Source organism: Labeo rohita, chromosome 13, assembly GCF_022985175.1.
Source record: "Labeo rohita strain BAU-BD-2019 chromosome 13, IGBB_LRoh.1.0, whole genome shotgun sequence".
Taxonomy (NCBI): Eukaryota; Metazoa; Chordata; class Actinopteri; order Cypriniformes; family Cyprinidae; genus Labeo; species Labeo rohita.
Window position 1 is genome coordinate 9,541,420 of NC_066881.1, and position 64,711 is coordinate 9,606,130.

General features: G+C 37.8%; 1 protein-coding gene across 1 annotated transcript; it reads right to left on the bottom strand.

Annotated features, from left to right (window-relative positions):
- Positions 1-15,390: 15,390 nt before the first annotated feature.
- On the bottom strand, positions 15,391-58,069 carry vwc2 (von Willebrand factor C domain containing 2). The gene is made up of 4 exons (XM_051126714.1): positions 57,836-58,069; positions 52,669-53,419; positions 48,618-48,747; positions 15,391-16,522 (listed from the first exon to the last, which is right to left on the bottom strand). Exons 2-4 carry the CDS (start codon positions 53,335-53,337, stop codon positions 16,371-16,373), a joined length of 951 nt encoding a protein of 316 aa, XP_050982671.1. The 5' UTR covers positions 53,338-53,419; positions 57,836-58,069; the 3' UTR covers positions 15,391-16,370.
- Positions 58,070-64,711: the final 6,642 nt, after the last annotated feature.

Here is a 64,711-nt window from a genome sequence, read left to right on the forward strand (position 1 = left end):
CATGTCAATGAAGAAAGAAAGTTACATTTTTATACAAACAATATTAACATGTTTTCATCATTTTCGTCAACAGAATTCAGTCACTTAGTCAATCAGTATGTTATTGAAACTCTTCTAGAGAGTCTCTCTTATTTTGTCTTTTTATTTATAAAAGTTATCATTTATTGAACCATGCTTGAGAGTCACACCATTGGACAATTTTGGGATTTGGCTCAAAAACGTACAAAATCAAATAGCATGGCAGCTTTTATAACAACAGGTCCATGTAGGACACGAAAAGGTTAAACAATTTACTGCATTTTGCATTTTATTCACCTTTGTGACAGTGTCACATCAACAACCTAAATATGAATGGGAATATAATCTAGGGGTGCCAATAATTGTGGCCAGCATGAACTAGAGAAAAACATTTATTTCATAATGTAAGTTCCCCTCCACTTTTAATTGTTTTACAACAATGAAAGGTTAGAATTTTGTGAATTTTCTGAATTAAAGATCAAAAAGATAAACAATGCAGATTTGTTTTCAAAGCCATCTTTGCTCATATTTACCAAGGGTGCCAATATTAATGGAGGGCACTGTATAAACAAGTAAAAGAAACAAAGTTTAAACACTATACATAACTCTCTCTCTCTCTCTCTCTCTCTCTCTCTATATATATATATATATATATACAGTAAGTTAGTTATTTCTATCTTTTGCTGTAGTGTGTCAGTAAAAAATATCGGTTTACATTTCCAAACATTCTGTTTGCCATTAACTGTAATAATCTGGTGAGATTTTTGTTTGCACAAGGAGTCTGACAACAGCCAGTGCTCCACACTGAGATCTGATCTCACCATCATCCAGTCTGTCTCTGGAATGACATGAAGAAACAGAACAAACAGAAACAGAGTAAATCCAGAAGAACTGTGGCAACGTCTCCAAGATGCTTCAAGAGACCTACCTGCAAAGCTACCTGAAAAATTTTGCACAAGTCCACCTAGGGCAAAAGCTGCTGTAAACGCAAAGAATGGTCGCACCAAATGTTGATTTCATTTAGTTAATAGAAGGTAATTGATAAAGAAAATCTATTTATGACAGCATCCTCATTTTACAGCATTTTTACACAAGTGCCTAAAACTTTTAACAGTGCTGCAGCTTTGCAGGTAGGTTCTTGAAGCATCCTGGAGACTTTGTCACAGTTCTTCTGGATTCAGTCTGTCTGAGTTTGTTCTGTTTCTTCATGTCATTCCAGACAGACTGGATGATGATGAGATCAGATCTCTGTCCGGAGCACTGTTGTCAGACTCCTTGTACAAACAAAAATCTCACTGGATTATTACTATTAATGGCAAAATGAATGTTTGGAAATGTAATCTGATATTTCCTACTGACACACTACAGCAAAAGAGAGACTTTAACTGACTTTAAACCACTTTTTAGCTGATGAAAATACTATTGGCCTAAGACTTTTGCTCAGTACTGTATACATATATATATATATATATATATACACACACACATATAAAAGTTTAATAATAACTTTAATTAAAGTTTAATAACTTTAATAGTAATATCTAAAAAGTACTTATCTTAACCACAGTCAAGCTAACATTCAGTATGAAAACCCACTTGCTTATAATATTATTTGACTTTCTCTGATAAGACAGTATTTCTTGAGCTGAAACATTATTCTGCTCATGAGCTGGTGATTTGTATTTAAATTTCTGCATGTTTCACTTTCATAATGAACAATCACATAGCTTAATAAATTGGGTGCTGTGTTTAATTTTGAGACGCTGCTATCATTTAATTGTCATTTGTAGTGGTGTGTGTAGAGGCCGTAAGAAGGCCAGAAATCAGAGTGTGAAATTTCCTCTTTATCTGTTTCGAAGCGATGTGGACATGTTGCTAATGGAACACAGCCAAACGCTTATTGTTCATTTTATACCTTACACAAACACAATTACCGACAAAATCGCTCAATTAATCATTTCGCACAGCGGTTTGTGTTTTCCGTGTCAGAAACTCCTTCAGATTTCAGCCAGTGGGAATGCAGTTTGGTCCGGAGGAAATCAGCGCAGATTGACAGACATGTTTAATGGGGTATTAGCCATGTATGAAGTAATCTGGCTACAAGCCAGAAATGAATGTCACTGCTTGTTAAGGGAGAAGCATTTACTATCATTTGAATGACCAGGGGACGTTCGTGTATTAGGGAAAATTTTAGATGCAGCGCCGGGTAATCGGTTTTAGTTTGTGTAACAGATTCCCTCATTAAAAGTTCCCTTTGAAGACAGACGGAGTTGCTGGTATTAGGACACTTGGGGAATTCCATTTCAAAGGGGCAAACTAATTCAGGCTACCCTCGACTGTGTAGTCATTAGAGTTAGTTTTAATAATTGAGCTCAACTAGTAAGACCAAACAGAGGTGAAACTATCCTAAAAAGGTTGTTTTCTTTTACAAATAAAATGAAAATGTGCGTGGGATATATAAAACAGCCAAGCTTCCAGATCTTTTGTCCCATGATGAGAGCTCGTTTTAAGGTCAAAGCTGAAAAACGGAACTGGGAAGTACAAAAGAAAGTATTCTCATCTGAAAGATGGGTACAAAAGCCAAAGAGGAGTTAGTGATACTGTGGGGAAAGAGACACTTTAATGGCAATTGTGTACAACCAGCAGGGTGTCAGACTTTACAAAAGGATGCATGAAGAAATCCATGATTCCAAATCCATTGAGCCCCACAGCCGAGATGTCGAGAGGGAAAAAGGCACATTGGATCAGAGATAAAGAAAGAAGATAGATTGAAGCACAGGGAGATGCCGGGGGGTGATCAGCTCTTCTGTCATGTATGTGCATGCATCTGGCTTCATTTTCCCACAATCCACCAGTCTTGCCCGAAGGCACGTTTTGCTACAGGAGGGATGCACTGGTTGTCTTGCAACCCTGGTTTAGAGAGAGGGGTGCACAGTAAACAAACATGAAACAACTTTTTGAATGAGCACTTGTTTTTGTATAATCTAGTAACATTTTCTTTTAAGACCCATAATTCTGCTCCGTTATTCATAATCTGCCTGTAATTATGTTGTGTAATTTTATGGTCTTTTAATTGATTGGACACATTATTAACTGCTGATAAAACATCATGAGGGAAATATAAACCTCTCAATATAAACCCTCATCTTTAATCCCAAAAACTAATTGCCGTTTCTCTGCGTAAATGAGGCTGCTGAAGAAAATCCTGAGGATAGACTTGCTGTTTGTTTGCTGAGAGTTTGCTCAATGCACTGAAGTGGCAACGGAATAAAATTTAATACTGTATAATCTACCCAGCTAACCCGTGTTATGCTCTTTGTAGCTTTCAGTTAGCGGCAGAGCACTTGACATCAAACCGAACTGCATTTAAGAGCTGCCATATGGCAGGAGGGATCTGATTGAATTACTTTGATGCAAGATTCAGCATGTGCGTCTTTGATATCACACCTAATGTTGGCGCATATTATCCTGTCATATGAAATTGTCAACTTCACTTTGCGTCTCTCGTGATAAATTAATGATCGGCATTTTCAACACTGATTTGTTTTGTTTAGAGCAAATAAATCACAGCAGTCGTTGTGCATTAACACTTGAACTGTCCCTACAGAAATTACTGGAGATAAACGTCTTTTAAAAAAAGTCATTTGTGCACTTGTTTTTCATTCTGACCTTTAATGAAAAATATTGACCTTAATCAAACAGTTGACATGCCCATTAAAGGTCAGTTTTAAAAACATTGTGCATACTAATGAAGAAAAGGCATTTAGTGTCTAAAATAGTATTATTGTTTGCTAAAACTGAACTAAAACTGTTTCAGTAATTTAAATAAAGATAAAATAGTCTAATTCGCTAATTGAAATAACTATTTTGGAAAATAAAAATCTTAATATCAAACATAAATATATAAAAAACCTACATGAAGTAACGAAAATTAGAAATGTTTATTTGACAACAGACATAATATAAAATTACTAAAATTGAAATAAAAATTAAAGATAAATAGTATATAGGCCATTCTACAGAACTGGTGCAAACTGCTGTCCCACAAAAAAAGCATTAATTAAAAAAGCATAATCTTAGTAAAAGTAGTCAAATCATAGATGTTTACTAATATCCTTCTATTATCTATTGAAACCCACAATAATATTTAAAATATTAGTAAACTTAATATATATAAAATCATCATTTATTGGGTATTTTCAGTTGGGAGGTGGCTGTTCCAAACCCTAACCCCTAAATTTCAACTTCAAATGATATTGAAATAATTTTTGTATTTTTTTCCACTGTTGTTTTTTAAAAAATCTTTTTGTTTGAAAACTAAGAAACTTTATATTTAAAAAAATGTGTCACTACCGAAACAGTGTATGTGTCAGAGTTCTGTGTGCCATTTGGACTGTTTATGTTTGTTTTTCCCATTGTGCCCATATTTGGTTCTTCCTGTCCTCATTTTGTCCTGATTAGTTTATTTACTACACCTGTCTGTGTCTTAATCACCACCCTTTATAAGTCTGCTTGTGATTTGAGTTTGCTGTCGGTCCTTGATGTTATTTGGATGTGTGTGGATTATCGTTCTGTTCCTGCCTGTTCCTGCCTGTTCCTACTAAGAGTTATATTAAATTGTTATTTGTATCGTATCTCGTCTCTCGACTCATCTATCCAGCACGTACCGTGACAGAAGGACCGACCCTACAGTTTATCCCCGGCGTTTCCCTGCTTTATTTTTTCCGTTTTTTTTTTTTCTCAGTGTTTGTTTTTTTGTTTTTCGTTATGGATAACCCTGCTGTCCTCCTCCTTCTCCTGGAGCAGGGGAATCGCTCTCTCGTGGACCACACTAGAGACTTTGTCCACCTCGTACCACTCACACACTTCCCGGACAGCAGCCTTTGCACATTTTACCGTGCAGGACTGAACATCGCCACGAAAGCGCAGCTGTCCGGGAGGGTCCACGAGAGAGCTTCGCCGACTACATGGAGTGGGTGCTGGTGTCCTGTAGATCTTCGTTGACCGCGGAGGATGACACCAGCCCCACTCAAGACCCAGAGCCCAGCCAACCAGCACCCCGACACGCGGAGTTTGAGCCCGAGCCCACCGCGGATGACGAGCCAGAGCCACGAGCGACAGAGCTAAAGATCGCCACAGAGCCAGAGCCCTACACATCCGATCAGGTGCGAGAGCCGGCTACATCTACCATGACGGGGAGTGCAAGATGGAGCAAGTGAGGGCTATGGAGAGCCCTGCCCACTGCACCACTGCTGGGGGTGAGCTGGATGATAACTCTGGGGACTTGATTGACTTTTCTACGGAAGATCTAGAGGATAACTCTGGGGACTTGATTGACTTTTCTACGGAAGATCTAGAGAATAACTCTGGGGATTTAATAGACTTCTTTACAGAAGTATCTACCTGTCTCGTTATGCCTGCCTGTATGGAATCCCCACCCACCCTCCCTCTTCTGCCTATGTCAACATCTGTCTGCTCACCGCTGTCCCCTGACAGCCCCTCTGCTCACCCTCAGCCCACCACCTGTGCAGTGGGTGCGCCGCGGGTCTGCCAGCTTCCATCGGCGTCAGGGCTGGAGGATCCCTCATCTCCGCCTCCAGCCTCAGAGTCCAGAACTCCGCCTCAGCCCTCCGACCCTGCGGCTTCACCACGGCTCTCAGCGCCCTCGTCTCCATCGTCGCCCATCGGTCCACCAGCTCCACCGGGCTCCCTCGTCTTTCCGGCTCCGCCCTGGTCGGTCGTCGGCCCTTCATCACCTCAGGACTCTGTTCCTACGGCTGCGCCTCGTCACTCCGTCCCACCGGCTCTGTGGACCTCCTTCCTCCCTCTGGCACAGCCTCCATCCTCTGTCGCTCCGGCTCCGCCGCGGACCTTCGGATCTCCGCCTACGCCTCGGTCGCCAGAGCCTAGGGCTCCGCCTTGGCCCTCCGGATCCTCGGTGTCGCCCTGGATCTTCGGCTCTCCGTCTCCGCCTCGGGCTCCTCCGCCAGCTCCTCCGCCAGCGGCTCCGCCTCCGTCGGTCGCCCCCTGGAGTCGTCAGCCTTTTCTCCACCATGGCTCCTCCCTCCGTCGGCTCCACCGTGGGTCGTCATGATGGCTGTGGTCTGGGTCTCGCATGGCTCCTCCTGCTCCGGGTCCCTCCTGAGTTCTCCCTGGCTCCTCCCTCCGTCGTCACCACCCTGGACTTTGTTTATTGTCCTCCTCCCGGAAGACCGTCCGCCACCAGAGCCTCCTCCCACAATGACTTTATTATTTTCACTCCTTTCCACGCCGCGAGGTCGCGCCTTCCGGGAGGGGGAGTAATGTCAGAGTTCTGTGTGCCATTTGGACTGTTTATGTTTGTTTTTCCCATTGTGCCCATATTTGGTTCTTCCTGTCCTCATTTTGTCCTGATTAGTTTATTTACTACACCTGTCTGTGTCTTAATCACCACCCTTTATAAGTCTGCTTGTGATTTGAGTTTGCTGTCGGTCCTTGATGTTATTTGGATGTGTGTGGATTATCGTTCTGTTCCTGCCTGTTCCTGCCTGTTCCTACTAAGAGTTATATTAAATTGTTATTTGTATCGTATCTCGTCTCTCGACTCATCTATCCAGCACGTACCGTGACAGAAGGACCGACCCTACAGTTTATCCCCGGCGTTTCCCTGCTTTATTTTTTCCGTTTTTTTTTTTTTTCTCAGTGTTTGTTTTTGTTTTTCGTTATGGATAACCCTGCTGTCCTCCTCCTTCTCCTGGAGCAGGGGAATCGCTCTCTCGTGGACCACACTAGAGACTTTGTCCACCTCGTACCACTCACACACTTCCCGGACAGCAGCCTTTGCACATTTTACCGTGCAGGACTGAACATCGCCACGAAAGCGCAGCTGTCCGGGAGGGTCCACGAGAGAGCTTCGCCGACTACATGGAGTGGGTGCTGGTGTCCTGTAGATCTTCGTTGACCGCGGAGGATGACACCAGCCCCACTCAAGACCCAGAGCCCAGCCAACCAGCACCCCGACACGCGGAGTTTGAGCCCGAGCCCACCGCGGATGACGAGCCAGAGCCACGAGCGACAGAGCTAAAGATCGCCACAGAGCCAGAGCCCTACACATCCGATCAGGTGCGAGAGCCGGCTACATCTACCATGACGGGGAGTGCAAGATGGAGCAAGTGAGGGCTATGGAGAGCCCTGCCCACTGCACCACTGCTGGGGGTGAGCTGGATGATAACTCTGGGGACTTGATTGACTTTTCTACGGAAGATCTAGAGGATAACTCTGGGGACTTGATTGACTTTTCTACGGAAGATCTAGAGAATAACTCTGGGGATTTAATAGACTTCTTTACAGAAGTATCTACCTGTCTCGTTATGCCTGCCTGTATGGAATCCCCACCCACCCTCCCTCTTCTGCCTATGTCAACATCTGTCTGCTCACCGCTGTCCCCTGACAGCCCCTCTGCTCACCCTCAGCCCACCACCTGTGCAGTGGGTGCGCCGCGGGTCTGCCAGCTTCCATCGGCGTCAGGGCTGGAGGATCCCTCATCTCCGCCTCCAGCCTCAGAGTCCAGAACTCCGCCTCAGCCCTCCGACCCTGCGGCTTCACCACGGCTCTCAGCGCCCTCGTCTCCATCGTCGCCCATCGGTCCACCAGCTCCACCGGGCTCCCTCGTCTTTCCGGCTCCGCCCTGGTCGGTCGTCGGCCCTTCATCACCTCAGGACTCTGTTCCTACGGCTGCGCCTCGTCACTCCGTCCCACCGGCTCTGTGGACCTCCTTCCTCCCTCTGGCACAGCCTCCATCCTCTGTCGCTCCGGCTCCGCCGCGGACCTTCGGATCTCCGCCTACGCCTCGGTCGCCAGAGCCTAGGGCTCCGCCTTGGCCCTCCGGATCCTCGGTGTCGCCCTGGATCTTCGGCTCTCCGTCTCCGCCTCGGGCTCCTCCGCCAGCTCCTCCGCCAGCGGCTCCGCCTCCGTCGGTCGCCCCCTGGAGTCGTCAGCCTTTTCTCCACCATGGCTCCTCCCTCCGTCGGCTCCACCGTGGGTCGTCATGATGGCTGTGGTCTGGGTCTCGCATGGCTCCTCCTGCTCCGGGTCCCTCCTGAGTTCTCCCTGGCTCCTCCCTCCGTCGTCACCACCCTGGACTTTGTTTATTGTCCTCCTCCCGGAAGACCGTCCGCCACCAGAGCCTCCTCCCACAATGACTTTATTATTTTCACTCCCTTTCCACGCCGCGAGGTCGCGCCTTCCGGGAGGGGGGGAGTAATGTCAGAGTTCTGTGTGCCATTTGGACTGTTTATGTTTGTTTTTCCCATTGTGCCCATATTTGGTTCTTCCTGTCCTCATTTTGTCCTGATTAGTTTATTTACTACACCTGTCTGTGTCTTAATCACCACCCTTTATAAGTCTGCTTGTGATTTGAGTTTGCTGTCGGTCCTTGACGTTATTTGGATGTGTGTGGATTATCGTTCTGTTCCTGCCTGTTCCTGCCTGTTCCTACTAAGAGTTATATTAAATTGTTATTTGTATCGTATCTCGTCTCTCGACTCATCTATCCAGCACGTACCGTGACAGTATGTTTTAGTCCATTGGCTGAGACTGATTTTAAGTACAACCCTAAATTTATGATCAGGAAATATTCCTGTTTCTCCCTTTCTCATAGCCACAAGGTGCAAGTAGATAGGTCTCATCATTTTGAGGTAAATGTGTTAAAGTCTGTGTCACTTTAAGGAACGTCACTACATTTTTTTTAGCAATCAAGCACACTGTTATAATATTTTTTGGTTCAGTGTGTATTCAAACTAATAAACCCTTAACTTTTAAATCAGTATGATCAACTATTTGCCTTTTACAAAGTAAGTTTGGATTTAAAATACAACAAATCTCATAAATTACACTTGAAATATTGTTAAAAATGTAATTGTTACATTGTTAATAGGTCAATCTAACTCTTCTAATTAAATTATTGTAACTGTGTTTCGGTAGTGACAAATTTGGGGAGAGGATAAATAATCTAAAACTTTCTGAAAATACAATATGAGAATTAACAGAAATGCGTTACTTGGATATTATAAATGCAATTTGCATACATACAGATTTTTTGGATAAAACTAATTTTTTTTTCAAGATGTTTCTAACTTTGGACCAATACTGTAGAATGGCCCATATAGTTTATTAAAGCTAATATAAAAATCCTACCTTACTGATTGTTCCCAGTTTGTTGTCTTAGGAAACAACAAACTGGACATTGAACAGGTCTGGCATGGTGTTCGTCGGGGGTCTGTTTTGGGTCCTTTATTATTTAGCTTTTATATGCCTCCTTTGGCCCAAATTATTAGGAACTTTGTCTTAGGGTAGCACTTTTATTCTGATGATACTCAGATTTATCAGCTCTAAATCCAATATCAGTGTCTTTTTCAGTGTAAGCAGGAAATAAAAACATAAATAAAAACAATTGTTTTAAAACTGAACTTTTTGAAGACAGAGATTCTTCTCATTGGCACATCCAACCTGATCTGACGATTCGTATATATATTGTACGAGGTGGCTAATTCATACAAATTCATACAACCTTACTTTTTGCTAAATCGTACATATTTTATGAGTCCCAAACTTTGAATTCATTACAAATGATCTACCCCTAACCAGGTCCATAAACCTACCTGCCAAAGAGGTTTAGACAAATCTATGAATGAGGTCGTACGAATTAGCCACCTTGGAAAATACGTACAAATTGGTCGTGAGATAGCATTGGCACACCAGCAGCTATTCTTAAAGGCAGGTTTTAATTTGATTTTGTACAAATTTACCCTAATTTTATCTACTAATGCTCGTAACCTTGAGTGATTTCGATGCCCATCTGACAGTAGATTCCCATATTAAGAGTATCACAAAATCTGCATTTCATTACCTTGGAAACATTGCTAGAATTAGGCCTTTCATCACACTGCCTGATGCTGAAAGACTTGTTCCCGCATATGTTACTTCCTCGATTGATTATTGTAATGCCTTATTTGTTGGGTTCCTGTTAAATCTATCACACTGCTACAGTATATCCAGAATTCAGCAGCATATGTTCTCACTTATACTCCATCTCGTCAGTATATAACAGGTGTCCTTTATAGTCTGCACTGGCTGCTGGTTTAGTCGTGTATTGATTTCTTGTGAGCAGTGGCAGTATTCAACAAGACACTGTTGCTTATTGTTCAAGCACAGACGCATCTTACATGTATCTCACATCTCTATCAGTAGGAGGTGTTTGAGCTGACTGAATCATCTAAATCGGACATTTGACAGGTCTGTCATGGTGTCCCTCAGGGATCTTTGGGTCCTGTATTATTTAGCGTTTATATGTGTGCTTTGGGCCAAATTTTTAGGAACTTTGGCTTAGGGTACCACTTTTATGCTGATGATACTCACATTTATATCAGCTTCAAAGGAAAATGCCACTTACAGAATGACAATTTGCAAATAATTTACTCACCCCCTTGTCATCCAAAATGTTCATGTCTTTCTGTCTTCAGTCGTGAAGAAATTATTTTTTTTTTTGAGGAAAGCATTTCAGGATTTTTCTCCATATAATGGACTTCATTGGTGCCCTGATTTTGAACTTCCAAAATGTAGTTTAAATGCAGCTTCAAAGGGCTCTAAACAATCCCAGCTGAGGAAGAAGGGTCTTATCTAGCGAAACAATTTGTTTTGAAAAATAAAAATTTGTATGCTTTTTAAGCGCAAAAGTTTGTGTAGCACAGGCTCTGGGATGCGCGTCCATGACACCACAAATCACGTCTAAGTTTATCGTCTGTGTACTCCATCTCAAAAAGGTAGAGTATGGCGAAAAACTCCATCTCATTTTCTCCTACAACTTCACAATCATCCGACATCGTTGTACCTTTTTGTTTGTAAACAGAGTTTGACTTACTTGCACTTCCTTAGTCTTCGCACGTTCGCTTTGTAAACGCTGGGTCTGTAGGTCCGCCTCCGCGTGTCCTTTCGACGTGATTCAATAATACGTAGTGACATGGACACGCATCCCAGAGCCTGTGCTACATGAGGTTTTGTGCTTAAAAAGTAAACAATTTTTTATTTTAGAGCCCTTTGAAGCTGCATTTAAACTACATTTTGGAAGTTCAAAATCGGGGCACCAATTAAGTCCATTATATGGAGAAAAATCCTGAAATGCTTTCCTCAAAAACCATAATTTATTTACGACTGAAGACAGAAAGACATAAACATAATGGATGATAAGGGAGTGAGTAAATTTTTTGTAAATTGTTGTTCTGAAAGTGGAGTTCTCATTTAAGTCCGATATTAATGTCATTTCAAATTTTTTAAAGCTAAACTGTTCAGAGACAGAGGTTCTTCTCACTGGCACACCAGCAGCTATTCATAAAGGTAGCAGTAGCAGTTTTAATTTAATTATGGACAATAGTACTGTGACTCATGCTCATAAGCTCTGTGTAATTTTCAACGCCCATCTGAAAGTAGATTCACATATTAAAAGTATCACAAAATCCATCACTTTAGAAACATTGCTAGAATTAGGCCTTATCATGCATTTTTTACTTCCTGGATTGATTATTGTAATGCAGTATTGGGTTACCTGCTAAATCTATCAAACGGCTACAGTATATCAAGATTTCAACAGCACGTGTTCTCACTTATACTCCCTCTTGTCAGCATATCACAGGCTGCCGCCTCAGTCGTGTATTGATTTCATGTGAGCAGTGTGGCAGTATGCAACAAGACACTCTTCAAGCAAGATTATTGTTCAAGCACAGACGCATCTTACATGTATCTCACATCTCCATCAGTGGGAGGTGTTTGAGCTGACTGAATCATCTAGATCAGTGTTTCTTAGTCCAGTGGTCTTGGAGTAGCTCAGCCCTGCACATTTTGAGTTTCCACTTATTGTCTCATTATTAGACGCTCTGAACTGAGAAGACAAGTGATTATTTAATGCTTAGTATACATGAACTAACTCCATTAGCTGTGGTCTTTATCCTACATGAGCATCAAATTTGAGCATTTTTTAAATCTGCTGTTGTTTTTATCTCCTAGGGTCTCAAAAATGAGAAATACTGCAGTGCACTATGATATTCCTTACCGTTTCCGGACATGAACACCAGCATTGTGAAGATCTTTTTACCTTCTGTTCTTTCTTCAGTCTGATGAAGTTCAACAAGACAGTTTCCCCAGGGTGGGAGTTTGATTAAAATAAGCAAACCAGGGCTGGGTATGATTTACAGCATTTTTACACTTCTGCTCTCACTGTAAAACACATTTTGTCAGGTAACCTAAAAACGTGCTTCATGTGGTAACATCTAAATGAACTGGCTTTAATCAAGTCAAGAATATTTCATATTGCAGAATCAATCTAGGTCATACCAACAAAAGTTATTTCAAAGGGTTAGATCATAAAGAAATTGCTCCAGCTATATGTAACTGTAGTTTCCCATTTTCCAGTCCTACAGTCCCAATTTTTATATTACTAGTTTATATTACCCAGTAATTATTTTATGTGCCATTCTGCAGGAGCTTTTCACTAGAGATATTATAGTTAAAGGGTTAGTTTGCCCAAAAATGAAAATTCTGTCATTAATTACTTACCTTCATGTCGTTCCAAACCCTTCAGACCTCTGTTCAACTTCAAAACACAAATTAAGATATTTTTGATGAAATCCAAGATCTTTCTGACCCTGCATAGACAGCAATGTAATTACAACATTCAAGGCCCAGAAAGGTAAGGACGTGCGTCAGCAGCATCATACGCATGTGTTGGAGACTGACACAGAAGAGGAGAAATAGTCGAATAAAGTACTTATTTTTATTTTCTTTGCACACAAAAAGTCTTCTCGTAGCTTCATAAAACTAAGGTTGAACCACTGATGTGACATGGACTGTTTTTACAATGTCCTTACTACCTTTCTGGGCCTTGAACGTGTCAGTTGAATTGGTGTCTATGCAGGGCCAGAAGGCTCTGGGATTTCATCAAAAATACCTTAATTTGTGTTCTGAAAATGAGCAAAGGTCTTACAGGGAACAACATGAGGGTGAGTAATTAATGACAGAATTTTCATTTCTGAGTGAACTATTACTTTACCTAATACTAAAACCATATAGAAAAGTAACACTATTTTCAAAACTAATTCTCACTATTAGCTAGTTGCTTATTAGCATGCCTATTACTAGCATATTGGCTGTTTATAAGTACTGATAAAGCACATATTAATGTGTTGTTCTGCATGAACATATTTTAGATCCCTTAATCCTACCCCATACCTAAAGTTAACAACTACCTAACTATTAATAAGCAGCAAATTAGTAATTTATTAAGACAAAAGTCATAGTTAGTAGTTAGTTAATAGTGAGAATTTGTCCCCAAACTAAAGTGTGACCAAAGAACATTTTTTGTTACTTGAAATAAAACTTTACCCAAAAATTTACAATTCTCATTTTCATTTAGTTTAACTTGATATTAAATTAAACTAAAAAATAAAATCTGCATAGACTGTAACACTTAGGGAACACATATTCAACTAAGAGTTTTCCCTCAAAAAAAAAAAAAAAAAAAAAAAAAAAAAAAACTGCTAATTTGCTGCTTATTGATAGTAAGTAGGTAGATGTTCTTAGTTATGTTTAGCTATAGAGTTAAGGGATCTGAAATATGGTCATGTATTATTGTGCTTTATAAGTACTAATAAACACTTAATATACTAGTAATATGCATGCTACTTAATAACAATTAGTTAATAGTGAATAATGTTTCCTAGTCTAAAGTGTTACTGTATGAATATTATTATAAAAAAAAAGTCATATTTTAGTTTGGGGAACAAATCTCACTGTTAATGACAACTTTTAACTCAGTAAACCCCTAATTTGTTGCTTATTAATAGTCAATAAGGTATTTGTCAAGTTAAATTTAGGTATAGGACAGAGGTTGTGTTAGACTTTTTTGCGTTAGACTTCATTTTAACGGACAGGGTTGTAAAAAAATTCAGTCATAATTTATTATTACCCGTCATTTTATTTTTCATATTTTTATCATAACACATTAAATTGCTTTATTTTTGTTCACATTTTCATTTTTAATTATGAACCTAGAGGACGATATAGACTTTTGAAGCATTTATTTTGAAGAGAACAGATGAACAGATGAGACTGTGTCACTTTTCATGTTCAACACCACACCTTGCAGTGACAGTGATTTTAATATATTCTCATTTTTATGAACCAATATCGATTCGTAAATCCCAATCAGTCTTTTGGTCTAAGTTAGGCTGTTTTCAGTTGTTTTCATAAATGGACAGTACATAGTGCGCCTCCCATCCAATAAATCGCAATAGGCTAAGCTTTGTGTTACTTTTGATATGAAACAAAGTCTCAGATTTCAATTTCTGTCCATTTCATTAAGAAATTTAAGCAATAAATACCGTTTTTGGCGCTCTTTAATGTGGCGTGATAGATCGTTCTTCTGTGTACTCGCCTGTGCGTAATCAAACGCATAGCAAAAGATTCATGACAGTTTTGTTTTTGTTCTGGATCCAGTGCTCTGCTGCTACACTGGAGCGCACTCGCTACCAGCTGGAGAGGAGTGGAAATTACAGTTACAAGTTACAACAGATCACCCTCAGTGTAATCTGTCAAAGTAACGGACGGCCTTCAGATTTTTACGTCACTAATGAAAAAATACCGTCAATGACGGACTATTTTCGGTTAACGTGACCTCTGGTATGCGGTAGGGTTAAGGGATCTAATATGTGACCTTGGACCATAAAACCAGTCTTAACTAGCACAGGTATATATGTAGCAAATGCCAACAATACATTGTATGGGTCAAAAATATTGCTTTTTCTTTAATGCCAAAAATCATTAGGATATTAAGTAAAGATCATGTTCAATGAAGATATTTTGTAAATTTCCTACCAAAAATATATCAAAACTTAATTTTTTATTAGTAATATGTATTGCTAAGAACTTCATTTGGACAACTTTAAAGGCCATTTTCTCAGTATTTTTATTTTTATTTTTTTGCACCCTCAGATTTTCAAATAGTTGTACCTCGGCCAAATATTGTCCTATCCTAACAAACCATACCTCAATAGAAAGCTTATTTATTTTTAGCTTTCAGGTGGTGTATTCAAAAGTCAGTTTCGAAAAATTGACCCTTATGATTGGTTTTGTGGTCCAGGGATGTGGAATAAGAGATATAATAAAAACTAGAATAGTATCTCAGTGATACTAAAATAACACTGCTTTTCACCCAGTGCTATTTACACTACAATTTAGTACACTGACTGCAAGAACAGAAGACCTGGGGTTAAGTGTCTTGAAAGTAAAATGCTAATACAGAGGTCTTTATTGACAGAGCTAAATTTAAACCATCGAGTTATTGGACCAGCCACTCGATTGGACACTCCTTCTGGTCAATATTCCCCATGAAATCTGTGCTATTTTTCATGTTTTTACTTGACATTTAAAGCATGGCCCTGCATTTTAAAATAGTAACTAACCTTAGTCGACCTCACATCAGCATCTAACTCACAAACAAGCATGCACAGTGTAACGATTTATTTGGAACATGAAAACACGTACACATAGAAACACGTCTTAGCAAAACGGACCTCAGATAAGAGCACAATAGAGACTTAACATAAATGCAAACATCTGCAAGCAGCTTTTTTTTCCGTTTTTGATTTCCTTGAATGGAGAGCGAATCCATTCTGCTCTGTTGACTATCCTGACGTTGTGTTAGATGTTATGTGTCACTGCTGACAGTCTTTGACGAAACGTTTCCTCCAGACACATTGACAGCTGTAGGTGCGTTATACATTCTAATAAGACGGACTGAAGTCGATCCGGTATTAAACCGTTACAGCATATCAAAATACAGTGGCTATAAAAAATATCATTTCACTGTAAATCAGATATCTGAATCCAATCATAATCGTTGAACCAGCACATACATAAATAAATATCCTTTATATGGGTTATAAATCTCAATACAAACTTGAAGTATTAATATAGCTGAATTCGACTCCATGCCTCCTAAGACTATACATGTAACTCTAACGTATGAATCTCATCACTCGTCATGACTCGATGCCAACTCAGAGACTCCGTGGTAGCGAGACGAAAGTAGCGTTTTGCACTCTGGCCCTTGGCCTTGTTCCCAGGTTAATTGGCCCGTCCGCTGCATGCTACAGGACACTCTGAGTTCATAGTCAAATGACCGACTGATGTAACGGCACGCGGCGGCCGGTGTCTTGGCTGCGTGTGAGGCTCAGGGCTGCCGTGCTGAGCCCATACAGACCACAGCTGGGACAGGTGATCCACATCTCCACAGCTGTCCGGGTGAAGGCTGAGGGTCTCGAGCCTTAGCTCGGCTGGCACTCGTTCTTGCTGCAGGTGGCCTGCCTCTCGATACGCCAGGTGCCCTCCTCGTACGTGCAGTAGCAGATGGTGCATTCGTCAATCTTAACCTCTCGACCGGCCGGGATCACCGCTGTGTCAGCGTAGCAGTTTGGCCCTGTGCACAGACGGGAGAGGCTGCATCAAACTCAGAGAAAGCCTGTTGAGATCTGCCAAACAGAACTGCAAGAAACTGGTTCTGAGTGGCAGCAACTGTCACCGATCAAGCTGAAATGATGTCAACTGACCTTATGTAAGTTTTATGATGTTTTCAAGTTAGCAGTCAATCAAAGAACAATACTATGACCCCAGTCAGTTCTTTTCCTACATGTACGAGGCTCCAGACTATGGAAGCCCATTTCTGCCACTTCAAATAAAAAAGGTATTTGCGACTTATGTCAAAATTTTGACTTTCTGAAGTCAGAAGTTGTGAGATAGAAACTCACAGTTCTGTCATTTTTTCCTCAGAATCGCATGATATAAGCTTGCAGTTGCGAGTTGTGTAAAGTCAATATTGTGCGATATAAAATATATATTTAAACTCACAATTCTGACTTTATTTCTCAGAATTGCTGGTTTAAATCTTGAAATTCTGAGGAAAAAAGTCAGAATTGCAAGAAAAATAGTAAGAATTGTTTGGAAAAAGGTAAGATATAAACTTACAATTCTGGGAATATATTAGTTTTTTCCCCATTCAGAACTGGACTTTATAACTCGCAGTTGCAAGTTTATATCTCACAATTCTGAGAAAAAAAGAATTGTGAGAAAAAAGTCAGAATTGCAAGAAAAAGGTAATGCGAGAAATAAAGTCAGAATTATGAGATAAAAATCTCTCAATTCTGACTTTATTTCTCACAATTGCAAGTTTTTATCTCACAATTCTGAGAAAAAAAAGTCAGAATTGCAAAGAAAAAAGGATTACGAGAGAAAATCATAATTGTGAGAAAAAAAATCGCAATTATGAGAAATAATGTCAGAATTGTGAGATAAAAATCTTGCAATTTTGACTTTATTACTCGCAATTGTGAGTTCATATCCCGCAATTGTTATTTATAACACAATTCTGAGAAAAAAGTAAGAACTGTGAGTTTGTTTCTTGCAATTCTGACTCGCAATTGCAAGTTTAGCCTATATCTCACAATTCTGAGAAAAAGATAAGAATTGTAGAATAAAGTTAAACTTGCCAGGAAGGTAAAATATAAACTCACAATTCTGAAGTTATAACACGTAATTGTTAGAGTTGAGTTATTAGGTCAGAATTGTGAGATATAAAACTAGCAATTCTGAGAACATTCAGTCTTTTTCCCCTTCAGAATTGGACTTTATTACTCGCAATTGCGAATTTATATCTCAAACGTCAGAACTGTGAGAAAAAAAGAAAGAATTGTGAGAGTAAGCAAAGAAATGGAAGGAAAAAAGAAAAGAATTGTGAGAAAACAGTCAGAATTGCAAGAAAAAAGGAAAGAATGGTTACACTTTATTTTAACGTGTCCTTATTACAGTGTAATTATACATTTAAGTACTTAGTAATATTAATTAATTACATGTACTTACTATATGGTTAGGGTTAGGATTTGCCTTAGGGTTACTTGCATGTATGCATATTGTTATAATAGTAAGTATATGAAATGTCTAACAAGGACACCTTAAAATAAAGTGTTACTAAAAGAATTGCAAGGAAACAAGTCAGAATTGTGATTTTTATCTCACAATTATGATTTTATCTGCTGCAGTGTTGAATTTATATCACGTAATTCTGAGAGAAAAAAAAAATTGTGAGATGAAAACTCGCAGTTGCAAGAAAAAAAAAGTCTGAATTATGAGATAAAAAGCAATTACCTTTTGTGCCAGAAGCGGGCTTCTCTGTCAGAGCAGCAAAGATATGATTAATTAAATGTTTAAGAGGAAAATGATTTTTCAGTTGGTAAATTACAAAATCGCTTGACAGAGATAGTTGTTCAGAAACACTTTAGTTCATTCTGCTATAGCTGTGACGAAGGGACACTTTTATATATAAATTATAATGATTTAAATTCTATAAACTAGGGTGTTAGTTGTATTTAGTATAAATTTGTTACAATTTGATGCTGTGACAAGTGATCATGATAATATTTGTGCCATATAAATATCAAAAGTCAAACCCCGTGTTGATTATGATGACGTTGCCCCTTCCCAAAAAAAAAAAAAAAAAAAAAAAACCTTGACTCACAGTTGTTCCAACTGGACATCATTTTAAATAATAAAACAATCATTTTATTATTTAATTAATTCATTAAAATAGTTACATTTTAAAAATGTAAACAAAAACAAAAAACTAACAAATAGTAATTAGTAGAAAAAATATATATTTTTCAAAACAACATTATTAATTTATTCAACAAAATTCTGTTGTGAATATGTATCTTTAATTACACATTGTCATATAAACAATCAGTAAACTTGCCTGAAGAACTTATATAATATATATATAATATATAACAGTAACAATTCTTGGTTCATTTTGAATTGGACATGAAAAATTACTCTGTGTTCAGTGAGGGAGTCACTTGTGAACTCGGTGTCAGCTATAAATAATTCAACCTGATTCAAACTGCTAGCTTATGATCATGTTTTTGATTGTTTCATGAATCTTTTTTAATTACTCATTTTAAACAACCAGTTCATGAGAGTAATTTGTCATTGGTATTCATCACTGGTTTGCACAAGATGGTATCTGATTAATTAAAAAAAACAACAACAATAGAGAGATATGCTATCTAGATGCAGCTTCCAATGAAAGATTCTTGGTTTATTTTGAATTGGACATGAAAAATGAGTGGCAGTTCAGTGAGTGAGCCACTTGTAAACTCAGTAACAGCTCTAAATGATTCACTGAATCTGATTCAAACTGTTTGAATCTGTTATTTCAAATGATTCATTACAAACCAGTTCATGAGAGTCATTTTTCATTGGTATTCAAAAATGGTATGCACAAGATGGTATCTGCTGAAAGTGAATATAGATGCACACAAAGCTTTCCTACTTGTCACCAATTGTGACTAGATTTTAAATTATCCTTGTACATTTTTTGCTGCTTTTGTGACAATTTTAGTTGCAGTGTGAATCCCTGATGCAGCTTGCTTCATCAAGGCAGGGACATTTCGTCTTGGCATCTTGACAGCATTCCTTACTGAACCCACAGATGGCAATCAGTCTTTATCCCAATGTTGTGAAATGTTTCAAATGACAATAGTAGATCTAAAGATGTTCACACTGTAGAGCACAGTTCAATATCAGGCCTTTCATAAAACATGACTGTATCATAACTTCATAGGGAAGTAATTGCCGAGCTCTCGGTGCACCATAAACATTTATCAAGCCCCAAGTGCAGACTCAAACCTTTAGTGCGATAATCTATAAAACTCTTCCATTCCATACATTTTTAACTACTCTTACGCAAGTGCTCTTTCAAAATGTAAAAAATTTATACAAAAATGTATGTGTTTAAACCTGAATCAAGCTATAATGCTTTAGAGGACTTGCTAGAGAAAATACTAAAGCTGGGCTGGAAATACACTCTTAAAAATAAAGGTGCTTCACGATGCCGTAGAAGAACCTTTTTTGTTAAATGGTTCCATGAAGAACCTTTAATATCTGAGGAACCTTTCAGAAGAAAGGTTCTTTGTGGCAAATAAAGGTTCTCCAGATTATAAAAAGGTAAGAAAGAGATGGTTCTTTAAAGAACCGTTGACTGAATGGTTCTTTGTGGAACCAAAAATGGTTCTTCTATGGCATCACTGTGAAGAACCTTTTAAAGCACCTTTATTTTTAAGAGTGTAGCTGTTGAAACTGATGAAACTAACACGCTGAAATAGAAATAAATACTGACATATAAAATGTAAGTGCTTGTGACACAAAAAAAGGAGTTGTGTTCAATTGCATCCAATGTCAGTAAACAGCCATCCACATTACTGTCTGGTATTAACTGTCCTATCATTACTGTAAAGCCAAAAAGACCATGAACGAAAGCAGAAAAGAAAACATCCAACTACAGCCAGCTTTCCAGCTTTTCATAGATTGGCAGTGCTATGCCACATCATGCACTGGACCATGCAGGTCTAAAATGACTCATCAGGACAAACACTAAATGGCTTGTCACATTCTGAGGCATACGTTAACTGAAAAAACTAAATTTGTCACGACAAACTCGGACACTGGCTAGACAAAGCCTTTCCTGAAATGTTTAAATAGTTTCAAGCTTGACTGAATGGATGGATGTAAGGCTTTTCACTACAGGACAATCAAGTCTGATCAATTCGAGAAATAAAGCCTACTAAGTCAGAACAGCCTGAAGTACTGTGCTGAGTTTGGTGAACACAGCTTGAAAGCTCTAGCAGGAATTAATGGCTTTTTACACAGTACACGATGGGCAGAGAGCTTTGCATTCATTTGCCATATAAATAAGAGGCTGTGAAACAGGGTATGATACTGCTTCAGCCCTATGCTACAGTATGTAAATACTGCATTCTGTGCTGCATGCAAATGTAGCTAATCAAGTTAAAGGTGAAGTTTGTGTCAAAATGCATTCTCTTAACCCAGTTTATTGTTCATTGGCTTCCATAAGCATACCAGTCATGGGTTTATCTCCCACAAAAGTGTAAATATTGAGCCCACCAGAAACAATCAGGATATTTAGAGCGATCCACTCATATCTGTCAATCTCTTTCCAGCTCAACCAATTGCAAGAGGGGTGCGGCTACTGTGGCAGGCTGAGCAGAAGAAACTCAGATTCGGTACAGAATTGCAAGCCAAAATACAATGCAGTAAAACAAGGGTAAGTGTTGGTGGTGTTTTTACAAGATTTGCGCTTTAATCGAAATGCCCAACCCAGGCTCATGAAAATACATGCCTGGATATACATTTCTGCAACACCTTAATCACGTACCTTGCGGCACGTTTCGCGTGTGTCCATGTGTGTGACCGTGGCACGTTTTCATCAAGTTGGTACAGGCACATATTGCTGTGTTTTTATTACGCTTCTTGAGATACGTACTGCTGTTCAGCATTTAAATATTCAGGTAGTGTCGCTAAAGGTTAATCTTATTGGCTAAAGGCTAAAGGCTCTATCATGTTGGAAATAGCCCCTACACCAAAGCCAACCCTAAACCTTCCGATAGTGTTATGTAAAAATGTAAAAGTGATATAAAAATGCCTTTGTTGATGCAGCCGTACTACTTTTTTTAGCTGTTTTGTCGAACTGTAGTTTCACGGGATTCGTACTGGAGCTCTTCAACACTTAAGTGCATCGCCGTAACGCTTTAGCTAATGAGTTAACCTACTGAATTAGAAAACTCATGCATATGAAGATGTATATGTGACAACAACAATCAAAAGTATCAGTTTTTAAATCGCACACTGAAAAAAACAATAAGTAAGATTTCGTCTCGGGAAGTGATTCGTTCAGTCGCAACATCCTATTAGGTTCTGTACTGGAATTAGTTCACCTGTTTCGAGTCTTCGGGTTTTTCGAGTCGTTTGTTCACCTTATGGGGCTGTCATGTGATGAATGAACGACTTAAACCCGAAAACTTGTCAGATAAGAGTTCAGGTGAGCTAATCATAGACTAAAGTCCCAGGTAAACAATGAATTAATCTTTTCTGTTTCTTATAGCATTATACTTTTGTCTTGTTTGTAGGGTGATCAACGTTTGTGTAAGCAGTAGATGTGCTGGGGAAGTAACACGTAACATTTTAATTATATTTTGCTAAAACGAACAAAATGAATGAAATGACTCAAAAAGATTCGTTCATTTTGCTTAACGAGACTCAAAGGTCTGAGTGGGTAAAATGATTCAAACTTCCCATCACTAACTCAAGTACATTTCACTCAGTCACTGTTTATAAAATTTACTTTAACAATGTAGCACAACAACAAAAAAGCATGCTTTTAAAGCATGTGATTCACTTACAAACATGCAAGTAAGCAGACAGCTTGTTATCCTTTTAAGATAATAAGTCCATTCAATATAATTACTACCCAAATGAACGCAGAGACCTCAATACTTGGTTCACCATACACAATGACGGTAACAATCAGTGGATAGTGTTTAAATGTGGATTGAGTAGAAAATGAACTCCAGATGTCACAAAACAATAAGTCACTAAACATAACAACAAAAGCAACCATAAAATAGTGCAAATACAACTTGAAAACAGTGAAAAATTTAACCTTTTTAATTATTCATGCCCCAGTGCATGATGGGAAAAATGGGATCATAACTTTAATATTTACTTAAAGAATGTTGGTTAAACATAACCAACAATTCCAAGTGAAATATACCTATAAGTTCAAAGAATTTACTTAACATTTTTTATTTGTTTTTAATGTAGTATTTACTTCACCACAAAATCATTTTTATCAGTGATAATTGTTTTGAAGTCATAACATTCTGTAAGTAACTGTGTAAAAATTAGGCTTTATTAATCAAAATTCTGTACCTGTGAATCATACTTTGAGTGAAAAGGAATACAAGTTGGAGTTTTACTGCTTCTAGTGTTCAACTGGAAACTGCAGTGATTTGTACATATAGGTACATTTTTTTAGTTTTGCAGCAATCTGTAGAGGCACATATTTCCAATGAACATTTCCAATGTTGAAAATGCCAAACTTGCAGAGTGTTATTTTGACAGTAAGCTAAACTTAAGTTTTTGCTACATGTTAACTCTACACTGACAAGCCCCAGATAAAATAGTAAGATATTGTAGCAAGATCTTTTTTTTTTTTAATCAAATGTAAATTCATATCACATATTCTTGGTTAAACATTACTTGCAGAAAAAGGGGGAAAAAATCTATTTTATATTTTTATATTAACAATGTAATCAATTTTCTATTTATTAAAGCCAAGTTTGAATCTTATCAAGTTGTTTTTAAGCACTTTACATTTAATCCAAATTAATAACTAGGCAGTAACAATATAAACAATATATCTTATTTGTGAACTCATGTTAAGCTATTCCTTCTAATAGTTAACTTTTATCGATTTTTGAATCTTTCAAATCATCGGTCATCAAAGCTCGGTAAATATTGGTCACGGACACAGAGATTTACTTTCAATTTCACCAAGCTGATTACTCCCTAAAAAAACTCCTGTTTACGCCATTTCAAGTCTTATTTTGACATAACGAAGTAGTTATATCCATGTGCTGGGGAAAGTTACTTTTAAAAGTAATGCATTACAATATTGCGTTACTCCCTAAAAAAGTAACTAATTACATTAGTTACTTTTTATGGAAAGTAATGCATTACATTACTTTTGCACTACTTTTGCATTACTTTTTGAATCTGGACAGGGCTTGCTTGTAATGTAAAAAGTACTATTTTTGGAAAAAGTAAAAGCCATTTCACACCAAAAGTAAAGGCTAAAGAAAATGTAAATTCATGTCTGTACAGCAGAACAAAGGTAAACACTCATCTTCAGTAAAAAAAAAAAAGAAACACAAATGTTATGTTTATCTAAAGTCATTTTTGCTTGTTAGTATGGCTGAATTTGATCATTGAAGGACAGCAGCAAAAACAGTTTAATAAAATGATATAAAATACAAGGATATTTCTGTTTCTGTATTTCTGAAATAGTAACTCAAATATTTCCTTGCAAATTTAAAAGTAATGTGTTACTTTACTAGTTACTTGAAAAAAGTAATCTGATTACATAACTTGCATTACTTGTAATGCATTACCCCCAACACTGGATATATCTAAATGTGTAAGTTGTTTACTTACTTTTTTAAATTCGTCTTCCCATTGATGCTGTTATATTTTCGTCCAAACTGATTTGCGATTGCGCATGAACACTAGAGGCGGGATTTATCACATGCACCAATCACAGCTGAACATAACCAGTCATATCCAATCATATCGCATGGAGGTATTGCCTCCTCTCACGTGACTTTTCCCCATTCATTCTCAATTGAGCGCGGCCATTTGTAAATGTTATGGGTGTGGCTTCCGGTCTCATTCGTGTCCAGCTATTTTTAGCTGTATGAAACAATTTGTTTTTCTGCTTGATATTTCAAATTGGTTTGTCTTACCACATTATTTTAATGTATTATTTTAATTATGAGCACACTGGTTTGTGGTGCAAACAGTTTTACCGTTTACCGCACGTTGTTATTCTTCTCATTATTTCCCTATAGCGGATAATGAACCGGAAGTCTCACCCATTGACTTACTTTCGCATTGAGGAAACAGGTGGATAGTGATTGCCACTATATTGAAAATCAAGAAATCGATTTAGTACATATATAGCTATTCTACAGGGAGCTACATACAAGAGCTAAATGCTTTTTTAGTACGCAGCACGATCATGTAAGGTGTGCACATCAGCAGGATACTTGTGAACGAGCATGAAAACCTCCAGCTTCCTCCATCCCATCGATAATAAACCGAGAACATGCTGTGCAAAGTGGCTTTTATAGTCAGAATTTTACTCTCCAGCTATGGGAAGCTGCCAGAAAAGGCTATGGGACTATGCTGAATTTAGTGGATGTAGCTTGTAGACTTGGAGGAGGAGTTCCGTTTAGATATAAATATAATAATAATAGCTTTGTCAAGCTAGCAAAATTAATACAAATGCAATTACGCCAATAAAGAGAAATGCTACCTAGGCACAGCTTCCATTTCCCTCTTTTTTACATTGGCCAAATAAGGATGAATTGGTATTCAGCCTCTAAAAGACATTATCATAGAAGATGGACGACAACATAAAAAGAATGCGGGCGCATCAATCATCTTGCATATTTGGCCAATGCTGTCAAGACGTCATCCAATCCATATTTATAATCATTTCAGAGCAAACACTTCAGATTCCTGCCCCCAAATATCAAGACTGTAGAAGTAAAAGCAGCTGGCACAGTTGATTCATAGTGACGGGTTGTATCTTGAATCACCCTATGGCTCTATACTGTATGTGCTTTAATACTGCTGCCATGTATGTTTAACAGAACATGATTATGTATTGTCACATTATATGTGATCACTTGTAACACAGAGAGGGGGTAAAGAAAGTAGAAATGGGGGAAGAAGAGGATCAGGAGGAAGATAAATGAGTTCAGTACACAGCAACAAACAAAACAGCAGTTGAGCAGTACGCATGCTGCATTTTTGGCAGCGGAGAGGAGTGTTTAATCACGCTGAGCAGACCCTTATCCTCGCCGCCTATCAAAGCACTGCTGTAGAGGCTAAATTCAAGAGAGAGCACCATTAAAGACTTTGGTCCATTCAGAGATGAATTGCGTTCCCCATGGTACAGTGGTAATTGAGATAAAAAGCAAAGGAGGAGGAAAGGAAAGCTTGGATCCTGAAAATGACATGATCTTTTAAAGCTCATTAGAGCTGATGCTCTCTGAAAGAGCCAGGATCATAGCTCACACTGCTCTGAGAATAAGCAAAAGGAAAGGCCTCTAATGCAGTTCTTTAGTATGTATGCATTATAAATGCCACTAAATTTACTTACTTTTGTGGAAATGATGACCGGGCTGGGACGGATGGTGAAAATGTGCACAGATTTGCAGGGGTATATTTTATTCTGGACGTGCCGGTGGATGGACTCCACTGAAACATTAATGAACGATTTCAACATTCTCATAATAAGTCACACGCTTTGCCGTATTGACCAGGGAAGGGCTGCACCAGCCGTTTGTTAGTTCTTACCTAATATGGAACATAAAGTGCACACTAGGGACTACTTGCTAGTTTTTAACTACTTTATTCCATTGCAACATTTGTTCCAAAGAAAAAATATAGCTAGCAAGTAGTATGATCTCTATAAAAAATAATGCATAGTTGAATAATCCAATAGCATTTAAATATGTGAGCAGAGGTTGTGTTGAAATGCTGTGAATTTCATTTTATCCTTGATTATCAGTAACTCCATGATCTTTGAACTTTTGCATGGCGTAACTGACAGGAAAAATGTATTTCCATTGAAATATGATACTATTTAAATGAATAGTTTATATTGGTGATATAGCTAATATAGAATGTAGCACTAAAAATGCCCTTCGTACAGAACTTGAAAATTTGCTGAAAATGTTCTCACCCTCAGGCCATTCAAGATGTAAATGAGTTGAGGAAGCATTGTTAATGTTGAGGAAGCTTTATTATGGATTACAGACTGGTATTTTGGCCAGAAGCATCAGGTTCAAGTCGAAATGCCCTAAAGGGTTAGTTCACCCAAAAATGAAAATTCTGTCATTAGTTACTCGCCCTCATGTCATTGCTAGCCCATAAGACCTTAGTTTATCTTTGGAACATAAATTAAAATATTTTTGATGAATCTGATCCTGCATAGACAGCAACACAACTACCACGTTCAAGGCCCAGAAAGGTAGTAAAGACATCATTAAAGGGGTCTTTGGATGCTAAGTTCACTTTTACACGTTGTTTGAACATTAATGTGTGTTGGCAGTGTATGTACAAATCTACCCTATAATGATAAAAATCCATGCAGTGATTTTTAATTAATCTGTAAAAATAACATTCCCTTTTTCAAATCGAGCCGTTCTCAGATGCCTGTCGTTGTGGTGTCACACCAACAGAGTTCGCTCCAACGATAGTTGATTGACATGAGCATTTTACCTCATCAGCTGTAACAGTCCGCCCTCTTTGTTTCGATGCTGGAGCAGGGATGTAAGTTAGACAAGAATATCTCCAACTGAGCGATTGAGGTGTTGTGTTGCTGGATGTAATAATGAACATAGTGGTCGTCATTTACTTCCGACATCTGAGCCGCTGAAGATGCAGTGGATTACGTTTGTTTGTGAAGGGAATGCGCCTCCCGATCTACATATATCCGTCTATGTTCGCGTGAATCATTCGTGATCCAGCTTCACTTACAGCAGAAGTGAGTATAAGGATTTTTTTATGAATCTTTGTGATTGCCTTATAATGTGCTAGTTAGCAAGTTTAGCGGCTAAATGTGGCTAAAGTAAACAGGCTCGTCACTCCACAGAGAGAAGAGAGCGGCGGGGCGAGCAGAGCTCATTAACATTTAAAGCAGCCTCGACCAGAATGAGATGATTTTTGCAGAGCTGATTTTGGCAAGATAAAAAGAGTGTTGTTTTACACAACCATTGAGAATTTTTAACCAAAGTATATTATAGACTTTTCATAAAGACCCTGAAGAATCATATCAACTTGTGGAAAATGGGCATCTGACGACCCCTATAAAATAGTCCATGTGACATCACTGGTTCAACAATAATGTAAGAAAAACAGGTCAAAGAGGTTTAGCTCAAAAGGAAATGATTACAATTTTATAAGGAATTTGGACAGAATCACTGTTCTACAGCTAGTCACTGAGTCGTATTGAGTTATTGAATGAGCCGTATAACATCAACTTTGGATATTACTATCGAAAATATAGTGAAACCACTATTTATTAGCATCATCTTGTAAGCACAAAACACAAGATACTTCTCTTTTCAATATAAATAAGGCTTATAAATAACTAATCTAACACATAGACACATGCATTCACATATTCACACAAGTTGCAGAAAGAGAGAAAGCGAGGGAAGAATGAGTTTAGGCAGTGGTGGACAGTAACGAAGTAGTTGTAATTCGTTACTGTACTTAAGTACATTTTTCAAGTATCTGTACTTTACTGGAGTAGTTTTATTTTGAGTAACTTTCATTTTTACTTCACTACATTCCAAAGCGTAATATCGTACTTTTTACTTTACTACATTTCATAAACTTATCGTTACTCCTTATAATATATCACGTGCTCTGAGACGCACAAGCGGTGTCTGATTCATGAACAAACTGATTCTTTTCAATGAACCTGTTAAACTGATTCCCCAATCGCACCAAACGATTCATTCACGAATTGGAATGATCCGATTGCAGCTGTTCTCGAATCGACAACTCATTGATTCAAGTGATCCGTTTAGAGCGAGTCTCCAGTCAAATGAATTCACAAGTAAAAAAGGGAGATCTTTTGTGCGCGCGACCGATGCTGCGAAAAGTAAGTTACCAAGGTCGAATTTTCGTATCAGAGATGGGGACTGGAGTTTGAGACTCGGACTCGAGTGCGACTTAAGTCGCACACACAGTGACTTCAGACTCGACTTGAGACTCGTCCTCGAAAGACTTCAGACTCGACTCGGACTCGAGCTGCGGGACTCGTGAACAATGTTTATTTTTAGGAAACAACTGATGAGCTCGCTGTTATTCAACTCCCTCCATTACCTATAACCTGCCCATGTAACACGCGACGTGTATCTGCTGCGCGCGGGCGCGCCACACATTTTTTTTTTTTTTTTTTTAGGCGCGGCCGCCACACATGAGAGGACAACGAACAAACATGTCGACTGCTGTGCCATTCATCGTTAGCTTTGGATTTTAAAACTTCAAACAAGACGGCCCAAACAGAAGAAGTGCTCAATGCAAAATATGTGATATGAGGATAAAAGATTCAGTATAGACAGCGTCATTGATTATAATAGAGCTTTGTGATATCGCGAACTAAGCTTTTACTAATTTTAAGGGAGTTTGTAAATGAGATACTGATTTAATACAGCAGTTAAATAAACAAGATGTTATTATTAAGTGACTTTCATTGTCTGACTGTAACACTGTTGCCTGATTTTGCTCTATTTCGTCGTCAGAAGTAGTCTGAAACAAGTCACAACTGAGCCGCTGCGCATCTCCATTCAAACACAGCGGTGTTTCGTTTATGAATGAACTCGTTTCTAGTGAAATGATTCAATTTCCCATTCATAAAGACAGTCACTCTTTATTCCTAAATGAAGCAGCAGTTCGAACGAATCAAATGAATGATATGATTCAGTAATTAAATCAGTCTCTTGCCGCCACCTGCTGGCAGTTATTTAAATCATTTAACATTTCTGTATTAAAACAATTTGATTTAAAACATTAATCTCAACAATGAATTTAGGAATATGATTGCACTTCTGCCACCTCTGAGCCTCATTAAACATATGAAAAGGTAAAAACAAAAGTTAAAGTCCCTTGTAAATCACTTTAAGGAGTCAAATATCACCTCATAATGGGAAGGCAAATTTTTTTATCAGATTTTTGGATTATTGTTTAGAATGTGCTCCTAAAATTTTGATTGTGCTACTATTTTTTTTAAATTAGGAGCACAATGTGATGTTTGACCATATTTGGTCTTTCTTAATTTTTGGTCTGTACTGTACTGTGTGTTCATGCTACAAGGCAAAATACAGATATTAACTTAAAAGTAAAGCATTCTTGGTGTTTTTGTCATGTTGCAATAGCCTGTTTACACTGATTATATACCAAAATCAAAGCTGATACTGTATGCTAATAGATAAAGGAGTCATTATAACATATTACATGCTTTGAGTTCCTTATATATAGCTATGCAATGTTGGATGGGTCGCTGTACGTGATGCAACACTTATTATAACCAGAGACTTAATATAATAAAGAGACTTGAGACTTGACTTGGACTCTAGCTCAGAGACTTGTGAGCATCTCTGTTTCGTATTAATTATTATAACTGAAAATCATATTTAGGTCAAAGCTGTCCGTTGTTTGTGAATTACATCTGCTGTAAAAGGTGATCTGTTTAAGCGCACTGAAATGCTTGAATTCAGACACATCAAAAACGAAAAATTGTAATAACAGCTTAAATAAAATAACTCATGCACGTTCATATTCCTCGCTGATGTAACGTTAGCAGTTTTATTAAAATGCTAGCCCTACGTGACGTCTGTTTATATATTGTTTTGCAACAGTATAAATGTTTATATTGTTTGGATCAGCTAGAGTAGACAGATATAATGTTTATTTAACTATACTGAAAATAAGTAAATATTGTTAGCTGATGCTAACTGTCTAGCTGCTTGCTGGTGCTAAGTTGAGATCATTTTTAGATATAAAGTCCACATATTTTTATTCAACCACCTAGATAGATTACATCCGAGGGAAAAAGAAAGGATGTGATGTTCAGATCATGGTAACTACAGTAATTATCAAAGGAAAGGAAATAATCATTATGTAAATATTTCCTTAAAATGTTCTCCCTAACTTTAGGCCTTATTCTCATGTCATATATAACCGTGACGTTATGCAAAACAAGCTTTAAAACACTTTTTTTTTTTTTACTGTTGAAAATATGATTGTCAAATCTGTTTTGTCTCGGTACATTGCAGTGTAAGCTACACATTGAATATTACTATATCACTTTCGTCAACATAGTCCATATCAACAACAAAAATGTATTTTTTGGGAAAATCCCAGGTTTTTTGAGCAGTAGGATTATAAAAACAAATATGTGCTAATATAAAATTCAATTAAGTAGCCTATTTAAAATTGCAAAATTAATCTATCAGTACTTTTTTACTTAAGTACATAAAAAATCGGGTACTTTTGTACTTTCACTCGAGTAAAATTGAAAGAGGAGCACTTTTACTTTTACTGGAGTAATATTTTATTATACGTATCTGTACTTTTACTCAAGTACTCAACTTGTGTACTTCGTCCACCACTGAGTTTAGGTGAGTGAAAATATGAAATCCCAAGTTTATACAGTGGGGGGGGGGGGGGGGGAATTATTTGATCCCCTGCTGATTTTGAATATTTGTCCACTGACAAAAAATTGTCAGTCTATAATTTTAATGGCAGGTTTATTTTGACAGTGAGAGACAGAATAACAACAAAAACAACTAAAAAATCCAGAAAAACAATATATAATTAATATAATTGATTTGCATGAAATAATAATGAGTGAATAATGAGTGAAATACATATTTGATCCCCTATCAGTCAGCAAGATTTCTGGTACCCAGGTGTGTTTTATACAGGTACCGAGCTGAAATTAAACACTCTCTTAAACCTGAATAAAAGACACCTGTCCAAAGAAGACAAGATTGTAGACCTACACAAGGCTGAAACGGGCTACAAGACCATCTGCAAGCAGCTTGGTGAGAAGGTGACAACAGTTGGTGCGATTATTCACAAATGGAAGAAACACAAAATAACTGTAAATCTCCCTCGGTCTGGGGCTCCATGCAAGATCTCACTTCGTGGAGTTTCAATGATCATGAGAATGGTGAGGAATCAGCCCAGAACTACACGGGAGGATCTTGTCAATGATCTCAGCTGGGACCATAGTCACCAAGAAAACAATTGGTAACACGCTATGTCGTGAAGGACTGAAATGCTGCAGTGCCCATCTGAAGTTTGCCAATAAACATCTGAATGATTCAGAGGAGAACTGGGTGAAAGTGTTGTGGCCAGATGAGACCAAAATCGAGCTCTTGGGTGAGAACCTCCTTTCCTCATTGAAAATGGGTTGTGGATGGGTATTCCAGCATGACAATGACCCAAAAAAAACACGGCCAAGGCTACAAAGGAGTGGCTCAAGATGAAGCACATTAAGGTCCTGGAGTGGCCTAGGAAATCTGTGGAGGGAGCTGAAGGTTCAAGTTGCCAAACATCAGCCTTGAAACCTTAATGATTTGGAGAGGATCTGCAAAGAGGAATAGGACAAAATCCCTCCTGAGATGTGTGCAAACCCGGTGGCTAACTACAAGAAACGTCTGACCTCTGTGATTGCCAACAAGGGATATGCCACCAAGTACTAAGTCATGTTTTGCGAAGGGGTCAAATACTTATTTCACTCATTAAATTGCAAATCAATTTATAACTTTTTTTAAATGTGTTTTTCTGGATTTTGTTGTTATTCTGTCTTTCACTGTTAAAATAAACCTACCATTAAAATTATAGACTGATCATTTCTTTGTCAGTGGGCAAATGTACAAAATCAGCAAGGGATGAAATTACTATTTTTTTCTCCACTGTAGCATTATATGCAATTGCTTAGACTTGAACAACCATCAATCAATTGAACACTCGCATTGAGTTTCACAATGACGCTATTAAACTTTATATTAAATGCACCAGTTCAGTTTGGAGGTTTTTCTTGCATTGCCTGTTTAGGGGATTCCCTTTGTTGTTGTTTCAGAAAGGGGTTTCCCAAGGTTACTGATTCAGTAGTCGTTGGAAGTGATGTCTTGGGCGTTGAAGTTTTGAGACGGGCACAGACATCTGAGACACGGCTTTGCGGCAAAACTTAACTTAGAACACGAAACTCTCAATGGGAAAGAAAAGAAACTAAAGTAAAAGAAAGTAAAGAGTGTCATGAAACTAGATGGCTTTTCTACTCATAGTGGTTGAATAGCAGCAGGCGTGCAGGCCAAAGCACGCTGGAAGAGCACTTTGAAGAACACAAAAAGCAGTGGCAAAAATGATGGCAAAAATGGGTGGGAAAAGCGCTGACTAAAAGCAACATTTGTTTGTGTTCTGAGTTTTTGAACTCAGCTGTTGGACACATCCCAAATGTTGTCTTGACCAATTAGGCATTGTCTTAGCATGGGGTGTTGTGTTTTTCTCCTCCCAATACATAAATCAACTTGTTATCTTATTAGTCACTTGGTTCGAATTTTCCTGCTCTTGCAGAGTATAATTTGGACAATGGTTTCTATAACAAGAATATAATACATTTTACAAAGAATTGGTTAATAGAAACGTTTAAAGCATGAATATTTAACACACACACACTAAACACAACTATAAATTTATAAACTATTCAGTAGTTATTCACTGATTAGAACGTGACAGTCAAACATGTGGGTTAGGTACATTTTATGAAGTTATGCAATCGACTGATATTCGTTTATAAATCCTTTTAAGATCATTTTTTGGTGCATCTATATATGTAAAAGACCGTGAATGTGAGGACGTGTTCTATGAGGAACAAAGGGTCAAAAGGTCTAGAAGGAGCATGGTCTTCATCCTGACTCAGGGAAACGTAGAACGTCCATCTACCAGTTACATTGCTGTCTATGCAGAGTCAGAAAGCTTTTAGAATTTCATCATAAATATTTTAATTTATGTTCCAAAGTTGAACAAAGGTCTTACGGGTTTGGAACGACATGAGGATGAGTAATTAATGACAGAATGTTCAGTTTTGAGTGAACTAATCCTTTAATGATGGATTAGTTTCTCACAAACATGCAGACGTTAAGTGATGAATTGGAGTATTGTAGATTACTTGTGGATTATTGTGACTTTTTTGCCTTATTAGTTGTTTTAACTATCATTCTGACGGCACCCATTCACTGCAAAAGATCCATTAGTGAGCAAAATATGTAATTCTAAATTCCTCCAAACCTGTTCCCATGAGCAAACAAATTCATCTACATCTTGAATGGCCTGAGGGTGAGTAAATTTCCAGCAAATTTTCACTATTCCTTAAATAATAACAGATATTTTAATACAGTGTGTGAATTAGAAACTGTGTTTACTTTAAATACTTTGAAAACATTTAATTATTATGATTGATTTTTAGTAGATATGCACAGCATGGAGCACAATACACAAGAGCCACTAACAAAGTAATTTATTCACATAATGTTCTTTCTCAAAATGTAAATGAGTGTCAATGTCAACATTACCATGCCTAAAGGATTTAAGTATTATTGATGCAATTTAGTCAATTTGCTATTTAATTTCAACCATTAAGCCTTCCATAAACATTATATATACAAAGTTCTGGCATGAAACTCCAGATGGTGCAGTCTGATAGGTCTGACTCAATCTGACATAATGACATTATTATCATATGGAACAGCTGATTGGTTCTCTCCTGTATCAATAGCCAATAAGCTCTCGCTCAACATTCAAATATATGACTAGTGCTTCAGAAACTCTCCACTTTCCCCAGCTCCACCTGTATAGATCTGTTACTCGCTGCAGAAGTACTGACCCAGTGTTTACAAAGTGAACTTGCAAAGAAGGTCAAACGCCCTTTACAAAAAAAAGGTAATGTAGGACGATTTTTGAAATTGGAGGAGAAAATGAGAAGGGAGTTTTTCGATCTACCCTAACTGTCTTGAATTGGACTGCACAGAGTTCACGCAGAGCTAGACAAAATGAGCATTTGAGGTTAAAAAGTATATAAATGTTTCTTTTTTAGAAAACAGCAGATTGTTTTGCTAGATAAGACCCTTCTTTCTCATCTGGGATCATTTAGAGCCCCTTGAAGCTGCATTTAAACTGCATTTTGGAAGTTCAAACTCACAGGCACCATAGAAGTCCACTAAAGGAAGATAATTCATGAAATGTTTTCCTCGAAAAACATAATGTCTTTACGACTGAAGAAAGAAAGACATGAACATCTTGGATGACAACGGGATGAGTACATTATCTCAATTTTTGTTCTGGAAGTGGACTTCTCCTTTAACGTTGTCATGTACATTACCATTCCAATCCCTCTGAGAGTTGTCCTGACAGAAGTTTATATAGTGTTCAACATTTCAAGTTTAATAATGCAACGCAAAAAATATTTATTAGTGTCTAAGCTGTTACTTTACATCAAAACTCGGCTAAGTCGTAACTTACACACAGCTGGTGCAGCCCTGGGAACCTTTTAATCTGTTGAGCTTTCATGTATGAGAAAGATGCCTTTAACATAAATGCATGGCATTTTGATTTCAAACATCTGTTAAATACATACTCCTATCCGAGCGTTTTGCTTTTCAAATCCTGTTCTCCTACTTTCCTGCATCTCCTGGGCATAAAAGACTGGAAAAATAGTGATTCAAAAGAATGTGCAGAGAGCTGGAGGTGCTGTGCATATAAAATCACTGTCCTCTACTTCTCTCCTTCAGTATCGCAGAGAATCAAGCCCCATTACAAACGGATAAAACCATCAGCGCAACAAATCCGGCCGAACATATTCCTCCTGAGGAAGAAAGAAACAGAAGAAGTATTTGAGATGAGCTGAGGCCTGAAAGTGATTTCTAGGGCCTCTCTTAAGCCCCCATGAATATTTCTCCCTCCAATTTTTGCTTTCTCTTTTTTTTTTGGAAAATGCAAGTGATCCCTTTCTCCCCCCAGCAATGTGGATTTTCAGGGTTTGTGGCTCATGCTCGAAATGTTTATTGCAACCTCCTCAGATTAGCAGCGACCCCAGTGTCTGAGCCCTTCAAGAAGAGGGCTTGTTTCCCTGTACGTTGCCAAGGCGATGGCCCACATGAGAGGAGGTCGACAAAAAGGAAAGGGCTGCAGGGAAATAAAAAACATCTCTTCCTGTTTGTAACACATGCAAGGTATTAGTAGAGGTTTTGATTCACCTTAGTGAATCTCTTTAGAGTTCCCTAAAAAGATTTGTTCAGATGCATTCACTGATTTGTTCACAGATTATTCAATTATTTACATCTTTATACCAGTAGGTGTTCATTTACAAAAAAAAAAAAAAAAAAAAAAAAATTACAATGCATGGTCATTGATCATTTATTTATTCAAAAGTCTTCACCCCATTTCTAGCTTTGAATGCAACTGATACACATTCGCAACTAAACAAACACGATCACCCTGTAACAGTTTTAACTGTTGCATGACTTTTATTCAAAATCCTTTAAGGTTGTAATGATGAGCAATGACTGGTGGGTAAATTTCCTTCTCCACTTTCTTCGGAGGCCACTTAAGGTCAAAAACAATGCACCGATGATGACTCATTCAGTGCTGATCTCAGTCGTTCCATGAGCCTTTGAACGCTCTTCAAAACGAGATGCTTCAGTAAAGAAAAATATTCAATGTCAGTGCCAGCGCATGAAATTAAAAGAGAACATTTCCTTCACTTTAAAGATTTGTTCACTTGTTTGTTCAAGAACACTGATTCATTCACAACACCTGTTATGCATAGCTTTATATCTGGGGCATTTCCTCTGAGGAGGCCAAGGAGGAAATATTTCCTCAAAAACTTCATAGTACAAAAATAAAACACACAAATATTACAAATTATAACATAAAGGGAATAAATCACTTGTTTTTCTAAAACACTGTGCAACAGTGACACTAGCAGGTAAAATCTGCATCTCTCTCGCCTCCCCTGAGCCCATTGAGTTTTAACAGACCCCCTAAAGCATGCAGTGGGTTTCTGGGTAATTGAGAATGAATGAGGGAAAGTCATGTTAGTGGAGGTAATGCCTCCATCGTGATATGATTGAAAACAACTGGTTATGTTTGGCTGTGATTGGTTCATGCGATAAATCCTGCCTTGTGTTTGTGTGCATTTCGCATTCATGAATCAATCTGAATGAACAATATAATGGTGTTAATGGCGTCAAAATAAGACTTAAAATGCCCTGAAAACATGATCTGTAGGTTTTTTAGTAAGCATTCAGCTTGTTAAAATGAAAGGTGCATCTCCGCATCTGTGACCAGTGTTTACTAAGTTCTGATTGACCATTCGAAAACAAATTTAATAGTGATTTTATAATTTCAAAATAAAGCAAAATGTAGAAATTAATGACTAATAAGCCAATAAGTGCTCCTTTGCTGCTATCTATTTGTTGTATTTTTTAACTTTACATAAGTGTTTATTTACCACAAAGTATATTGTGTTTGGGCTGGGTGATATGGCAAAAAAATTAAATCTAGATTTTTCCAGAACGTTTGACCGATTATTATAATTATTATTATTTTTACGATTTTTAACTAGTCAACTTGAAAATGTAACTACAACATGATTCAAGTAACGTTTTCTTTATTAACCCTCTAGTTTAAAAAAAAATATTCCAAGTGCAGCACACATGAAGTTGTCAACATGATGTAACTGTTAAACAAATCACTTGTTACATATCTTGCAGAAAATGAACTACAACTACATCTTGTACAAACTTGTTTTATACATATTATATGTTAAAAAATAATAAGAGAGGGAAAAAAATCTCAAAAATCAAGGTAATTCAAAATGACTGAATGTATAACACCAGTAGACTATAATTAACTATAAATGTTCTGTAAAAACAATGAACGGCAGCTTTCAGCCTGTCACCATGATGCAAACATGAAATATCAGATATATAGTAGTAGTTCTTCACAGGTTTTTTATTTGATTGCGCTGCTTTTCCATTGTTTTTTTTATGTAAACATGGACACGATTAACTGTTGCACTTGCACCTTTTGCAGTGTCTAATGCATGAAACGGCTTTCTAAAAACATGGCGCACATAAAGTTCACTCCGATCCTACATGTTTTTCCCACTCCACTGCCCGCGTCACATCTTTGTCAACACAACAGAGCATTCTGTGTTAATGGCATCTTGCGAAATGAGTGCATCACACATGGGTGGTGTTACGTTCCCCTCCTGTCTAGGGGTTTAAGAGGGGAAGTAGCAAAGAAAAAGCAAATAAAAAAAAAAAAAAAAAAAAAACCCCAGCAAGAACACACTTCAATCCCCTGTCCCCGAGTGAAGATGACACCAATTTAGAGGTACAAAAAAAGTAAGGGTTTATTTACAACAAAAGAGACAACAAGTTTAACAAAGAGATAGGGACCCATGGCTCAGGAGAGAGCAAGGCCTAAAATAACAAACAAAACATTCAGCTAACTAATTTTTAGGAGCACCTAACTTACCTCAAATGCCAAAATCATGTGCGCCGACATGCAGTTGGATAATTATTTTCTCTTTATTGTTATCATTGGCATATTGTCAGTGTCTAACTTTTGGTAATATTTCTATTCAAAATTGCCATTCCGTGGCAAAACATTAAATTCTAATTAATCAATAAAATTGCTAAAAGCTCTAATTGTAGTTGCCCCATTAAAAATAACATTTAAATTGGATCATTTTAGAGCTTTAAAGGAGAAGTTCGCTTCCAGAAGAAATAATTTACTCACCCCCCTGTCATCCAAGATGTTCATGTCTTTCTGTCTTCAATCGTAAAGTAATTATGGTTTTTGAGAAAAACATTTCAGCATTTTTCTTCATATAATGGACTTGATTGGTGCCCCGATTTTGAATTTCAATAATGCAGTTTAAATGCAGCTTCAAAGGGCTCTAAATGATCCCAGCCGAGGAAGAAGGGTCTTATCTAGTGAAACGATCTGTTAATTTTTTTTCAGAAAAAAAAAAAAATTGTATACTTTTTAAGCACAAAAGCTCATGTAGCACAGGTTCTGGGATGCACGTTCACATACTACATACTATTGTGGAAAGGTCACGCTGAATGTAGACGGAACTACAGACCCAGTGTTTACAAAGCGAACGCGCAAAGACTAAGAAAGTGCAAGTCAAACAATGTTTACAAACAAAAAGGTACAAAAATGTTGGACGATTCTGAAGTTGTAGGAGAAAATAAGAGTTTTTCACCATACTGTACACAGACGATGAACTTCTCTCCTCACCTCTTATCTGACAAGTTTTCAGGTTTCAATCGTTCGTTCATCACGTGACAGCCCCATAAGCTCAACCAATGCAGTGTGAGCTGGCAAAAGAATTGATTAGTTCATCTCTCGAGTCTTCGGGTTTGAGTCATTCGTTCATCACGTGACAGCCCCATAAAATGAACGAACGACTTGAAAAATATGAAGACTCGAAACAGGTGAACTAATTCCAGTACAGAACCTAATAGGATGTTGCGCATGCGCAACTGAACGAATCACTGCCCGAGATGACTCGTTCTTCCCGAGTCACTTTAAAGATTCGTTCAAAATGAAAGAATCGTTCAAGAACGACTCATCACTAATTCGTAGCATCGTGAACGCGCACCCCAGTGCCTGTGCTACACAAGCTTTTATGATTAAAAAGTATATCACCATTATATGAAGAAAAATCCTGAAATGCTTTCCTCAAAAACCATAATTTCTTTACGACTGAAGACAGAAAGACATGAACATCTTGGATGACAAGGGGGTGAGTAAATTATTTGTAAATAGTTGTTCTGGAAGTGGACTTCTCCTTTAAAGTGCTGGAAATAGTTGTGTGAAATGCTTGAAAGTCATTAATAAAGTGCTTAAATTTTTCTCTCAAAAGGTTGTACAAACCTGAAATGAATAATGTAATAACATTCAACTATGTCTGCCACAACACCTTGGTTATAGTTAGCGTTACTACTTCTGGTTTTCTGAGTATTCTGGGCAGAATTTGAATGACTCTTACTAGATCTTGATTTATTCTGTGGTGAATTTATGCTTATCTCACTGGATCTGGCAGCACTATGCAGTAACAGTGTCGAGAAATCAACTTTGATTCCCGATGTTCTGTACTTGGACAAGTTTGTTTGCATTGTGGTCCGAGCTGTGCAGGTCAAAGGTAGCACAGTTTTCTTGCAGTTTAGTTTAGTTTGCCATTTGATGTTTCTTATATGCAATAGAAATGGCAGTGTTTATGAATCGAACAACATGGTTGTCGCCAATGCTCAGAAAATTTAGTTGCACCAGCAGAAAAAATGGTCGCAGTCTGGAGCCCATTCAAAGATTATATGACCAGTTGATGCTGCTTTTTAATGATCACAGAATTCCTGCTAAAAGCTCATTTAGCCTAAAAGAGGGTCTTGGATCTTTGGGAGTTTGTGATATTGGTGCAGCTTTCTCTATGAACCTTAAAGCAGCAAAAAGCACTCAAAAGAATCACTCAACGCCAAGTTTCTTATTTACTGACAGTCCCCCTCAGTGAGTGAAAAGAACGCGGGAGTGCTATGAATGAATCGGGTTTTTTTTCTACCCCGATCTTTTTGAGTCCCAACATTGCGGCTCCTTGCAGATGTTCTTTGATATTCATGAACAACTGCCTGGGGTGGATATTAGCAATAGCGTTCACTTTCATCTCCCCCCATGGCACTTCCTCAAGTGTCTCCCAGCATACTCCTCCAACAACAGACCCAGGCAGCGCTCTGCACGGGTACATAATACTTCATTCAGAAGCTAAGAAAGAGGTGCTTACCTCTGCTCTTCATGAGCAACAAACAGAGATATCAGCCCTCGTGACTGCTTTATGCACCCTTTGTGCTTTTCACGTGTTAACAACCACTTAAAATTAATGAAACTGTGGCTAACAGGATGAAATGTGCAGGGCGGCCTTGAAGGTGTAGGTGGTCTTGCACTGTGTTTACCGCATTTTCTGCAGGCTGCTGACGCTGGCCGCAGATGAATCAGCTCAATGATGAGGCGTTCTAATGACCGAACAAATTACAAGCATTTACGTCTTTTGAATTGTGTGGTTTCTGTGACCTGAGCTAAAACAGTCGGAGGGGGAGGCTTTTGTAGCGCCTGCTGGGCATGCCGTGGTGAGCGTGAACCGAGCACAAGATTATGATTATGAGAGAAATGCTTGCAACCCATTTAGAAATCGATTCTCCTCACTGCTTCCCCATTCAGTGTCAAGTCTGCCAACCAAAATGAAGACGACAGCCCCCATTTCTACTGCAGCTATTATCATTTCATCCCTTAGACACCACATTTTTCTCAAAGGGCCGCTCTTTCATACAAAGGCGCAGTCAATCAGATGGTAATTGACTCTTAATGGTACCAATTAAATAATCATTCTCCTTTTGATTTATTGGACAAGTCACTTGCACAGAAAGTTGAAAAGTTTTGAGCAAGGGGTCACATTTAGCATGGCTCCTTTAGCCCCTGCTTGTGAATACATTAACCAATGCTAAAAAGAATTTTTCTCAAACGACAGCCATTTGAAATTAGGCGTGCATTATGATGAAATAAATTTGTATATAGCACTTTTTTTCAGTACTTTATAGTACCCAATTATTTTTTGGGGGGAATTATTTACATCTGTTGACAGCTCAACTTGTTGTGAATTTATCTATCTATCCATCAAAAATTTCACCAAGACTGCATTTATTTGATCAAAAACGCAGTAAAAACAGTAATAGTCTGAAATATTTTTGCAATTTAAAATACCTTTTCTATTTGGGCCTATATTTTAAAATGTAATTTATTTCTGTGATGCAAAGATGAATATTTAGCATCATTACTCCAGTCCTTGTCATCACATGATCTTTTTAGAAATCATTCTGATATGCTGATTTAATGTGTATAGGAGAAGTCCACTTCCAGAACAACAATTCACAAATAATTTACTCACCCCTTTGTCATCCAAGATGTTCATGTCTTTCTGTCTTCAGTCGTGAAGAAATTGTTTTCTGAGGAAAGCATTTCAGGATTTTTCTCCATATAATGGACTTCACTGGTGCCCCAATTTTGAACTTCCAAAATGTAGTTTAAATGCGGCTTTTAAAGGGCTCTGAACGATCCCAGCCGAGGAAGAAGGGTCTTATCTAGTGAAATGATCGGTCATTTTTTTCGGGAAAAAATACAAATTTGTATACTTAGCACAAAAGCTCATGTAGCACAGGCTCTGGGATGCGCGTTCACGTACTATTGAATCATGTCGAAAGGTCATGCGCAATGTAGGCTGAACCACAGACCCAGTGTTTACAAAGTGAACGTGCAAAGACTAAGAAAGTGCAAGTAAGTCAAACGCTGTTTACAAACAAAAAGGTACAACGATGTCGGACGATTCTGAAGTTGTAGGAGAAAATAACATGGAGTTTTCCGACATACTCTACCTTTTTAAGCCGGAGTACACAGACGATGAACTTCAAAGACGTGATTCATAGTAGTGATGGGAAGTTCGGATCATTTTACAGACTCAAACCTTTGAGTCTCGTTCAGCAAAATGAACGAATCTTTTTTCGAGTCATTTCGTTCATTTTAGCAAAATCAGCATCACGTGACAGCCCCATAAGATGAACGAACGACTCAAAAAAACCCGAACACTTGACTAATAGGATGTTGCACACGCGCAACTGAACGAATCACTCCCCCGAGACGACTCGTTCTTCCAGAGTCAAGAACAACCCATGGACGCGCATCCCAGAGCCTGTGCTACACAAGCTTTTGTGCTTAAAAAGTATACAAATTTTTATTTTCCGAAAACAATGACAGATTGTTTCGCTAGATAAGACCCTTCTTCCTCGGCTGGGATCGTTTAGAGCCCTTTGAAGCCGCATTTAAACTACATTTTGGAAGCTCGATTTCGGGGCACCAGTGAAGTCCATTATATGCAGAAAAATCCTGAAATGCTTTCCTCAAAAACCATAATTTCTTTAAGACAGAAGACAGAAAGACATGAACATTTTGGATGACAAGGGGGTGAGTAAATTATTTGTAAATTGTTGTTCTGTAAGTGGACTTCTCCTTTAAGAAACATTTATTATTATTACTATTGTCAATGTTGAAAGCTGTACTGCTTAATATTTTTGAGGAAACAGTCTTACATTTTTTTCCAGGATTCTCTGATGAATAGACCAATTCGTAGTAGACATCACAGTTACGTCATTTGCAGCTGTGCGCGCATAGTGGTGGAAGAAGAACACTGGTAACAAGATGATGCAAGTGAAACAGGTAAAACAGGTCAAATCCATGGAATAAGACAAAAAATATATATTTTTGTGCCTTTTGATGCCATTTTTATAGAATACTGTCGTCAAAGACGCTATTTGAAGTTAAACGCAGACATTTAAGTGGACAGACTATGGATGAAAACTGCTATGATTACTCTACTTTTAAAGCATAAATTTGATTTAAACAATATGTCTACATAATATTCACATATGCTTTTCGTAGGGGATGCATTGTGTTAGCCCTACAGTTGCAGCATGACATATAATTTAAATCTATTACTATTAACATTTTACATAACATTTAGTTATTTATTCTCACAATCATTACTTTTTTCTCGCAAATGCAAGTTTATATCTGCTAGTTCGGACTTTATAACTTGTTATAACAATTTAACTCAACAATAGTGAGTTTGTCAATTCTCAGGGGAAATAAGCCAGAGCCGAAAGGGAAAAGAGAGAATGGTGAGTTGTTTTTTCTTATCAGAACTGTGAGATTTAATCTTGGAATTGCAAGAATAAAGTCAGATTTTTGAAATATAAACTCACATTTACCTTTTTTTAATCTTTTATTCCATGGCTCCATAGACTGCCATTTGAAAAACATTTTCTGCAACCAGATAAGCTCTGCCCACAAAAAAAACATCACCACTGTTTGCAAACACTGGATTGGTCTGTAGAAGGTTCAAAAGAACAGCATTTATCTGTTTTTGCAAATAAACTCTACATATATTTTGTAACTGTCTTTACTGTCACTTTTGATCAATTTAATGTGTCCTTAAGTATTAATTTCTTTAAAATAATTTTTAAAAATCATACTGACCCCAAACTTTCGAATGTCTGCCTGTTTGAATTGAATGTTGAATTTGAATTCCACTTCCTTATATTTGATGTGATCTGGGAAAACCCCGTCGGATGTTGCGGTGGGACGTTTTCAGGAAATTTGAAAAAGAGGTTGAATGCCAATTTTTTGTCAAAATTAGGATTTTATCAAATTATTATTCTCTTGTCTATCATCTCTGAAAATATCTTGGCGAAATTCACTTGTTTAGAACGAGCTGCTGAGGTGATTTCCCTTAACACCACAAAAACAGTTAACCTATTAAAATAAACCACGTAACATATAAAGGTGTATCAATGTACATTTTCTGCCAGTCCTTTTTTATTTTTTTTTAATATGTGCAACAACGCAGTCTGAAGTAGCTGCTCACTTAAACGATCCTGCTCGTCTCAATCTGCTCAATGTCAGTGCCCTAAACTATGTTATAATGGATATTTCACATCCAGAAATGAAAGATCGATGAAGTTACTAAAGAGGAGGAGTCACATGACAGTCTGTCTTATGCACAGTGTGCGAATAGTTGCGCTGCACTTTTCTAAATTTAAACATCAAGGTAGGCTGCATTATTTGTGCTATCTAAACATACAAGCGGTGATCAAAAGTCCAGAGACTATGCCCATGATAAACAATGGAAAACAGACATTAGTCTGTTTGTGTAATGATGCAGTATAGCGCTCATGAATTGACAGACAGCTCTCGTTAAACCTGTGAATTTAAAGTGAAACCCGTCTCACTTTGAACCTGTTCTTCTCAAAATTCCATTTCTGAAAATCATTGCTATCAGCCAACCTAAGATAGCCATATCTTTTGTTACGTTAAAGTAACAATAAAAAAAGTTCTGGAAAGGGCTTGAACCCAGCTTTCATATGGTATCCAAACCTAAAAAAGGTTTTCCTAGATCGCATCACATATTTAAATTTGAATTTCAATTTTGCATCCTGTTTGCTACATCAACTGAATGCAAATTCAGGAATTGTAAACAGTGCACAAGCCTGGCATTTTTGCAGTGCTATTAGTCCATTAACATTGGCATAATGTCATTTTGGCTCCAGAGTGATCAGTCATGACATTTACAGATCAAATGACTGGCCTGTCAGAATTGACTCTGCACCCGATTTGAAATCGTGTACTTCCAAGAGTTCCAATGTCAGTCGTTAAAAAATGCCAATGGCCTCCTTGGTGTACTCCTGTCAAACGCTAAGTTTGTGTATGTGATTATTATCCTCATCAGACGCCGTGTTAGAACTAGCTGTCACAGCCGGCACCCATCCTACGGTGTCACCGCGCGAAGCTTTGAAGTCTTACTTTTTGAAGAGTGCAAATCTCATGGGGTCAGAGCATCTGGCTGCCTCTTGCACTGCATCTGTGCAGGAGTCTTTGTACCTCAGACATTCACAGCGAAAGCCTCAGAGGTGCCACCCATAGCACTCGTGTCTCTCTGTGATCCACCCCCACAAGACATGCGCAGGAACCACAGGAAACACAAACAGAGTATTAGAGTGATTTTATCTATCGAAACAATTCCGAGATGAAATCAAATTGCAGACTACCTGGCAAGTGCGACGAAACCGAGACGAGCCGTGGTATTACGGCACGCCGTGAAATCACTAGGCGGCTGTAATCTTGTGCGTTGAGCAGAAATGTTTCCAATCCATCATAAAACCATACAGCTTGACTGCCTGAGTGTGCACATACATTTGTAAAACTGTTTGAATTCGCCACGGCACGACTTGATGAAATTGGCCCGCTGTTGTTCCTTGGATTCCATCTCACGGCCAAACACCAACTGAGATATTTGATCGGGGAGTCTTGGCAGCATCTCAGCAAATGCCAAGATGATTCATTTAAACATGTGTGCTCTTTAAAATAATTGCCCCACATCACCCTTCCCCCCATTGTCCACACTACGCTGAGAGTTTAGATGCCGAGTCAGAGATCCATTTACCAAGTCATCATTTCTTTTCTGCTGAAGGAGGCAGCGTGGCTGCCGGTGCCATATTAGATCAGGATCCAGGCATACACAAGAAGCAACAGTCTTGGACATGCTGTCTAAAAGCATCTCAAACAGCTCTATATAACCCACACTGATTCAGAAAACTTCTCCCAAGACATTGTAATGTGTTCCAATCACAGAACACTCACACACTAACCCGAGGTCACCGCTTTATTTTCCCTCCCCCCGTCTGAAAAACACTCCTCTGGCCAAAAAGAGAACAACAGCAAGCACAAGGCGGACAAAAGGTCTGTTCACAAACCTAGTGAGTTGCCTCACTGCCTGCTGTCTACATAGGCAGCATCACATAAATAGCGTTCCTCATTCGAATGATTTCATTAACACATGATGAACACATGCTATGCTAACAGAACAATCATTTTATTTACACTAAACTGTATTTTATTTGTAAGACTTTACAACGAGGATCAACTTGTTAACATTGGTTAAAGAGACAGTTCACCCAAAAATGAAAATTCTGTCATTAAAGGATTACTCCACTTCCAAAATAAAAATTTCCTGATAATTTACTCACCCCATGTCATTCAAGATATTCATGTCTTTCTTTCTTCAGTGGCAAAGAAATTATGTTTTTTTGAGGAAAACATTCCAGGATTTTTCTCCACATAGTGGACTTCTATGGTGCTCAACGGACTGAAGGTTGAAAACACAGTTTCAAAGGGCTCTACACGATCCCAGCCAAGAAATAAGGGTCTTATGTAATGAAGAATGTACAAATTATATATTTTGTTCAATACAGTTAGGGTATGCCGAAAAACTCCCATCTCATTTTCTTCCCCAACTTCAGAATCATCCTACAGTTTTATGCGAAGGTTTGGGAAGAATCTGTGAAAATGTGAATAATTTTAACAAAATAAGAGCGATCATACAAAATGCATGTTATTTTTTTATTTAGTATTGTCCTGAGTAAGATATTTTATATTAAAGATTTTTACATATAGTCCACAGGACAAAAAAATAGCTAGAATTATTAAAATAACCCCCTTTTAAAGTTTGGGAACCCTTGGTTCTTAATACTGTGTGTGGTTACCTGGATGATCTACGACAGTTTTTTTGTTTTGTTTTGTGATGGTTGTTCATGAGTCCCTTGTTTGTTCTAAACAGTTAAACTGAGCACTGTTCTTCAGAAAAATCCTCTAGGTCGTACAGAGTTTTCCAGCATGTTTTTCATATTTGAACCCTTTCCAGCAGTGACTGTATGATTTTGAGATCTATCTTTTCACACTGGGAACAAATTAGGGACTCAAACGCAGCTACTAAAAAAGGTTCCGACATTTACAGATGCTCCAGAAGGAAACATGATGCATTAAGAGCCGGTGGGTGAAAATTTTTGAACAGGATGAAGATGTCCAAATTGTTCTGATTTTGTTGAAATTTCTTTTTTTTCCATTTAGTACTGCCCTTTGGAAGCAACAGAAGATATTTGCATGTTTCCCAGAAGACAAAATAAGTACAGTTTACCTTGATTTTCAAATTCAAAAAGCTGTCACCCCCCGTCTCGTGTGCATCATGTTTCCTTCTGGAGCATCATTGAATGTTTAAACCTTTTTTAACAGTTGTGTTTAAGTTCCTCAGTTGTCCTCAGTGTGAAAAGATGGATCTCAAATTCATACAGTCACTGCTGAAGATGCTAGAAAACTCAAGAATCTGCAGGACCTGGAGGATTTTTCTGAAGAACAGTGCTCAGTTTAACTGTTCAGAACAAACAAGGCACTCATGAATAACCATTACAAAACAAAAAAACATTGTAGATCATTATAACAGAATTAAGAACCAAACTTTTAAAGGGGGTTATTCATTCAGAAATCCGAAAGCCTTCTGCATAGACACCAGCACAACTGACACATCCAATGCCCAGAAAAGTAGTAAGGACATAAAATAGTCTGTGACATCAGTGGTTCAACTGTAATTTTTTTATGAAGGTATGAGAATACTTTTAGTGTGCAAAGAAAACAAAAATAATGACTTTATTCAACTTTATTCAACTCTTCTGCCTGTCTTTGACATGCATTCACGAGAATACCATGACACATAAACGTGTCAGTTGTGTTGCTGTCTATGCAGGGTCAGAAAGCTCTTGATTTCATCAAAAATATCTTAATTTGTTTCTGAAGATGAGGTTTGGAACGACATTAGGGTGAGTAATTAATGACAGAATTTTCATTTTTGGGTGAACGATGCCTTTAACTATTGTTTATAAAATATATCTTATTGCAAAGTGTTACCATTTTATTAATACTTTTTCCATACTGAATGACCATTTTGAATCCGTCTTGGATTTGTTTTGTTTTGTCGAGGTCAACACATTGCCTTACAGGGTTGCCTTCTCTGCAAAATAGACACGTAATGCACTGCTTAAGAATTTGTCCAAAAGAAGGTATCTCCTCGTGGAACAACCTTCTTGTCGGGAGCGTGCCGAGCATCTCTTAAAATGCTGCTTCTGTACGGAGCTCACTAGATTTTGTAACAGAGTAAAAAAAGGCTGCCGTGCAAGGGTGCTTTTCATGTAGAGTGGCTTTGAAAATACTTCCTTCTCTGCTTCTCCGCTTTGACGAGAGAGTACATTTATGTACCTTATACTTCAGTATTTGCAGGCAAATGGAGGAAAAAAACGTGTAAAAGTTTAATCATCTGTGCCCTAGGGCTGGAGAAAGCAGACTGCAACCGAAACACCTGCCTGCACTAATCACCTCACCTCCTGGAAACAAGCAGAGCAACTTTGCAGGTTCATTAGCGCTATTGCCATCTGAATAATGCATACCGGCTACTATCTTAAACAAAGGCCTGCAGACAAATATGATCTCCTTGGGTTTGCATCATCTCACTGAGGTAAACTGGCTATTATAGAACAATAAAATGGACGCACACGTAGGCCATATGAGAGGCGGTGAGATCTGCGGCTCCGTGCATGCTTTCTCTGAATTTTCTTTGTGGTATGGTAATTGGGTGAAGTGGACAGAAGTCTCTGTGGTCATTTTAGAGAAGCGATTCTAACCCACCTCTCTCTCGCTCCTGGGGGACACAGCAGGGGTTCTGCGGTTCAGGGGATGGCGGTTTGAGAGGTATGAGGAGGAATAACAGAGAAAGAGAGAAAGGCTGGAAGAACACGACCACTTACCGCTCTTACACACCGGGCAGCACTGGTCAGGCTCATATTCCGGATCAACACACTCTGTCTGTGGGCAAGCTGACACCGAACACAGAACCTCTCCGCTGGGCTCACAACGGCACTTCTCGCATGGAGACACCTGAAAACACAGGCGAATGAGAAACAAAACCTTCCGTGGTGACATTTGTTATATTGATGTGAGGTTTAATCATCAGAGGAAGAACAAGCGCTCTGATTTGGGGAACTGATGAGTGTTCAATTTAATTGATGAGCATGCTCATACAATCCTGCCAATCACAGCACTTGGAGTATATTAACAATGCTTACCTAATTCCTTCTGGCAATTCCTCTGGCATTGCTCATCTCCCTTCCTTTCTTTCCATATTTATGTCCATGGGGAACTCTGAGTCGTGCCTTACGCTCGAGCCCATTCATTATGGATGAATATCAATACCTGTCTACTTTTTTGAGTGATTCTTCAACTACAGGCACTTTAGGTCCCAAGGGCTGATTTTCATTAAAACTTTTTTCCCCCCATTTTGTTACATGAAGGTCATATTAAAACTGTCTCGGAAACTTTTTAGCATGCCTTCGTCTATATTTGCTAGATTTTGGCCATTCATATTAAGATTTTATGGTTTTATCCTCTTCTCAGACCTAGGCTTTTGATCTTAAAATATGAGAATCCATTGTATCCAATAAAGTGTGAAACAAAAACCATTTCTAGTTTTAATGTGCGTAAATAATTTAGTAAGTTCAGTTTGTTAACATTAGGAAACTACATTAGTTCATGTGAGCCAACAATGAAAATACTTCTAAGACATGATTAAAAACATGTCAGTATTAAAAGTTGTATCTAAATATTTGACCCAGGACCACAAAACCTGTCATGAGCATCAATTATTTTTAGATTTATTTTGAGAATTTGAAGCTTTCCACTGATGCATGGTTTGTTAGGACAGGACAATACTTGGCTGAAATACAACTATTTGAAAATCTGGAATCTGAGAGTGCAAAAAATCTAAATATTGAGAAAATCACCTTTAAAGCTGTCCAAATTAAGTCCTTGGCAATGCATATTACTCATCAATAATTAAGTTTTGATATATTTATGGTAGGAAATTTGCAAAATATCTTCATGGAACATGATCTTTACTTAATATCCTAATGATTTTTGGCATAAAAAAAGAAATCGATAATTTTGACCCACTATGTATTGTTGGCTATTGCAACAAATATACCCGTGCTACTTAAGACTGGTTTTGTGGTCTAGGGTCATATATTGGGATAACATGACCTAACAATGAACAGTTGTACTTTTACTAACTACTGTTAACAAAAACGCCTCTAGTAATACTGTGTTTTTTATGAGTTCCAGTCCATTTTAAGCCAGCATTATATATATATATATTATAAAACAATAGTTGACTTAAATAAAATAACCCAGTATGTTTGGTAAAATCATTTAACCCAACCAGCTGGGTCAAAATAACCCAGCATGTGTTCTGTCCAGTATTTTCCCAGCGCTGGGTTGCCAAATAACCCAAGCTGTTGTTTTGAGCATTTTTTAGAGTGTATGCACAAAATCTTGAATTTTTAAAAGTTCATTTCCAGTATAAAAATCCCCTGATAATTTACTCACCCCCTTGTTATCCAAGATGTTCATGTCTTTTTCTTCAGTCGAATAGAAATCAAGGTTTTTGAAAAAAATATATATATATATTCCAGGTTTTTTCTCCATATAGTGGACTTCAATGGGGATCAACAGGTTGAAGGTGAAATTGCAGTTTCAGTGCAGCTTCAAAGAGCTCTACACGATCTAAGCCGAGGAATAAAGGTTTAATCTAGCAAAACAATAGGTCTTTTTTTTATTTAAATTTCTATACTTTTTAACCACAAATGCTTGTCTTGAATTAGATCTGCAATGCACATCCGCAACTTCACGCATTACATAATCACGTTGGAAAGATCATGTGTCGGTAATTCTTCGTCGTTCTTCGTGTACTCCAATTCAAAAAGGTAGGGTAGGGTGAAAAACTCCATCTCATTTTCTCCTCCAACTTTCTCCTCCAAATTTGTCCAACATCATAGTTTTACCTTTTTTTGTAAAGGCATTTGACTTTCTTGGCTTGTTCACTTTGTAAACACTGGATTGGTACTTCCGCCTACATCACGAGTGACCTTTCCAACGTGATTACGTAATGCATGAAGTCGAGTGTAATGCAAGCATTTGTAGTTAAAAAGTGTATAAATTGTACATTTTTTAGAAAATGACTGACGTTTCACTAGATAACAACCTTATTCCTCGGCTGGAATCGTGTAGAGCCCTTTGAAGCTGCATTGAAACTGCAATTTGGACCTTCAACTCATTGATCCCCTTTGAAGTCCGCTATATGGAGAATAATCCGGTATTGCTTCCTCAAAAACTTAATTTCTTTTCAACTGAGAAAAGAAAGACATGAACATCTTGGATGACGTGTGTCTATGATACATAAAATGCTAGCTATGAAATAAGCCTTAGTAGGGGAAAGAGTCTGCCATTTTATTCCATAAATGTTTAAAATGTCATTTCCACCACCATGATTTGCATGAATGGTGATTTCATATGTAGTGGAAATTATGGTTCAGGGAATTTTGCAGTGATTCATGTACATATACTGTTGGACATCGTTAGAAGACAAATTAAATCAAGTAGCAAATTCTAAAACAGTTTCATTTTTAAAAAATCACAGCAAAAGTGCTTTGCTGAAGAAACAGCCATGTGCATTTTATGAACCTGAACCGTGATAAATTTAGAGTCTTTCTGTCACACAGTGGATTTCTCAAGCATTCATGTGACTCCACAGACGTCTCAGAAATCACATACTGTGTATATGAGCAAACGATCAGTTTTGCTCACTGCTTCTTCTCTGCTTCCGAGCATAACATACAAAAGACTTTTCTGGCATTAGCATTTCTGTAAAAAGAACCTCCTGCACACAGTATCTCCTGAGACAATCTTCAGCGAATCAAACAGAGGACAATGTGTCACCTCCAATTGTGATGGAAAATAAAAAAAAAATTCACAGGGGGTTTCTAAAATTGAAAAGTTCAACAGAGGCGAGCACGGATTCGTTCGGCGGCTCCCCCTGAGAGGCTCGCATTGTGGGACTAAACAGATATGATACCGGGACTCATTTCGTTCTGCCGTGGGTTTAATTGTTACCTTTGCGGTCTGCATATGCATTAGGTGCGGCTGAGCAGAACCAATAAATTCAGTGCTTGGTCATTACCACTCTTTGTGAAAAGCGCTTATGCTGACTCCTGCATTAATAAATCTCACTGCTCGCCATAAAGCTCAGGTGTTTTGGATAAGGACTCCAATGACACAGGAGGAGGAACCAATGAAAATTGAATCAAGAGCATAAGCTGTAGAAGCAGCTAATGGCTTTGGCTACACTGTGGGGCGAGACACGCAGTTCAAAAAGAATCATTTGTGCACCTGCTGCTAACTCTGAAACTGATGACACGCGTTTTTCACTAAAGGCGAAATTAGAGAGCATCATAATAAGGCCTTACTGGGGGGAAAAAAGCCTGTCTTCTTCTCTTACATAACAGCCTAAGCAAGATAAGTCACCATTAGTTGTGCATAATAATTGAACTCTTCACACTTTCACAGCACAAAATGCAGGAAAAACAATATTTTATCTTGTCGCGAGCCTCCTCCCTGGGGAAAGACTGGGGCTGAGGAAGAGTGATGGATTAAAAATGAAAAAAATGTGCAATTTTGAAATCTCATTTTTGGCCTGCTGGAATCAATACATAATCAAGACATGATGTGCACGCATTAGATTTCTTCAACTGGACAGAAAACTCCACTGGACCACAAAAATTCAATTCCACTCAATAATGAACAGAGATTCAAAGGAGTAAAGAGCTAAACGCAAAGACTTCACATAATCTGCCATAAAATAAAGGTCACTCTGGCACTCCTGACACCATTGAATACAGACCAAAGAGAAGAATAAACCTAGTTACAGCTGGCATATGGATAATGAAGCACTTAATGTGTTAGTCTAACCTTAAACTCCTCCAGAGACGAGTAGATCTTTCCTCGAAATTCACAGTAGTTCTTCTTCTCTTTGCACTGCGGGCAGCACTGGCTGGTGTCGACACGCAGGCAACGAGGGTGAAGTTTTGGACACTCCGGTTGTGCACACAAAGGACCTTCGTCTGTGCACAAGCATGGGCAGGTGGAAGGTCCCGGGGTGAATTTCTCCCCAATGGCGAACACAAACCCGGTTTCGTCCATGCAACCTTTCCCCCTATAATCGGGGTACGCATACTCATCGATCGCATCCAGAGAGGCATTGGCCTCTTCCGTCGGCGCCTCTTCGGTTTGCTTGAGCGATTCTTGCTCACCCCAGGCTTCGAGGGTTTTACCCTGCAGTTTGGACCCTCGCCTCAGTGAACTCATGTTGGGTCTGGTCCTGCTAGAACTGGATTTGTTCCCACCCTTGATCCCCTCCAGTTCAAGGTTATTCAGCTCCTCCAGACGCTGCTTTGCACCGGGGCTCAGCGTGCCCTCCTTGGCCTGGGTCAGAACGCGCTCCAAGCGCTCTTTCTCCCCTCCCTCTGGCACCGACACAATGGGATTGCCCCGTGCGCTCGTATACAAGAGCCAGCTAACAAAGATAAGTCCTGTTGTCATGGCAGCTGAGTGAAGCATCTCACTCCTCTCCACCAGCATAAAATGATGGGACTGCACCTGGACTCACATTACAATCCTCAAATTGCAGGTAAAGTCTAGTACAGCAGAAGCATCGTCACATCTGTAAAAGAAACAACATATAGAGTTCAGCACCATGGACAGGGACAATGCAATGTTATTGTTCATCGAGGTCCTCTTGGGAAGTTCATATGTGACCCTGGACCACAAAACCAGTCATTAGGGTCAGTTTTATGAAACTGAGATTTATACATCATCTGAAAGATAAATAAATAAGATTTCCATTGATGCATGGTTTGTTAGAATAGGACAATATTTGCTAGAGAATCACCTTTGAAGTTGTCCAAATGAAGTTCTTAGCAATATTACTAATCAGAAATTAAGTTTTGTTATATTTACTGTAGGATATTTACAAAATATCTTCATGGAACATGATCTTTACTTAGTATCTTAATGATTTTTGTCATAATAGAAAAATGTGTATTTTTGGCTATTGCTAAAAATAGTGCTACTTAAGACTGGTTTTGTGGTCCAGGGTCACATATATACGAGTTGGGAAGTCTGGTGCTTTCAACTCACTTTGGTTGGATCAATATGGTGATGTACCTTTTCTTACATCACCATATTGATCCAATATGATGATGAGATTTGCATGTTATGATTTAATTGATTTATGAAGGTGCTGCTGATTGAACTGATATATATTTAGAATTGCATAATGTTGTATTTTGTACCAACTTCAACAAATTTACAGTTAATACAGATGCTGCACACATTGCATCCAACATATTTTCTCAAAGACATGCTCCCAACTTTGAAATCGGGGGCTTAAAAAATTATTTTTCCACTCGCAGTTACGACTTTGTGGTTGTGTTTCTGGTTGTTCAAGTTATAAATATGATCTTTCAGACACGACGTGAATGCATCACCAGTCGGAGAAGTTGGCTACAGCAGCTATTAAACAAGTGACCCAAAATCAATTCTCTTAAGGAGTGCAGCACTATAGAAACAGTGATCTTCAACACTGCTTTAAAAACCCATTCAATGATTCTTCAGTCAAGGTAATCGTGCAGGCTTTAAAAACAACTCTGTGCTTCTGTAGATTTCATGAAAATATAATCCATAAATTGTATTTAACAAAGTCATGTTCTTGTTTTACAAAGACGACTGAAATAATAGCTACTTACTGACAACTAATGAGCATAATCATTCAGTGATTCCAATAAATTGACAAAATCCAACACAAAGTGAATAAGCTTTCCTAAATTTACAAGCATTGCCTGTCTAAATGTTGATTTTGCTCATAATCCTGTTTTCAGCAATTTTTTTTTTTTGATTCAGACCCATTTGCTGTCTTCCCAGTGTGCCTAGAGTAAGAATAATTATGATTGCATTGTTTGACTGTTTAAATTTGTTGTTGCAGTTGATTTTTCTTTTGTTTTTTAGTCATGTTTATAACCTGTTGCCTGGATGGATTTGTTTCACTATGAACAATTAGCTATCGTTAGCCTTGTTATGTTTCATGTACCAAGGTCTGTGAGTAATTTAAAGTATTAAAAATGAATGCTTTTTTATTTTATAAGTGTTTGTGCTGTGAATGTTTATGTGATGTGGTCAACAGACAAAGCCCTTTTCTCTTAGTCACTTGTACATTACAAATAAATGAGAAATACAGTACAAGAAGATCGTGTTACTTAATCTAAATAAATAATTGTTAGTAATATTTTTAAAACATGATCTTTTTTTATCCACTTAACTCTATTTGATCTATTTGTAGAATTATTCACTTTTTAGAAGCTGATTTGATTAATTCTGAATTCTAAGCTAAGTTATATGTAATGTTTTGCCATAATTTTAAGTAAAAGTAATGCAAACGGTACAGAATATCACCTAAAATAGAAAATAACCAAAAATATATATAATTAATGAAATCATTTCTTTACTCTTTTTTTTGAAGTGATATACAACTTTCCCATGCTGGAAACGTGTGAAGGCTGACTGCCTCGGGTGTAATCACACATAGCGACAGCAATCTTCCAATCGCACCTCCACGCATCAATTTTCACGGGGGTGATGGACACGAAAGTAAATTGCCTCAAGGGAACTTGAGTCACAAGCACTTCAATAACTCCTCTATTCTCCGTCCAGCTAAGCGCAATCAATTCACTTCAATTGAATCTGTTAAATGACACAAAGAGGTTAATCGTGAAATAGATTTAAGATGGGGAGAAAGCGATCGGTGGAAAAAATATTTAAGAAATATCACACAAGCATGATCGCTGTTGTGCTGAATATCAGCATGGCTTTAATTATGGTATAAGCATGGCTGCAGGTTATCACAACTATGCTATTATGAAACTGACAACGAAACGGAAGTAGCGACACGTCTTTTCTTACATCTGGTGATATATGTTCAAATGTAGTGGGTTATCAAAAAAGTATAAATATCAAAATATAGGGTGGGGACCACAAACTGATATCATTATATCCACCAGTTCTTGATTTTGATGTTGAAATGTAGGCATCGAACTCAAAAGTGGAGGTACATGAATGTGAACTTCCAGGGGAATAATGATGGAGAAGTTCTGCATACATAACCAGAAAGACATTTGTCATTTAGAGTTATTATATTCTAATATAAACATTACAAGGTCAATTTAAAGAAACATGTAAGAGTAATAACATGCATTTAGAATGCCCATTTTATCAATTTTAACAATAACAGACAGATTGAACTACAGAAATTATATATATATAACTTATAGGCCTACTACATTTACATCGTGTTCTACAATTCAGTTAGTGTTAGTCGTTAATATCAACTTATTTTAGTAAATATTATAACATTTTAGTTTAGTTTAGTTTTAGTTAAAATTGGGCAGTTCGTATATGTGACCCTGAACCACAAAACCAGTCTTAAGTCGCTGGGGTTTATTTGTAGCAACAGCCAAAAATACATTGTATGGGTCAAAATTATTGATTTTTCTTTTATGGCAAAAATCATTAGTAAATTAAGTAAATATCATGTTCCATTAAGATATTTTGTAAAATTCCTACTGTAAATGTATGAAAATTTAATTTTTGATTAGTCATATATATTGTTAAGAACATTATTTGAAGAACTTCAAAGGCAATTTTTTGCACCCTGATTCCTGATTTTTAAATAGTTGTATCCCGGCCAAATATTGTCCTATCCCAACAAACCATACATCAATGAAAAGCTTATTTATTCAGCTTTCATATAATGTATATGAAATATAAATTTTGAAAAAGTGACCCTTATGACTGGTTTTGTGATCCAGAGTCACATATTTTTTCTCTGTCAACTAAAATAGTTCCACAAGAAGCCAAACCATACGCGATTTAAGCCGCAAAGCGATTTACAAAGTAAAAACCGGACTGGAACCTAAATGTAAAATGGATTGGAGGGCAAAGCGCGTTAGTAATACTCACCCGTCTCCAACTCCACTCCAGGTTTTTACATTTTCACGCGTGAGAGAAACCGTTAAGAGCGAACACGAAGTGTGTGAAAACATCGAAACTTATTTTTTGGAAAACCAGATCCTCGCTACAGGTAAAATTACACAACCGCTTTTGGATTGGTGATAAGACACCAAGGCTCCTGGTATGTATGTATGTATTTATTTATTTATCCTTTTATTTCATCAACTCCATCCACTTTGGCCGCCACATACCGTAGTGCGAAGGCCGCGAACACAAACTGGCTGAGCAATAAACGTTTAGCTCTTTTATAAGCCGCTCGGCCAAACAAATTAAATGGCCAGAAAGAATTGTGGTACAATTGTGGTACTATTAAACAACGAACAGCTTAATGAGGGGGGTAAAATCGAGGAGGGAAAGGCTGAGTGGGAAAATATGACATCAAACAAGATGTACAGTAACTCATGAAATGTAAAACACTAAATTTCAGACAAAAACAACATTATTAATTGCTAATCTAAAGTAGGATTACTGCATAAAAAGCCATGCATGTAGCTATCTCAACTCCAGTCCCTGTGGGCTGTGGAGCCTGTTGATGCAATGCACAGGTGCTCTTCACAGCATCGTTCACATCCACTCGAAAATCACATCTTCAGCCTCACGTTTAACCACAGAAAGTCTAACATCTCTGCTGCAAAATCACTTTAATAACTGAGGCAATCATGTGGAGTTAAAGCTGAGAATGAGAAAAAGAGGCGTAACGTTAGATAATGATGCGACACAAAGCAGATACAAAACCACTGCCTGCGCTGTAATAGAAGCTATTAACCTTAACATTCATATCACCCACATAAGTTAATCAACGTAACGCAACCCAAAGAAAAGCGTTTACAGAAAGCAAACCTAACGAGGAGTCTATTTTATCCATTTCATACTTCACTCTGCGCCCGTAAATATCAGTTCTGGGCACGTTTAAGCCTATCGGTCAATGCAGAACAGTATGTAGACTCTTCTTAAACGTTTAGCTGCAACTTTATAATGTCATTTAGAGGCGTTCAAACAGACTAGATGTTCATACCTGCATCTTTCCGTCGGTGTGGTTGTTGTGTTGTGTAGATAGTTGTCACACAGTTGATATCGATGCTCGTTCATCAGTCTCCGCACACTCCACATCACCTCACAGCTGCACTCGGGAAATAAGAAATTGAGTTCAAATGGTGCCACTAACAAGCACGTCGGGGCTGTTAATGTCTCCTCAGCTCTTGCCGGGGAACTGAAAGAAAGGAGTGGACTCTTCAGCACCAGTGACAAAAAAAAAAGAAAAAAAAAAAACATAAACCGGCAGACTTACGTCACATGGTGAGGAGTTTAATGAAAATAGCGCGTCACCTTTCCCACCACCAGGTGGCACATTCCCTTACTGGACTCACAGACAATTCACTGTGTGATTAATCTTTCGTTCACGTTGTTTTGACAGAGCCTATCCATTCTCAGATCCGTCTTAAGATGTGCGATGAGCGTGTCTGTTTTCCTGATTGCTGCGTTGGCCTTGATCGCGAGATACTGAGGACAAAGAGACGTCTGAATGTGCAGGTATAAAACTGATGAAAATCCACTCGAGGATTGAACTTTTCTCCCGCGATTTGTACTGATTCCGTTTGTTTGCAGTTGCAGTGTGATGTGATTTTGAGAGTGAAATCAGAATACACACACATATCGAGTTTTTATATTAAGGTTGTGACTAGGGTTGTAACGGTATGAGATTTTCATGGTATGATAATCGTCTCAGAAAATATCACGGTTTCGCGGTTTTGTGGTATACGGTATTAAACTATCATTATTATTATTATAATATCCATAACTTTGATGGGTTGTCTGATATAATTGGTCTGGATTCTATAATTCAATACAATATATATTATTGAAAATGCAATCAGATGAAATGTAACAACTTTTGTTTCTCTACACGAGAGGTTTACTAAATTAAAACATGGGCAAAAAAGCTATGCACAACAGTAATATATTTCAGTCATTACTTCTTCAGGCTAAACCAAACTTTTTTTTTTTGACAGGTTGTACTAAACACCTATGAGTTTTCAGTTAGTGTATTTGATGATTATTCTTTTAAATAAAATTATAAAATGATCATTAAGTGTTCTCTGAGAGTAGCTCTGGATATGTTCATGTGTTCACGTCTTCACATAGTGAGTGAGACAGCAGACGCTTTAAAAACCATGAGCATCATGCGTACTTGAGTGTGTACTAGATCTACTAGGCGAAACGGCGCTGCTCATTCATACAGAGACACAGAATATAGAATTACAATATATGGCAGCCTTTTTGCGCTGTATATTCACAGACACGCACATCGTGATTTGATTTACTGCACAGCTATATTTTGATTTATTCATCCATCTATCTATCTATCAAATTGCATTTTACGTGGCATCTGTATCATACTGTAATTGACTCCAATTGCATGACTGGATTCCGGGATTCCCTCTGCATCACAGAAATAATACGGCTTTAAGTTATAAATGGAACTTACCTTTATCTTTACGGAGGGATGGTGTTCGCGAATATGGGAGAACATGTTCGACGTATTTCCTCCTTTTGCGGCCACTCTTCGTCCACATTTCTTGCAAACTGGATATCCATCTTCCACGATCATTTTTTGGATACCCAAAATATTCCCATACTGCAGATTTTAATTTTTTTTTTCGGCGGGAGATAGAGATTAGAATTTGCAGCCTCTGTATTGGACATTTTCGCCGCTGTGCAGGTATGGGTGGAGTCTAAGCAGTCAAGCGGAAAGAAGTTGCATATACACAGCAGCGCGGGTGAGATCTGGTTTAAAAAATTTTTTTCAAAACCGCGGATAAGCAAATGTGCATGATATGATAATCGTACATGTCAATATCACAATAAACCGCCATACCGGTATATCGTTACAGCCCTAGTTGTGACATTTGTTAAACCTAATCCTGACGAAAACCTGTTGGTATCAGTAGATTTAAAAATTATTGATTTAAAGTGGTCACTTCTCAACATGTTGAGACTTAAGTTGTTTCTGTGTAACTCTGATTATAATGACTGCAGAGTAACCTATCCACAAGTTTCCGGGGGGGCGCTACTGTAAAAAAGAACGTAGGTACAACTTCCGGTGAGGTGGCGGACGTAGTATATTCATGGTATTTTGTGTGCTAATAGCGAAGACGCAAGTGTTCTTTTAGACCATTGTTTACTTTGTAAAGATGCACACCTTTATGAGAGATCATTACGTTCTTATGGACAACATATGCTTTTTGAATTTGTGTTATTAGCAAGTTTGGATCGCTAAATCTTGAATGACATTTCAACCGAGACTTCAGAGCTTGTGTTAAATGGCATGCTAGATGAAGCCTCGATTTGAGGCTTGTTAATGTAGAAATCCCTTTCGTAGAAGCCTCACTTTCTGTCCAGTCATGTGCACGATGCACTTTGCGTGTCCTAATGTTGGACCCCCAGATCTTATTTTGCGAGTACATTTTCATTGGGACCAATTTAAAAATTTAATTTGTACCAAGTCATACAAATAATATGAAGAATACAAATTATTTCAGGAAAATTAAATATATGCCATATGCAATTAATATATGTGTACATTATTCTTCTATTACATCATATTGATATTCGTACTGGCATTTAATGGCACTGTTCAATGGGTAAATTAATTTATCAGAGTCAGAAAATCAACAAACAAACACACACACGGTTAGTCTTTTATTTGTGCATATAACATGGATCGATCTATGGAAATTGTGGTGAATGCGTCTTCCGACGGAGCTTTAGTCTTTTGGCTGCTTTATTTTTTACTAACCACCAGATTGCGCTGTTTTAGATACTCTCGAAACTTTGAATTTTTTTTTCCGAAACAGTCAGAGGAAAGTCTTGGTGCTTCACGAGGCTTCGTTTGCCCGTCAGTCCTGTCAACTGTTGAATGAATGAGTGTCACGTCCCGCTTGTTTACTTTGAACCGGAAGACGCTCCCACTTTTGACGCAAGGCCTCATGGGGCGTAGGAAACTTGTGGATAAAAGACTGACTTACAAACTGAAAACCGGACTGGAACCAGAGTGTAAAGTGGATTGGAGCGCTCAAAGCGTTAGCACTCACTCGGCTTCAGCTCCATTCCGGGTTTTACATGTTCACGAGAGAAACCCGTTCGGAGCGTTTAGAAAGCGTGAGGAAAAACACCAAACCTAAATTTTGGAAAACCAGATTTTCGCTACAGGTAAAATGATTAAAGGGGTCATCAGATGCACATTTTCCGCAAGTTGATATGATTCTTTAGGGTCTTAATGAAAAGTCTCTGATATACTTTGATTAAAAATTCTCAATGGTTTTGTAAAACAACACCCTTTTTACCTTGTCAAAATCAGCTCTGCAAAAATCATCTCATTCTAAGGGGTTGTTCCTTTAAATGCAAATGAGCTCTGCTCACCCCTCCCCTCTCTTCTCTCTGTGGAAAGACGGTCTTGTTTACATTAGCCACATTTAGCCGCGTTTAGCCGCTAAACTTCCTAACTACCACGTTATAAGGAAAGGCGATCGCAAAGATTCATAAAAAAACACTTATACTCACTTCTGCTGTAAGTGAAGCTGGATCATGAATGATTCGCGTGAACATAGACGGATATATGTAGATCGGGAGGCGCATTCCCTTCACAAACAAATGTAATCTATTGCATCTTCAGCGGCTCAGATGTCGGGAGTAAATGACGACCACTATGTTCATTATTACATCCAGCAACACAACACCTCAATCGCTCAGTCAGAGATATTCTTGTGTAATTTACATCCCTGCTCTGGCATCAAAACATGGAAAGTTACTGGACTGTTACAGCTGATGGAGGTAAAACGCTCATGTCAATCAACTATCGTGGTAGCGGCCTCTGTGGGTGTGACGGCACACCGACAGGCATCTGAGAACGGCTCGATTTGAAAAAGGGGATGTTATTTTTACAGATTAATTAAAAACCACTGCATGGATTTTTATCATTATAGTGTAGATTTGTACATACACTGCCAACACACATTAATGTTCAAACAACATGAAAAAGTGAACTTAGCATCCGATGACCCCTTTAAAGCTGACTTTCAAATGGTCAGTTCTGAACATGGTAAGACTTCTGTTGTTTCTGTGTAACTCTGATTATAATGACTGCAGAGTAACCTATAAAAGACTGACTTACAAACTGAAAACTGGACTGGAAACGTGACAGAAACCCGTTCGGAGCGATCACAAAGCGCAAGGAAAACCAGATTTTCGCTACAGGTAAAATGATTAAAGCTGACTTTCAAATGGTCAGTTCTGAACATGGTGAGACTTCTGTTGTTTCTGTATAACTCTGATGATAATGACTGCAGACTAACCCATAAAAGAATTTGTAGAATTTTTTTTGAAAAACTAATTTTGATATTATTTATTATGTTAATATTATTTATTATTTTAATTCATTAATGAAATTATTTTATTTCTGAATAGTTTTTCCAAAGAGGTTTTACACTACCATTCAAAAGTTTGTCCAATATTTACCCACCGTTGGGTTGCCAAATAACCCAGATATGGTTGTTTTTAACCCAGCATTTTTTTAGAGTGCACACTTATACAAAGTTATTAATATAAATTAATTTACATTTTAGTCAAAAAATGGGTCGATAGTTCATATAATTCTTCTCTGTCAACTAAAATAGTTCTCTAAGAAGCCAAACCATCCACGATTTAAGCCGCAAAGCAAAATACAAATTGAAAACCGAAGTGGAACCAGAGTGTAAAGTGAATCGGAGCACTCAAAACGTTAGAATCCGTCTGATCACGAAGCATGAGAAGAACACCGAAACTTACATATTGGGAAAACCAGATCCTCGCTACAGGTAAAATGATAAAACCTGACTTTCAAATTGACAGTTCTCAACATGATAAGACATCTTTTGTTTCCGTATAACTGTAAATTATAATTACAATTAATAATACAATAATAATGATTGCAGATTAACCCATTTGTAGATTTTTTTATTATTATTATATTATTTATTATATTCATGATATTATTTATTCATTATATTATTTATTATTTTAATAAATTAATTAAATTATTTTATTTCTGAATTGTTGTTTCCAAATAGCTTTTACACTACCATTCAGAAATTTGTCCAATATTTACCCAGCGCTGGGTTGCCAAATTACCCAGATATGGTTGTTTTTAACCTAGCATTTTTAAAGTGTACACTTATATAAAAAAAATAATATAAATTAATTTACGTTTTAGTCAAAAACTGGGATGATAGTTCATATATTTCCTCTCTGTCAACTAAAATAGTTCCACAAGAAGCCAAACCATCCACAATTTAAGCCGCAAAGCAACTTACAAACTGAAAACCGGACTGGAACCAGAGTGTAAAATGGATCGGAGCGCTTAAAACAACAGTTATACTTGTCGGCACTGATAGTTTTGTGGGCAGCGCACTGACATACAGCGCTGTTACACTACGGGTGTCCTGAGTTCAAATCCCGACTCGAGGACCTTTTCCGATCCTGATCCTGCTCCTGCTCCTGATCTCTCTCCACTTCGCTTCCTGTCAGTTTTGATCTGTCCTATCCTAATAAGGCAAAAATGCCAAAAAATAAATCTTAAAAAAAAAACAAAAAAACAGTAATACTCACCCGGCTCAAACTCCACTCCAGGTTTTACATTTTCATGCGTGAGAGAAACCTGTTCGGAGCGATCATGACGCGTGAGAAAAACATAGAAACCTAAATCTCAGAAACCTCAGATCCTCACTAAAGGTAAAATGATAAAAACTGACTCAGATTGCCAGTTCCCAGTATGGTGAAACTTCTGTTGTTTCTGTACAGTGACTGCAGACTAACCCATAAAAGAAAACATTTGTAGAATTGTTTTTTTTTTAAAACTGATTTTAATATTATTAATTATATTAATGATATTATTTTTTTAATGAATTAATAAAATTATTTTATTTTTGAATAGTTTTTCCAAATAGGTTTTACTCTACCATTCAAAAGTTTGGGGTCAGTAAGTTTTTTTTTGTTTTTTTTATACTTTTATTCAGGTTGTTCTTTTGAAATTTCTATTCCTCAAAGAAATGCTAAAAAATGCACAGTATCACAGTTTTCACAAAAATATGTTTTCAACATTGATAATAAAAAGAGTTTCTTGAGCAGCAAAACAGCATATTAGAATGATTTCTGAAGGATCTTGTGACACTGAAGACTGGAATAATGATGCTGAAAATTCAGCTTTGCATCACAGAAATAAATTACATTTTAAAATATATTCAAATAGAAAACAGTTATTTTAAACTAATATTATTTCACAAAATGTAAGTTTTAACTGTATTTATTGAAATAATTACACGCAGCCTTGGTGAGCATAAGAAACTTTTGTAAAAACATTTTACTGACCGCAAAAATTTGAATTGCTGTGTATCTAACTTCAGGGCTTAATTTTACACACATTTATTAGTTATCTAAATAAGAACATAGCATTATTATTAAATGAGAGAATAGAATTGTTTAAAAAAACATTATTTAATTCACAATTTGTTTTTTCAAATGAGAATGTCCCCAGATGTCCCTAAAAGGACGCTGTCACATTTAGCCAACTTCTGGGGACAGTTGTAAACACACTCACTCACACATACACAGAGAACGACAGTGGTGCTTGAGGCCAGATGATTACGTCCTTTTAAAGATATGCTCTTCATATCCAGCACAGGCTTGCATTAATATAATTGATTATTCAGGGTCGGTCGAAGCCATTTCCATCATCATCTTTTGATGGGGTGAGAGGGGAAAATCATTAATTCAACATTAACAAAGAGGCAGGGACAGATGTCCACAACACTACATTTCACAACAGAGCACGAGCTGCTGGCACCACGACCCCCTCCGT

Coding starts and splice junctions, on each gene's coding strand:
- vwc2 (XM_051126714.1), bottom strand. CDS start 53,337: ATGCTGGTGGAGAGGAGTGAGATGCTTCACTCAGCTGCCATGACAACA. Junction 48,748..52,668: donor CGTCTCTGGAGGAGTTTAAG/GTTAGACTAACA, acceptor CTGTGTTTTCAG/GTGTCTCCATGCGAGAAGTG. Junction 16,523..48,617: donor CTGCCCGGTGTGTAAGAGCG/GTAAGTGGTCGT, acceptor GTCTGTGCACAG/GGCCAAACTGCTACGCTGAC.